The 69,266-nt window shown below is 55.6% G+C and overlaps 2 protein-coding genes and 1 long non-coding RNA gene across 10 annotated transcripts in view; 2 read left to right on the forward strand and 1 right to left on the reverse strand.

Annotated features, from left to right (window-relative positions):
- The window catches only part of LOC118001767 (afadin-like), a 100,885-nt gene extending 97,596 nt beyond the window's left edge, over positions 1-3,289 (forward strand). For all 7 annotated transcript variants that reach the window (XM_034991901.1, XM_034991904.1, XM_034991907.1 and 4 more), the window contains 2 exons: positions 427-511; positions 1,293-3,289. In XM_034991901.1, the coding sequence (XP_034847792.1) occupies positions 427-511; positions 1,293-1,446 (239 nt within the window). In that variant the 3' untranslated portion in view covers positions 1,447-3,289. The remainder of the gene's footprint in view (positions 1-426; positions 512-1,292) is intronic.
- A 2,423-nt stretch (positions 3,290-5,712) lies between these two features.
- LOC118001770 lies at positions 5,713-18,302 on the reverse strand. The gene is made up of 4 exons (XR_004676836.1): positions 18,231-18,302; positions 16,716-17,220; positions 14,194-14,339; positions 5,713-5,832 (listed from the first exon to the last, which is right to left on the reverse strand). It is a non-coding gene; the product is annotated as an uncharacterized LOC118001770 (long non-coding RNA).
- On the forward strand, positions 17,164-54,248 carry LOC118001769 (kinesin-like protein KIF25). Of its 2 annotated transcripts, XM_034991908.1 has the most exons (15): positions 17,164-17,418; positions 18,281-18,403; positions 20,049-20,187; positions 20,951-21,054; positions 24,171-24,259; positions 26,176-26,212; positions 35,469-35,536; positions 42,395-42,469; positions 44,801-44,950; positions 48,421-48,597; positions 49,735-49,886; positions 51,070-51,213; positions 51,566-51,721; positions 52,533-52,683; positions 52,823-54,248. In XM_034991908.1, the coding sequence occupies exons 1-15, from the start codon at positions 17,167-17,169 to the stop codon at positions 52,830-52,832; spliced, it is 1,827 nt and encodes a 608-aa protein (XP_034847799.1). In that variant the 5' UTR covers positions 17,164-17,166; the 3' UTR covers positions 52,833-54,248. The 2 variants fall into 2 exon arrangements, 1 of the variants encoding a protein (XP_034847799.1); XR_004676835.1 differs by lacking the exons at positions 17,164-17,418; positions 18,281-18,403; positions 20,049-20,187; ... (8 more) ...; positions 52,533-52,683; positions 52,823-54,248 and adding an exon at positions 28,918-31,342 and having other exon boundaries at positions 23,832-25,676; positions 26,176-27,899.
- Positions 54,249-69,266: the final 15,018 nt, after the last annotated feature.

Raw genomic sequence — 69,266 nt, forward strand, 5'->3', positions numbered from 1 at the left:
AGCAAAAAAATTCAGGAGCTGCCCTGAAAAGAGAAACTCGAGGCATGTGATCACTGCTTACTGTTTGGGTTACATTTGCTCTCAGTTATTTTGTAAGGAAACCCTTTGCGTCAGGAGCATCTGACAGTCTCATTTGAATTAGTCTTCTGTGGATTTTTCTTACGAATTCATGGTAATTATGCATCTTAACTGATTTGAACCTTTTGGCTGTCGCTCCCTAAGGACATGGCTGGCGTGGCTGGTTCGGAGCACCGTGCACCTGCGCAGCCTGGTGATTGGGTTACTCGGGCCACTGAGAGACGCGAACCCACAGGGCTCCTGTCAGATTTTCAGTACTCCTCCGTGGGCACTGCATCTTGATCATGAGTAAAGTTTTGGAAATTGTGCAGGCACTTTAACTTTGATATTTTTTCTTTTATGGAAAAGGACCAAACTCTTACATGGGATCGGCTGGGACAGCTGTTGGTGCCCATGATGCTTATCGGGATCCGAGAGAGAGACCGTCTAAAAGGTATTTACAGCTGTGCTAGTTCTGTAGGAGGCTGGAGTGGAATTTTAGAGACTTCATTATCATCTCAGACGTTTCTCATTGCACGAGTGTGTGAGCCTAGAGGCCCTTTTATTTTGCATTGCGTTTCAGACAGTGATGTGGGTTTCAGGCTTAGTGGTCAGAACTCCAGAAGGAGGGGGGCATGATGCTTCTGCCTCCGCCGACAAGGGTGGAAGATTCTAGGACAGTGTCCAGACATCCTGTTAGACTGCCTAAGGCCAACCCTGACGATGCACAAACAGTAAATGGGCGTCGTGTCTCCACCGAGCACCCTCACCTAGACTGTAGTCCAGACAGTTCTTAGAACACGGATGTTGAGCTCATCAAGAGAATCTTCAGTATCTTACACTAACTTGTTAAGGTAAGTATACGGATAGATGCCTCTCGGGTCCATGAGGACTCATTACAATTACATGTTTTTAAGCTGTACCTCTTTAGCTAGCTCACCTATTAAGAATCCCCGGCCTGCTAATATTGAAGTGACCGGCGTTTTGAGAGTTGGACGTGGCTGGAGAAAGTTAACAGTTCAGTCAGGAGAACGTTCTGCCCTTTTTGCTGCCTAGCGACAACCCCAGTGATTGTATTCATGGGAAGGATTATGGCACATTTAACGAGGAATGAGTCTCCCTCATGGAGAGTGTACTTAGTTGCCCATTGTGTCAGGTTACCTCACTTTGAGTGGCATTAGTGTTGACAGCTTGGCTCCATGTGACCAGTGACATTTGCATTTGCTCTGCTGCAGCCACGATGCCGATGTGCCTGGAAGTTCAGGAGCCCCTGAAAACTTGACATTCAAAGAGCGTCAGCGTCTGTTTTCACAAGGTCAAGATGTGTCCAACAAAGTAAAAGCCTCTCGTAAATTAACAGAACTGGAAAATGAGCTGAACACCAAATGAGACGGGGCCGAGGTGCCCGTGCGCCCCAGGGGCCTGTCGGCGCGTCTCTGGAGGACGGGCTCGGGGCGGGGGCCGCGCGCAGCGTGTCCGCGTCCCAGAAGCACGGTTGCTGAGACGGCCGGGATCCAGAGATGGTCCCGTTCCAAGACGCTCTTTTCATTCACCAGGAGATGATCACTTATACAACGTAAACACTGTCTAATTTCTTAATCTGACTCACGTGAAGATACGTTTTTTGTTTCTTTTTTTAGCGTCTGAGTGGCAGAGGGGAGAATGCAGGGCAGGAGAGCACGGTGGGGACACGTCTTCGCCCTCGCCCGGCGCAGTGCAGAGAGGCCATGTGTGTTCTGGGTTGCCGACGGCGCTGTGGCGACCGGGCAGGGAACCGCCTGACCCGCCCAGACCTTGTTTGTGCTATTGAGTAGCAGCTGCAGACCGTGTCCCCCGAGGGCGAGGTGTCCCCTTCCAGGAGAGAGAACACCTGAGCGTACCCCGCATGGGGGCTCAGTGCAGAGCCTGCCCCGCCGCCTTGCTCACTTGTCTCCCCGCCCCGGGGAGGGGGGTCCCAAGGCAGCTCAGACCCACGCGGCCCAGAAGGGAGGTGGTGCCTGTCAGGACCCTGCCCCCTCTGCTTCCATCCAGGGACAGCCCTCCTGCTATATTCTAAATAGGTAATTTAAGAAAAAAAATTCTCCAAGAAGAAAATTTTGAGGATTTAAGCTTAGGATATTTTATTTTTGTAAATGCCAGATTATTGTTAGACTAATAAATCATTGGTGATTTTGCAGATGGCAGTTCAGTTAGGGAGTTCACTAAGTATCTCGACTATTCAAGAGAATCTATAAAAGAGGGTCTGTTTAGCTGGGCCGTGTTGATGTGGAGAGACGCAGAAGTATGAGAGGGACGGGAGGTTAGTAGTGACGCTTGACATGGCTGGGGCTCAGGGATTCTACCTTCGAGGAAGGACCAGTTCCATCCACGTGTTGTCTGGGAAGGAAGGCTCGGACTGCAGTTTAAGCGATTTTCTTACATCGAATAGAGTTACTTAATTTTCATTTTTGAGTCATTGGGCATCGCAGTTGTTTCTTCAGCTGTGACCGTGTGGCTGATGCTGGGGAGATGGATCTCATGTCGATTTCTACTGTGTGCCGTGGAAGTGCTAACTTACTTTGTGATTTTGAGCAAATTTTCTACTTGACAAAACCCTGCTGTGGGGTCTCGATGATTCTTCTGTACCAGATTGTTCTCTTACAGATATGTATGTTAGAAAAATACACACACTTGCAAATAGAAGAGGGAGAGGCTTTTTAGCCTGAGAAATCACTTTAATGAGAGCTGTATGATAAATCATTGAAATGCGAGTGTAAATATTTTTACGTCTATCGGGGTTCTTATTTGGAAGTGTGCTCTCACCGTTCCCCTTGTTTAAGAGAGTCACATGGTTCTAAGTGTTTATGAAGGATGTGGGTGTTTGCTCTGGAGGTTCCAGGAAAAGCAGGCCCCTCCCAGATAGCTCGAGAACACTGGCCGCCTTATAGGGACTAAATTCACACTTTCTTCCATGAAAAGATGCAGATGAATTACTTTTCTGTTAATATATAGAGAAATAGCAACTACGCGTAAGTACATGCAAATACATGTAAATACTGACATGCAGGGGTATTTGTGTGTGTGGTCATCAGGCCCGTGGGCAGGTGGGCTGGGCCACCCTTGGGTGATCAGGTCAAATGTGAACACATGCTTTTCATAACTGCATCACTGGGGACACCACAACTGCTGTACTTTCCCATTTCTACTGTACTTCATTTGCAATCTATTTTTAATAAACTTTGTATGTATTTAAGTGTGTTTGCTGTTACTGCAGTCTCGTGCGGGCAGAATTACATCTGTGATCTGCACCTTTGCCTCCCGTCCCCTTCTGCCTGTGACATCATTCACGAGAGGTCCCCCAAGGGTCCCGTCTGTGTCAGGCGCTCTTTCTGGTTTGTCCTGATCGTGCAGGCTGTTGGACAGAGGCCGCGGGCCACTCTTGCCGTGGTCCCCCACGCTCATATGCCCACTCCGGCTCCACGACCTGCTGGGCACGTCAGCCGACCCCGTGGTCATACAGACTCACACGGTCCCTTCATTGCCTCTTGGATTCTTAAGCACACCGGAACTTACTAAGTTGTGTGGGTCAGATGTGCTGGCGATGCGTCAGCAACGAAGATCCGCCTGAGGTGGCTCATGGGAGGCGGTCACGAAAGCACACAGGTGGCGCGAGAAGGGAGCCGGCGCTCTGGCTGCACCTGGGGGGGCCCTGGCTGCACCTGGCGGGGGCCTGCCTCTCCCCAGTGCTGACTCCTGTGTTCCCTGTGCCCAGTCCACCTTCCTTTGTGGCCCCGGAGCAGGCGTGCTGGGTGAAGGAGCGGCCCCAGAATTTCAAGAAGGGCTTTCCTGAAGGAGGGAATGTCTTAGGGCTGCAGAAGCTCAGGGTGGCCTTTGGGTAGGACCAGCTGCTTATATACTGGAATGAGGATATTCGCTGGTAATGTATTTTTAATGCCCAGAAAGGTGCTTTAAAGTTTGGGAGGACCGAAACTTAGAGACTGACTCAGGTTGTCTCAAGGACCGCAGTTCTGTTGCTCCTCGTGGAAGTAAGGAGTCTACCCTACCGAGGCTTTCTGTGGTGGACATCACAACAGCAGCAGGCCCTGCAGGGTTTTCTAGCGTGTGCCATGGGAAAATGATCTCCGCCGCTCTGTTGCTCGGGGAGCTGACTTGGTTTTGGGGGGGAGGGGCAGAGGGACAGTCTAAGCTCCATCCCCAGCTCGGGGCCCCGTCTGGAGATTGTGACCCCAGCGGAAATCAAGAGGTGGCCACTTAACCGACTGAGCCATGCCGGTGCCCTGCGTGGGAAGCCGAGTCGTACCTTCAGGATCTCCATGCCCCTGTCACCTGCAGCAGGGAGTCTCCCAGGAGAGGAGATGCCGAGTGACCGGTTTCAGTGCACAGCTGTTCATCCAGTTTGTTCAAAGTCATGGCGCCGCAAAAGATGCGAGTACAACTCCAAACATAAAAGTCCATTTCTCTCCCACTTTATTTCACAAACACAACTCAGGAGTGCCTGCTCTGTGTCAGCCAGTGGGGACGCGGGTTCCAAGTGTCCCACAGCCGATGTGGGAAGGCAAGGGTCCACAGTTAAGTGAGCACGGCTCCTCTCGGTTTGTACACAGAGGTGCACCGGGCACTCTGCCCAGGAGGACCCATCTAACTCCTGCTGGCACGCCCTCTGCGGAAATGGCTTCCCTCCTGAGAGGAGGGGCTGTCGCAGGCAGAGGAGACCGCTGGGCAGGGAGGCTGCCACCCGCAGACGTCAGGAGACCTCGGCACAGATCGCGGGAGCCGAGGGCACCAGGGAGGAGGGCCTCACGCTTTGGAGGAACATTCACGGCCCTCATGCAGCTGCCTGCACGGGGCTTGGTCGGCGGGGAGAGAGCGCGGGAAGGGGTGGGAGGCCGGGCTTGGGGGCATCACGGGACCGCAACACAGCACTTAGGCCAGCCGCTAACCAACCCCCACTTCATCCCCTGGAACAGCTCTCCGCATTCTCCCGGTAAAGGTGATGGTCCAGCGCCCCTGGTCACTTAGGACATTCCGTTCTTGAGCAGCCGCGTTGGAAGAGAAAAGGCAAACGGGAAGTAAATTTCAGCATATCCATACTCAGCCCAGATGTCCGAAAACTACCTGGCACTATGCGGTCGGTACAAACCGTGCGCACGCAGTAGTCCGCATTCTTTTTCGTAGGAAGCCTTTGAAACCCAGCGTGTCGTTTCCCCGCGGCCTGCAGCTGGGGTCAGCCTCAGGGAGGACTAGGCTCTGCCCGCAGCCGCGACCCACCGTGCTGAAGGCGCCAGTTCGGAGGAAGGCCGGTGGATGTGGCACCAGCAGATGCCTTGAGACGTGCCTCGGGCAGGTGCAGTGGTGGGAGGGACATGGCGGGCCGGCGGGCAGCACCCTGCCATCCGGCCAGTGCGGCCGGCCTGTCCCCGTGCCCAGGCGCCCCGGGGCGTCTATTCTAGGAGGGGTCACGCTCTATCCGTGTGCAGAGCACACACACGTCACACATGGTGCATCACGTGTGTGCATCACAGGTGTGCTGGAGCTTGCCAGCCCCCAGCAGCACAGAAGGAGGCCTCGCACCTCCCGGCTGCCCAGCGAGCCCCAACTCCGCGCCTGTCTTTGTCATTTCTGTTTCAGGCAGCTTCGGAGGAGTGTGCTGTGGGGGAGGATGCGGCGTATTCGCAGCAACGTGGCGCCTTGCCTTGCCTGTTCCTTCGGATCTGTTCAGTGAGGCAGCAGATGCTGACTTGAGTTCCTGTGTGTGGACCCCACAGATCAACGTTCCTATGGGAAAGGAAGCCATGGTCACTTGGCAGATGTAAAAAGGGAAGGACAGAAGTTAAGTTCGTACCACCCAAGAGGCTTGTCATTTATATGGGATTTGGAACACCCACGATATTTCGGATAGGGTCTTCAAATGCAGCCGCTCGCTCCCCTCCCCACGCCTCCCCCCTCCCCGGCAGTCCCCTGACCCCGTCGCCGTGGGAACCACGGGGCGCAAACTGCCCACCCACGCGGATTCTGTGGCTGAGAGCTGGGCCTGGTGATGGCCGCGCAGGGCCGCCGCCGGGGGCGCTTCTTGGAGCAGTGGGCCAGGCAGCTGCAGCGCCAGGTGCAGGTGAGCAGGGGCAGGTGAGCGCAGCTGCGGCCACCCCTGCAGCCCCACTGGCCCGGTTGACCGCCCCCTCCCCTCCTGCCTCTGAGCCTTGGGGGTGTGGCCAGCGTGGGAGGGTTGGGGTGATGGCGCCAGAAGACCGCGTTGGGGGTGGAGGCCCCATCATCTTCTACCTTCTGCCCTATAGGGTGCGAGGACCTCATCTGTAGTCCCCTTTGGGCCTCACCCCACCCACACCTGAGACCTCATGCCCCTCATCTGAGCACCTGTGTCATCCGCCCAGGGCCCTCCCGTTACTTACTGGGCGTTTACTATTTACTGTGCTAAATTTTGGAATACAGTGGTTAAGCAACAACCCTGCTCTCTTGGAGTACAGCCTTGAATAAAGGAATAAATAGTCACAATAAATGTAAGCCATCAAAGTGGCCCCAAGATAATGCTGCAGAGGGGAGGTACATGGTCTTATTAGGGTCTGTAGTGCAACAGGTCTGGGTGAATCCCAGTCGAGGACTTCCCCTGGGGGCAGAAATGGAGCTGAGTTCTGCTGGGATGGGAGGCTGCCATCTGGCAGCGGGGTTGAGGGTCAAGGACAGAACAACCTTATCATGGTGTGTGTGTGGCGGGCGGGGCGGGCCTTGGGAGACTGGCAGAGCACAGGAGAGAGCGGATAGTGGAGGCTGAGAGGTGGGAGGAAGGCAGCCCACACAGGGTCAAGCAGGACTAAGGATGTTTTTCTTTGTCTTGAGGGCCAGGAAAGGCTAGTGAAGAGATCTTAAGAGGGGGATGATACAGTTAGATCCGCATTTTGAAAATGTCACTCATAGCAAGTCCTACTTGAAGGACAAGCATGAAGATGTAGGGTGGAGTTAGAAGGTGCAGGGCAGGACTGCTGGGATGGCAAGACGAGGACCTCTGTGAACCTGCTCCCAAGCAAAACAAGCACATCTGGGGAATATCATAGGAAAATGGTGTAAAGCCCCTAGAAATGGCCCTAAGGGCATACATCACATGAAGAAACATTTATGCAAAAAATCTGCTAAAAATCTCTGTAAGAACAGTGAAAGCCTGTGGCTCCTTCCCTCCCACCAGCTGAGCTCAGCTTGACAGAAGGTCCACTCTGGGTGTGTGTATCCAAGATGGGGCTCCCCCTCTCCTCAGCTTCTGACTTAGGGTCACTGTATCTCACCACCAGTGGGTGGGGTGGAGGCTTGGGGGTTCATGTGGTTCCCCACTCGTATGACAGAGGCCTCACCCCAGAACAGAGGCCAGGAATACTGGGATCCCAATTGCTCTTTCCACCCTTGATCAGCACAAAGGTTTCATAGTGAGAAAGCCAGCCAAAAGACCGGAGGCCACAGCCCTGCCCAGTGCCCAGAGTGGGGATTTAGCCCATGGGGAGAGGCAGCCCATAAGAAGAGAGAGCTCTGAAGCTCTTCGCAAAGGAACTTTCTCCAAACACACTGTGGGGAAGTTCAGAAACAAGAGTTCTCCTTCATTAAAAGCAGTTATTAACGTGTGCTTGGGCAGCGTAACAGAGCAGCACAGAAACATGTTCTCAGTTCTGGAGACTGGAAATCTGGGACCAAGTTATAGGCAGGGGTGGTTTCTCCTACGGCCTCAGCCCTTGGCCTGTGTGTGGCTGCCTTCTTGTGGTCTTTCCTCTCTGTGTGGGTGTCTCTGGAGTGCCCTCTGTGTCCTGATCTTCTTTTCTCATAAGGACACCAGTCAGGTTGGATTAGAGCCCTTTCTAGTGGCCTCATTTTAACTTAATCACCCCTTTAAAGGCCTTGTCTCCAAATACAATCACATTCTGAGGTCCTGGACTTGGGACTTCAACAAGTGAATTGTGTGGGGGGGGGGGGGGGGGGATACAGCCCATAATTAGCCACAACCTAATAGGCCACCTAGTTCACTCAAGGCTAAGAAGAGCCTGGGGTTAGGACAAATATCAAAGACTGGCTTCCAAAAGTAGCCCTGCCCCAGTTTAACTGGACCAGACAGTGGAGAAATTTATGGCCCAGGCCATTATTGAAAACAATAAGGCAATCAATAATCAGTGCGGTGGTTGTGATACCAAGGGAGACAGAGTAACAGAGATCGGGGAGAGGCGGTTAAAAAGAGCCCTGCTTAAACTGCAGTCTCCCAGTGCCTGTGTGCATGCCCGCAGCTGTGTCCTTCCCTCAGGGGTTGGGCAGACTTCTGTGGAAGAGGCGAGCTAAATCACTCAACAAAGCACACAAGTAGCAACAAAAAACAAAAACAACAAGAACAACAACAAAAACTGCAGGTGGGGGAAAGGCATCACTAAAGTTTCTACAATATATTTCCTAAAATGTCCAGTTCTCAACAAAAAATTGTAAGACATGAAAGAAACAGGAAAGTGAGACTCATCCACAGCAGGGAACAGACAACAGGAACTGCCCATGAGAATGCCTGATGTTGAAATTAATAAGTCAAAGCAGTCATTATAAATATGTTCAAAGAACTAAAGGAAATTGCATTATAGAAGTGAAGGAAAATATGTTAATTTCTCATCAGATAGAAAATATCAAGAAATACCTAGAAATTATTTTTTTAATTATAATCTTAGAGTTGAAGATAACTGAAATGGGAACATTCTCTAGAGGACTCAAGAGTAGATTTGAATAGACAAAAAAGGAATCAGCAAACTCTTAGATTGGTAGAAATTATGCAATCCTAAAAACAGAAAAATAGAAGAAAAATGAATAGAACCTCTGGAAAAGGTGTGAAACCTGTAAGCACACCAGCATATCTGTCATGGGAGCACCAGGAGAGGAGAGCAAGAAAGCAGGGAAAATATTCAAAGAAACAATTACCCAAACTCCCCAAATTTGTTGGAAGTTTAGGTACACATAAAAGAAGCTTAATGAATTCCACTAAGTATAAATACAAAGAGATCCACATCCACCTGCACTTTGTAAAAATAAAGAGAAAAGCAGAGAAGAACGACTTGTCGTGTCAGTTCACCATGACTGTCAGCAGACTCTCATCAGTGTCAGTGGAGTTCGGGGCGGTGGGTGACATGTTCAAAGTGCTGAAGGACGAAAATTCTGTCAACCAAAAATCTCACATCCAGCAAAACTGTCTTAAAAAATGAAGGCAAAATAAAGGCATTCCCAAATAAACAAAATTGCAGAAAATGTGTTGCTAGCAGGCCTGCCTTTTAAGAGATACCAAAGGAAGTTCCTACACGGAAACACAAATCCACAAAGAATGCCAGTAAAGACCGTCAGGTAATTATAAAACACAGAAGAAAGGTGTAGTTCTCTTTGTTTCTTTCACTGACTTAGAAAGCAATTATGTAAAACAATATATGTATAACTGTATTGTTGAAACTATAACATATAGAAATGTAATGTATTTGAGAAAAGTAGCACAAAGGAGGTGGATGGAGGCAGTTTTCTTGGAGTAAGGCAATGACAACAGATGGTAGCTTGAATGCACAGGACCAAGTGAAGAGAAGTTGAAGTGGCGAAGAGGGCCGGCAGAGCAAACCCCATAAATACATACTTACTGTCCCTTCTCTTCTCAGACTCTTTAATGAACATGAAATTATGTAAAGGACCAGTGATCACACGGGATTGTTACATCTGTAACACACATGACATGATGTGTAATGGTACCAACACGTCAGCCACAACAGGCATGTTTCTGCATCTCACAGGAATCGGACTGTAAATGTGAAGGAGACTGTTCCAGGTTCAAAGTACAGGTGAGCCCTCGAGCAACCACTGAGAAAATTATTCAAAAACTAGTGGAAAAGGTCATCAAAGAAGTTAAGATTTCACCCCAGAAAATATCCACTTAATGCAAAAGAAGACAGTAGATGAGGAGCCAACAGGACACGAGACACGTAGAAAACAAAAGTGAAATGTTGGGCATAAAGCCACATCAGTGACATTCAATGTAAGTGGACAAACTGTCAGTCAAAAGGCAGGTACTGTCAGACTGGGTAAGAGGCCACATCTAACCACATGCTGTCTGTCTACAGGGGACATGTTTTAGATTCAGAGATACAAGTAGTTGTAAGCAAAAGGGTGGGAAAAGACATCATGCCACCATCAGCTTCAAGCAGACTGAGTGACTATACTAATATCAGACGAAATAGACTTTCAGATGAAAACAGTGTTACTACAGATAAAGAAGGACCTTTGCTCATGATAGAAGTATCACTCCATCAGGAAGATAGGAAAATTATATGTGCATCTAACAACATGGCCCCCAAATTGGCAGAATCTAAGAAAAAGGCAACTCAAAAATGATAGCAACAGATATCCACCTTCCCGACTCTCAGTAATGGACAGACTGGACAGAGGACCAGCAGGAAGACAGACAACTTGAACAACGCCCCTGAACCAACCCGACCAGGCAGACATGCACAGAACATCCCACCCACGTAGCAGGAGGACACACTCTTCCCACATGCCTGAGACGTGCTCTCTGGGTTAGACAACCTGCCGGCTGCAGAGGAAGCCTGAACACATGGAAAAGGATAAAGAGCATATAAAGTATATTCTCCAGTAACAAGAGAGGGGGGTTAGAAATTAATAACAAAAATAAATTTAGGAAATTCACAAATAGGTGAAAATTAAATAAGACAGTCCTAAATAATCAGTGGATGAAAGAAGAAATCACAAAGAAGGTCAGGGAATATTTTGAGAGGAATGAAAATGAAGATGCCACATAGCCAAGTTTATGGGATGCAGCTAAAGAAGCACCCGAAGGAGCACTCATAGACGTAAACACCTACTTTAAACAAGAAGATAGTTCTCAGATCAACACCCTAAACTTCCACCTGAAGACACTGGATGAAGCCATGAAGCAAGACTGAAAGCCAGCAAAATAAAAGCACGACAGAGACTAGAACAGAAACAAGTGCAACAGAGCCTGGAAAAACTATACAGAAAATCAACAGAACCAGAGGGGGCTCTGTGAAAAGATGAACCAAACTGACAGACCCTTAGTTTGACTAAATAAAATTAATAAAATTAAGAATAGAAGAGAGGGCATTACTACCAACTTCACAGAAATAAAAAGGGAGACACAAGAAAACAGCATGAATATAGATGTAAAAATCTTCAAAAAATACTGGCAAACTGAATCCAGTGGTATATAAAAAGGATTATAGCTATGACCAAGTGGGAGTCATCCCTCAAATGGTCTAGCATTCCAAAGTCAGTTAATGTGATAGACTGTATCAATAAAAGAAAGGACAAACCCCATGATCATTTCGATAGATCCAGAAAATTGCATTGGACAAAAGTTAACTCCACTTCATGATGAAAACATTCAACCAACTAGGAACAGATGGTGACTCCCCAAGCTGATAAAGGGATGTCCACGAAACCCCCCAGCTGACACGCATAAGGTGAAAGGAACAAGATGAACAGCCCCACTCTCATCACATCCATTCACCATCTTCCTGGACGTGCTCATCTGTGTGGTTAGGCAAGATGACAGAAGGAAAAGGTATCTATATCAGGAGGAAAGAAGGCTATTTCTGTTTGCAGATGACATGATCTCATATATGGAAAATCCTAAGAAATCCTCCAAAAACCCTATTAGCCCTAGTAAGTAATTTCAGCAAGGTTGAAGGATACAAGATCCAGGTGCAAAAATCTGTATTTCTACTTCATAGGAATGAAAAAAAAAAAAAAAGAAAAACAACAATTCCATTATCATCGAAGATAATAAAATGCTTTGGAAGAAACTTAACTAAGGATTGCATGACTTGCACATTGAAAATGATGGTCAGCATTAGCCATCAGGGCAATGCAGATCAAATTGCAATGACACGCCACTTCCTACCCACTCGGACAGCCGTGCTCAGAGAGACAGATGGGGAGTTTTGGCGAGGGTGTGGACAGCTTGGAACTGCCACGCACTGCCGGTGGGAGTGTGCAGTTAGTTCCTCAGATGCTAACCAGAGGTACCGCGCACGGTTCCCATCCTAGGACTACACCCAGGCAGAAGGGAAACGTGTGTCCCACAAAAACTCGTTCAGGAATGTCATAGCTGCACTACTCAGAATAACAAAAACTGGAAACAGCCCGAATGTCCTGCAGTTGATGGATGGGTAAATATATGTGGCACAGCTCTACAGTCGAATATGATCAGGCAATGAGAGGAAATAAAATTCTGGAAGGACGCCATGACTTGGTTGAGCCTTGAGAACAAGGTGCCCAGTGAAGGAAGCCGCTCGCAAGGGGCTACATATCCTGTGATTCCGTTGATCCAAAATGTCCAATGGCAAATCTATAGAGACAGAGTAGATCAGTGGTTTCCTCGGGCTGGGTTGGGGGTCGTCAGGGGTGGGGTTTCCTGTTGGGGAGATGAAAATATTCTCAGACTACTTTCGGTGACGGTGGCACCACTGTGAGGATACCAAAGCCGCCGACCTGCACACGTGGGCCGGTGAGTTGCCTGCAAGTGACTCACAGCTCCATAGCACTGCAGTCAGGGGCGGCATCTTGCTGGATGCCCAAAGTGGACTTCTGCAGAAATATTCGAGGTTTTTTTTTTTTTTTAAGAGGTAAAATTGACTGAACATGGTAACAAAATCCAGATGACAGCCAGGTTTCTGGTTTTATAACCAGTCACAAAGAGATTGTCCCGAAATGATCACAGTTCTCTGAGAGCTGCACATCAGCGGGCTTGGGGAGGGACTCCCTGCAGAAAGGACGGCCCCTGGGCCACTTTCCCAGAAACCCGTGCTTTCCTGTCCACCGAGACCTCCAGGGGCTGGCTTGCTCAGCGTTTACTGTAAATAGCTCATATTTAAACTCCTCTGCTTAAAACCCTGCAGATAACACTCCCTTCTTCCCTGTCGTCCCTCCTCCCCGATCCCAGCCTCCTCCCCAGAGTCTCACCTTCTCTGCGCCTCAACTCAGCAAACTCATTCCTGCCTCAGGGCCTTTGCGTGGGCTTGTCCCTTTCCTCCGGTTTCCTCGCTGGCCTGCCAGCCCTCCTCACCCTTGGGCAGCCGCCCTGCCTCTGAACCCACATCACTGATTTAACTTTGGCGTCGCCTCCCCAGCTCACTTACCCCACGCACTGGCTCTTCCACGTCTCCCCATGAGGATGGGAACCCTGCACCTGATCATTCACGGCTATGTCCACAGCACCCAGACAAGTGCCTGGCACATGACAGATTTCTAACAGATAGTTTTTGAATATGAGTTAATGCAAGGAAAGAAATGCTGATTTTGGTGCATTCCAGATTTTAACTTGCATATAGGTCACCTGGAGCTCTCGCTAAAATGCAGACTCTGGTAGATTTGGGGTGGGACTTTTTCAGCAGCTTGATTGGGGTATAATTTATGTGCCATAATGCAGGATTCTGCATTTCCAGCAAGCCCCCAGATGCTGCTGCTGGGGACCACCCTTGGAGTAAGGGTTGTAGACGTGGGGCAGGGGGGTGCCCACCCGCGTCAGAAGCCGCCCCCACTCCAGCTGACTCCCCCTGCAGCTCGTCCCTGATGCCGGTGCTGGCTTCCCTCTGAGGATGGAATGCTTACTGATGAGTATCAGTTATGGTGATAATGTCCCTTTTTTGTCCTTGGTTGTAGGCCAAAGAAGAGCGGATAGTTGAACTGGAAACGGAAAATGCTGTTCTTCACCTGAGACTGGCCCAGGTAGTGCCCCCCTGCGTCTGGCAGATGGAGCTGGACTGAGTCCTGCCCGGGCTCAGGGCTGCAGCCCGTCCCGGGCCTTCCCTTTCTCCCGTCCACTGAGGTGGCCTCCTGTAATGCATGAGCTTCAATCCCCGTGCTCACGAGTATCTAGTGAGTCAGGAATTAGTGAGGTGCCTGCCCTTCATTGAGGTCGAACTTACAAACACGACTTCCCCCCAGTTGAAGCATACAAGTGGGCGTTCAGTCCACTCGTGGTTGCCTGGCCATCGTGACACCCCCTACACCTGCCCCCCAAAGACCCTCGTGCCACTCGGGTTCATCCCCTGCCCTCCCCCACTTCCAGACCAGTTGTGGCGTCCTGGCACAGATGTTCACGTGATTCGGCCCAGAGCAGCTGTCCACCTCGAAGGAAGGGTGCGCGGAGGAGAGCGCCAGGTGGGAGCCTGTCCACTTTGGTCTCGCACGGCCAGCCGCTGCAGCCCCCAGAAGACTCGGGTGGGCCCCGCATGCCACGGCAGTCCCTGCAGGAGGAGAAGGCCATGTGAGGATGGCGCAGGGGCCATCCGTAGAGGCGCGGACGCAGCCACGGCCAGGGCGCCCGGTGGCCACAGGAGCCAGAGAGGTGGGCGGACCTGCCCCGAAGCCTCTGGGTTCCAACGCTGGCCTCTGGAACCGTGAGTGGATGCCCTTGTGTTGTCCCAAGACTCCCAGGCGGTGGTCATTTGTTTGGAAAGCTATGCACATCTGAGTTCCTCATCTTTAAATTGTGACCCCTGCAGATTTCTCCTGAGGGCCTCACGGCAGAACCCAGTCTTCAAGCTCTTGTCACTCCTCGAACAACCCGTCCAAGTTTCACTGAACCAAACTTAGTTGCACTAAATTGTAGATTAAGTTAGGGCTGTTCGTACTGCTTCCTATTCATTTATTGGTTCGTTTTGCCGGCGCTTCTGGCCAGAGCCCTGGCCAGAAGCACATCTCCTCTGCGTTGCACCAGAACCTTCCCACAGCGCTTCCAAGGGGCACGGATGGTCGGCGGCGGATGTGGCAGGTGTCTGGGTCGGCCGCAGGAACCCCGGAGCCGACGGACAGCCTGCGCGCCGTGGTCCTGCCCCCCGCCCCCCCCGCTGCAGGACTAGAGGCACAGGGCCGGTGGGATCGTGGAGTTCACGACCCTCCGTCGGTGAGGGCTACCGCAAAGCTCCAGCAGTGTTTCTGAACACCCTCAAGATGAAATTAAAAACATTTTGTTTCACATTTAAGATCATTAGGCATAGCCTGTAACATTTTTGGCATTTGTATGCTAAGTCCCTCTAAGTCATTTCTGATGATTATGAAGCAGAACATCTTCATTCTGGGGCCCACGCCTCCCGCCCGCCCGTGTGCCTGGGATGGAGACGGGCGGCCCGCAGGGCTCTGCCGAGAGCTGCCGTCCACCGGCCTCTCTGCACAGAGTGGCCGGTCACGGCTCCGCTGCAGCCCCTCCGACCCTCGGACACTGTCCCTGTTCCGGTGTCTCTCCCAGAGCGCGTCCGAGCGCCTCCCCAGGGCCGTGTGCTCATGCTTACGCAGCTTTGCTGCCCACTCTCCCTAGACGCCCACGGCTCTCTGTCTGTTTCTGCCAAACCAGCCTGGCCCTGGAAGCCAGGCAGCCCCACGTCCCGTGTGCCAGACTCGGTCGCTCTACTCCATTTCCCTTTGAATTCCTGTTGGACATACAGTCAGTACCGGAGACTTTGGAATACAGGTCTGGATATTTATATGTACATTATTTTTTTTCCGGAGAGAATCTGAGCCTTCTGAGTTGAGGGCCTTCATTTTGCTTCAGTTTTGTCTTTCGCCGCCTGAGGGGTAGAGGCAGTGAACTGCGTGATGTCCCTGAGCTCTAGTCCGTCTTCAAGTCCGTGCCCACGCGGCTCCCGGCACCTGCTGTGCCGCGTGTTCTCTGTCGTCTTTATCATCCCGCGGATGAGCGGGTTCTCCTGAGCTTCCCTGTCGTGTCGGTTCTCTTAAGTGTGAAGATTTCCCATCAGGAAGTACTAGATTCTCCAGCCTCACCAGGGGGCCCTTCCCACCTGCTACCTCTGTGTCCGGTTCACTGTAGCTCGGGCGTCCACCCTGGTCCTGGCGCGGAAAGAATTTGCTTGATGTGGTTTCATGAGCCTTACAGTCAGAAGCTTTGACTGAAAGAAAACACCCAGCCTCACAGTTTGGAGTCTAGGGAAGACGTTGGTTTCAACAACCATGCGAGCCGGCGTGAAGCCTCAGCACCGGGGGTGGAGGAATGTGGGCTCAGCTGCACTGGGACAGCGCAGACCCCTGGCCATTCAGGCAGGTCTGGCCCACGAGGCACGAACACGCCTCCTCTCTCCTCTCTGGCATTTAGCGGACTTCTCCGGTCCTGGAGCACCAGTGAAAGAAGGGAATGGAATGCTGCTCAAAGTTCACAGAACTCTCCGTCCCCCTCCGCGGCTCCCTCGTCGGATAGTTTGGACAGAATTCATTTACCATCATGGTGCTTTCCTACTTTCAAGGTATTGAGTGGAATTCAGTCCGAAGCTCCCGAGCAAATGAGCCTCATTACATGAACTTGCTAGCTGGTTTATTTTATTTCCTGTCACCAGAGGCGTGACCCAGGCCTGCATGACTGTCAGCCAGGAGCAGGGCCTTGAGCCTCCAGGTCGTGTTCCTTCCGAGCTCACCTCCATGAGATAAGGACTGTCCCGCAGTCGTGGGCACGGCGGCAGTGGGATGGGCTGCAGAATGCGGAGCCGTGGATCTACAGGGCTGGCTTCCCGCCCGGTGCAGAGGGGGGCCAGCCCTGCCCAGCTGACGGCAGCCTCGCCTCTGTTCCCTGCTGTAGAGGAATCGTAGTGAGGAACAAACACCCAGAAACTCACGTGTGGCAGCCGGGCGGGGCCCCCTGACCCCCGATGCTCAGGCAGCACCAGTCCTCAGGGTGCTTCACCCCATGGCCTGGCCTGGCCTCCACAGCAGCTCCTGTTCCAGGCATGCCCGTCTCCGAGGCTGGCGTCCCTGCCACTCTCCGTGTCGTCCCCCATCAGGCGCAGACACTCGGGAGAGCCCTGCACCCGTCAGGCCTCCTCCTCGCTGCAGGGCCCTGCATCGGAGACCGGCGTGTCCCACGCTGACCCCACCATGTGGGGAGGCCTGCGTCCTCCGCCTCTGTGCTCCTCCCGAAGAGAAGCCGGTTCCTGCTCGTGAAGTGAGCACGTGCGCCCTGCAGCTTCATGTCAGGATACGCGGTCGGTTCATGGAAAGTCAGTCTTACTGAGCAGCGGTGGCAACGATGCGGCGCTCGGCTGTTATTCGGCTGCGTGTTTTCACCAAATGGGAAGGCACGGCTGCGTGCGGAGGGGGAGACCATCTGCCGTTATTTATGAGCTGCAAGGACACAGCGTGAAAGCATCGACACTCAAACACCGTGGAGAACAAACCAAAACGAAGCAAAAACCCAAACACATCACCTTTTCCTTGGGACCTGAGTTATGGCCCCTCCGCAGCTGGCCACGCAGGCCAGGGACCTGGGAGCTGCAGTGGCCCCTGTCTCGTCCCACCGCGTCACCTCCCAGACGTGCCAAGGTTGTCCCTGAATGTGTCCTGACTCAGCCCCTTCTCCCCTGAGGTCCCAGAGCCATCATCCTGAACAAGTATCTGTCCTGAAAATCTTCGCTGGCTTGGCTTTGCCCTGAAGAAAACACCCAGGCAGTGACCTTATCATTGACGAGGCCCACGGCCTCCCCGTCACCCCCATCCCCTTCACTGTTCTCTCCTTTGTTGCATCGGCCAGACGACCTGGGCCCTTAAGCACCTGCCAACGCAGATGCCTTCAGCCTCGGCCACCCTGCACCCGCTGTCCATACAGCCCTACCTGTGACCCCCGTCCCTGTGCCCCCCCCGCACCCCTGTCCCCGTGTCCCCCTGCGCCCCATCCCCGTCCCTGTGCCCCCCCGCACCCCGTCCCCATGCCCCCCTGTGCCCCCGTCCCGTGCCGCCCCCCCGCGCCCCCGTCCCCGTGTCCCCCCGCGCCCCCGTGCCCATCCCTGTGCCACCCCACACCCCGTCCCCGTGCCCCCCCGTACCCCCGTCTCCGTGCTGCGCCCCCCACACCCCCGTCTCCGTGCCGCACCCCCGTGCCCCCGTCCCCGTGCCCCCCCGTGCCCCCGTCCCCATCCCTGTGCCCCCCCACACCCCGTCCCCATGCCCCCCCACACCCCCGTCTCCGTGCTGTGCCCCCCGCGCCCCCGTCTCCATGCCACACCCCTTTCCCCCCGTCCCCGTGCCGCACCCCCCATGCCCTGGTCCCCGTGCCACCCCCCACCCCGTGCAGGCCCTGCATGCAGGTGGGGCTCAGCGGACATTGGGTGAATAGTCTCCCCTCAGAGAAAGCGCACCTGCTCCGAGGTGTTGAGACTTTGGTCTTTTATTCTCTTCTGCACAACAGTACCAAGGAATGACTGGAAAGGGCGGCAGCGCGGCCGCCGGGCTCTGCTCCCGGTGCCGAGAGCGGGACCCGCCGCGGAGAAGCGCAGCCCCGGCCGCACCCCAGCTCCGCTGCCAAGTTCAGGTAGGGGCAGCTCTATTTACATGGCAGACGCTTGTGTCCGTAACTCACAGCACTGGTTTTCTGGTGAGACTGTGGACCTCATGCCCGTGAGGACGGACCTATGCTTAAGGGGTTACAAGGAGCCCGATGTAAGGAGGCAAAGCTCCTCGGTTAGCAGTAGTGGATCTTCCAGCACAGTTGACCCACGTGGCCTTCTTTTTTTTTTTTAATTATTTATCTGTCAGAGAGAGAGAGAGCACCAGCAGGGGGAGGGGCAGAGGGAGAAGCAGACTCCCCGTGGAGCAGGGAGCCCAACGACATGGAGCTCGAGCCCAGGACCCCGGGATCATGACCGAGCCAAGGCAGACGCCCAACGTGTCTCACTGGCGCCCACGGCGGGAGCTCGCCTCCTTTGCGGCACCTGCTGAACAGGAGGCCTGGGGTCCTGAGCCCACGCGGGAGGGAGAAGCTCCATGTGGCCGTGGCCGGGCCGTGGGACACAGCCCTGCTCCCGATACACTGGGAGGCAGGGTGGTCCTCTTCTTTATCCCAGTGTCAAATGGTAGAAGACGGCTTTATGCAGGTCAGGTTAACCAGGACGCACATCACCGTGGTCACCGGGGAGCAGGTCCTGTGACCTGCCGGGCCATCTGGAAAGAAAAGTCGGAAGCGGCGTGGCCGTGGCCCTAGCACTCCTGGCAATGCTCCAGGGCCACGTGGTGCGGGGTATTTTTATACCATCGTGTGATTAGGAGCATTGTTCACCTTTTGTTGCAAACAATGTGACCGGGGCAGAAATTAGAAGGGAAAAAAAAGATCATTATGACAACAGCAAAAACGCCATCTGTAAACATGATTAGTCTGCCCTGAGAGGCTTGTTTTTCCTCCCCACGAACTGCGGGAGTGTGTGTAGAATCGATTTACGGAGGATTAATCCTTTGTCCTCTTACAGCTCAGTGGAAGGGGTCCATCTCTGACGGAAGTGTGGGACTTTATCTGCATCCCATGTACTAAAGATACTGTAATTCAATTCCGTATGGACATTTTATCAGAATGTTTCCAAAACATACGGAAACGGTCTCCGTTTTACAGAAAAGAAAGACGTAAGAATCCAAGGACATGTATCTCAGATCAGCTGGGGTTTCGTGATTCGCTTGCTAGATGTCAGACCACAGGACATCAGCTCCTTCCTTCTGGGCCTCTTGTCTACTTGTGCCAAACAGTGTCCCAGAAGGAAGAGCCCCTGACGTGGGGGATACCGCTTATCGGCTCCTTTGTCCCCAGAGTTGCCTAAATGCTCTCGCAGGTGCACCTGGACATGGGTCACACACGCCCAGGGGCCATCATGGCTCTGGCCATGTGCTCAGGACAGTGTGGCCCCAATCGCAGTCAGGACAAGAGACCAGAGCCCTGTTCCTGCATGCGGAGGGTGGCGTGGGGACTGGGGCCCGGCCGGCCTCACGAGGAAGTCCGCAGCGGACAGAAAGCTGTCCTCCCTCTAACGTTTAAGACCTTCAGCTCTAAATGGGTTTAGTTCATGGGAGATTCATGCATGGCTGTGTCATCCGTGTGGCTGTGTTCTTATTTTATAGACACTTACATGACTATTCCATATGGTGTGATGTGATCAATAACATCATCTCGGTTGTGTGTTCTTGTGGTCCAGAACCTGAAGCGAGACATGAAGGTGCTGCGAGCCTCTTCTCTGGAGGTTTTCAGAACTTGCCGGGAGCACCTGCAGGATGGTCTTTCCGCAGTGGTGGCGGCCGTCCAGAGGGCACAGCTCTGCCACGAGGCTCTGCTGGGTAAGCTGAGGCCCTAGCCCAATGGCAGCCTGGCCCGTTGTGCAGACACAGAGGACTGCCAGGGATTGGAGTTGGCATCTGCTGTGGCTTTGTGCCCCTGCCTGGGTGCAGACATGAGCAAACCCCGAGGCACGGGCTGGCCATCGTGGGGCTACAGTCCCGGTGGCCGTGCCCCTCAGGGAGGTCCCTGTCCTCTGGGGACGGCAAGAGGCTCTCTCCGATGCCGGCCCTGCGCTGGGGCTGTGTCCCTGCTGAGCCTCCCGTGTCATGTCCCTGAAGTGCAGTGTGACGGTCCCTTCTGTCCATTCAGCTCTTTCTCAGGCTCGGTCACTACTGGGTGGAGACGGGGATGTTCTCATCACCGACCAGACTTAACAGCCCGGGGAGCAAGGTCCTTTGGCCGCGGGGCTGTAAGTCCTCACCCCAGAAGCACTGTAGAAATGAAGGCATGCTCCTTGGGTGGGTTCCGCTCAGGGACCCTCCTGCAGGGTCTCCGGCCAGGTGACAGGTGCGCACGTGCGTGTGCGCCTGCGGTCCTCCGTGTCACGTGCTCCAGAAAAGGGGACAGCATGGTTATCTAATGGGCATAGTGTGCCTCTGACAAAGAGGGGTGCTTTACAGAGAACTGGGAGAAGAGGGGGAAGAGCCGTGAATTTCCCTCAGGACGCGAAAGTCTCCTGCAGGTAGGGCAGGTCACGGAGAGTGGTTTGAAGATCCTCTCCTGAAAACCTCACTCGCACCTGTGGTAAAATTGTCCCCACAGCCTGGCAGTCGAAGGCGGGTCACCTGGAGCGGTCCTTGCAGGAAGTAAGCGCGCGGTATGAGCTGGAGAAGCAGAAGAGGAAGATGCTTCACAATCGTTTGGTGGTGAGCTCCATTCACGGTTCAGGTTCCGAGGAGGGTGGTGGGAAAGGTGACCTCATTGAAAGGTAGGGGTGGGGGTCTGGGTGGACAGCCGAGGAGGTGTGGCCAACAGGGAGGCGTGGCCCACGGGGAGGCGTGGCCCGTGGGGAGGTGTGGCCAGCGGGGAGGTGTGGCCCATGGGGAGGTGTGGCCAGCGGGGAGGTGTGGCCCGTGCCGGAGGCGTGGCCCGAGGGGAGGTGTGGCCCGCGGGCGAGGAGGCGGTGGGGCTGAGCCGCCCCGGGGTGGGGTGGGACAGGACCAGTGCCTGAGGCCTGCAGGTGGGGGGTCAGACACCTGGCCGAGCGCGAGGGCGGGGGCCAGGCAGGGGCACGCGTGTGCCCAGGGGTCTGCGGAGGGCGCGCCCGGAATGCGTGAGCCGGGATCCTCAGAGCTCAGCCTCCCTGGCCAGCGCGGCTCCAGCTTGCTTCGCCGTCAGCAGGACACCGAGGATGGCTCACCTTCCTCTTAAGCAGTGTGAGGCCTGAGGCCCAGGAGATGTGAAGACTCGGGTTTCCATTTCTGCGCACGATGAGGCTGGAGTTGATGGTTTGTTGGATGACCTTTGCTCCCGAGAGATTTGCTGGCGTGCTGCAGCCTGGGCCGGCTCACAGCCCCACTGAGCCTGTGCTTGGCAGCTCCGCGGCCCCCGGCTCCCCCAGAGGTTAGGAGTGGCTCTCCTGTCTGCTCGCTGTCTCCCCGTGTGGTTCGGGCTCTGTGCGCTTTCTGCTGACCAGGCACTCTGTGAGCGCCTCCGTGCATGTTCCTGCCTGGTCTCGACAGCAGCATCACCCTGGGTCCAAAGGGGCCAGGCGGGCCCTCGGGCGGGAGCCAGGTCCAGGGTGGGACGAGGCTTGGCGCTCTGGCTGCCGCGTTCTGCGCCCTGGAAGACACACCGACAGCCTGTAAATCAGCGGGTGTGCATCACCTACTCAGCGTTCAGGAAGTAAAAGCAGCTGCGCTTCACGACTAGTTGAATCAACCAGCTGTGAGTCCAGGGTACGATTCAGAACGGATCTCCAGAGAATGCTTTCTGAACATTTAGAGGGAAAACGCGTTGCTCACGGAACCAGCAGGAGTGTATGAGAATGACAGTGTTCTCGTCCTTTCCAGGTATCACATCAAGAAAAGAGGAGAGATGTAGAGTATCTGGTCTTCAGCCAGGCATTTGCAAAAGTATGACGTGAAATATTAATGAACAGAACGTCAGCATAAGAGCTGCGAGCCATCCTTCACAGGCCAGCCCCCGCCCCCCCAGGTTTTTGGCGTCTGTGGAGGCCGAGCAGTGAGGGAGGGGCAGGCCCGCCCAGCCAGGGACCTGGGCCCAGATGACGGCCAGGAGAGGAGCTGTGTAGGGATGTCCTCTGGGCTCTGTCCAGACTCTTTGGATCCTAATTCTTACTGACATGATGGAGACAGAAAAGCATATTATTGTATTTGAGGATATGAATTTGAAAGGAGTATCCCAAAATATTTCCACAGGCTAGAGCACTAGGCTCAAGCAGAGCAAACAGGCTATGGAATGCCAAGTACGCAGATGCTGGCTGATGAGGAAATGGGATAAGAGCAGGTGCCCGGGAGAGGTGCACAAGGGACAGGTGACCGCACGTAACAGCATCGCCTTGTGAGCTAAGATCAGTTTTTAAATAGAAAAACATGTTGGAACTCACAGCACCATCATCGTCATCGTGATTGTTAGCAGGAGTCCCTCTCCCTGCCACAGGAGCTCAGACTGCAGCAGGCTCAGTCTGGGGACCTGGTCCCTCACCCCAGGCTCCTCGGACCACACCGGGCTGTGCCGATGGATGCCCTGGTGCACATGGAGTGGAGGTGACTGTCCCTTTCTGTGGGTGACACTTCTTTACTCACGGATGCAGCCGCCTCTTAGGTCACCTGACACTGCCCTTCACCTGCCGTCTCCCAGTTTCTCCGGCCTGCCCCTCCCCATCCTTCCACGTGGTCTTTCCTGTCTTGTGATACGGTGTGGCTTGGTTCCCAAGGCCACGTATTCTCCCACGGAATGCTGGATTCTGGCAGAGCTGCAGCCAGCAGTCCCCATGCTTCCCCATGGATGCGTCGTCTCTCATCTGGGGGGCTGGGGAGGAGCGGCTGGCCGCCTTCAGGTGGATGCAGAATTCCTGGTTTTAGATGATGATCCCAAGCACGGAATAGGTCGTTCATGTCCGGAGCTGCCAAGTAAGCTAGTGGTTGCTCGGCTGCAGGAACAGAAGAATATCAGAACGTCAGAAGCAGCTGGAGATGGGTTCTCATTGTGGACGCGGCACTTCAGGAGCGATAAGGACAGACTCCGCTGCTTTAGGCATTTGGGGACTGCGGAGGCAGCCACGCGCCCAGGGGCTGGTGGGAGTGAGTGGGGAAGGGTGGTTTCCGGAGGACACGGTGCCAGAGTTTGTGTTTCTGACATGCTGTCCTGTGGAGGAGGCACAGAGGTCTTCATTATGGTCCCAAGGTTGCGCAAGGACCGGTGGGCAAACGAGGCCGGCACGGTGCCAGGGAGAGCGGTGGGCACGGAGCCAGTGTCCCCCAGGAGCTGGCGGACCCCGCATGGCTCCCGGCGTCTGAGCGCGGACGTGCCCGATGCTGTGCTCCCACCAAGCGGACCCGTCTCCGACCGCAGCGCCCTTCCTCCGGCAGGCACGTGAGGAGCTGTTACCAGACCGCCCAGTTTGTCCTTCTCACTCTTTGTTTTGGTCTCCGCGATATCACAGCCTGCTACGATTCAGACGAACGCTTTGCAGGGTCTGGAAAAGTAGCAGAAGTACCAGGTTTCAGAAACTTCCCCTCAAATGCCTCACAAATTGGATGCAGGTGGCTTTTGAGAGGTGTTTTCTTGATACTTCTCACCACACCACACGATGATCATTTGCCAAGTGAACACATTTACGTGGGGATTTTGAAAAGCTGTAAAGGAGCACCGACTGGCAGTGTTCCTTCCTGGGGACTCATTCGGAGGCCGGGGTGTGGGTGGGCAATCCAAGGCTCCCATCCTGGGGAAACGGTACGGGGCGCCTTCTCTGAGGGAACAGTGTCTCCGCTCACGGGTGCAAACTCTGTTGTTGTAGGAGCTGAAAGGGAACATCAGAGTTCACTGTCGGATCCGTCCTCCGTTGCCTTTCGACAAGGAGTTTGATGATCTAACCTCACAGGACGGGTAATTTGCTTTTGCACTGGGGCGGGGGTGTGTGTGCATGTGTGTGCGTGTGTCTGTTTTAAGGAAAAAGAAAGTGCGGCCATTTCCTGTGCCTCCTGTGTTCCTACCCCTGGCCCCAAAGCCGAATTTCTCATGCTCTGGGTGAGGGTGGTTTTATGGAAGGAACTGAGTAGTTAGCAGGCTGCTGGAATGTGGCTTGAACGTGGCCAGAATTTCTGAGCGAGCTCCTTGTGTGTCGTAGGGGTTCTCCTGCCCGATGGGGTCAGGCTTCTTTCAGCGACTGGCAGGGCCAAGCTCTGGCTGGTCCTTTCTCTGTATGTTAGTGCATCATAGGGGAGGGGTGTCCTTCTTTGTTTACTCCAGAGACCCCTCAGGGGTGCGAGAAGGTCACTAGTGTTGCTGGTATTTGTGACTTAGAGTTCTGATGGTATTACTGAATAACACAGAATTATCGGAAATGGTTTTAGTGGGCTGTTTACTTGAAAACCATACTCAATAGGACTTTCCCTTCTTCCCCGGATGAAACAAAGCCGCGTGGAAAGGTCCACCCCGTTGCCTGCGGAATGGATTCCACATTCCGGGCCCTCTGACCACGTGATGCCGCACACTAGCCCCCTGCTTCCCTTAGGTCAGTCTCCTCGGCTCTGTGGCCGGCAGGCACTCACCTCTGCCCTGCAGGTTGGCTCATGTCAGGGTCCTCCCCTTGTCCGCCCAAATCTTGTTCTCCTGGAAGGGCCTCCCTTGCGCCTCACTGATGTTTAAATCATACGGTCTAGCCTGTGACTTTGGAAGGTCTTCCGAAGGCCCTGGGTCAGCCCCGCAGTATGAAACACAGTTTGTACCTCTTTGACAGCGACTGAGCGCTGTTTCCGCCAACGCTTTTGTTTTGCTAGCTTAGTCCTTCCTGAGCCGTGCTGGCTGGGGCCGCAGCCCATGTCAAAGGGCCTGAGAGCGTCGGGAACGCGTGGTAACATCACCGCTGGCCGGCCTGCGCGCCGCGCGTCCCGTTGCCTGAGCGACCTTTCAGCTGCTGGGGCCGGGCTGCTTCCATCATGGCACGAAGGCCTGCTGGACAGTGTTGCTCCCACTGTTCAGCTTCTCAGCGCTCACCAGAGCCCTCGTGAACTTTCGTTTGTGCTCCTACCTCACTTACGTTCATTTGACGTTTGCTCTGAAGCACGATGCATTTTTCCAGGTTCCTGATTGCCCCCAAACACTCGAGAGACTGTGCCGTAGGGTTTCTTGTCCATTGGTCACCCCCGAACTCGGGGTCGAGATGCTATATCACTGCTATGGCCCACAGGGACTATGGAATAAAGCAGGGGCGTGAGAGAAAACGTTTCCAGAGGACGTGAAAAGGAAGGAGGAGAGGGGAAACTGAGGAACGGGGAGAAAATCAGAGACGTTGATACGAGAGGTATGAGGCACAGAGACCGAGCCAGAGGCAAGGAGGGGACCAGTGGGGAGGACCAGAAAGGGAAAACAAAAGGAGGCCTCAGCAGAAATACGAGTGTTGAAGAGTTTTGCGGTGCCTGGGAGGCTTCAGTCAGTTAAGCAGCCAACTCCTGCTTTCGGCTTAGGTCACGATCTCAGGGTCCTGGGATCAAGCCCCACATTGGGCTCTGTGCTCAGCACAAAGTCTACTTGAGGTTCTTCCTCCCTCCCCCCTCTGTGCCTTCCCCTCACCCTGCATGCTGGCTCTCTTTCTCTTATGAAGGAAGGAAGGGAGGAAGGGAGGAAGGGAGGAAGGGAGGAAGGGAGGAAGGGAGGAAGGGAGGAAGGAAGGAAGGAAGGAAGGAAGGAAGGAAGGAAGGAAGGAAGGAAGGAAGGAAGGAAGGGGTGTGAAAGTTTGGATGGTGAGGAAGCAGACGGAAACTCCACGTTGATGTGTATTTTCACTGTCCTCCTACCCCCAGCTCGGTGCCTGCAGGAGTGGTCCATGCCATTGATGACGTGAGTGACATCCCCAACACAGTCTTTGGAGAAGCTTCCTGTGTGATGGTTCACAGAGTGCCCAGATATTTCCACCCTGAGAGTAATTCAGAGAGCCTCTTGGATAATGCGGATGGGTTCTGTTGCTTGATTTCCCCGGGAGCGAGAAATTAACGAGGCTCGGGGGCACTTCCCTCGTGTGAAGCCACAAGCTCCTAACTGTGGATGTGTGTGAGGAAAGTCACTTCGCCTACGTCTTACGTTGGTTTCCCAGCTCCCAAATCAGTCAGCACGTGCACGAGCGGGACCTGAAGTTTAGAGCATAAGGAAGGAAACACAAGCCTAGAACCGATGCAGCCGAGCATGACCTGTGTGTTCTAAATTTATGCGATGGCCGTATTTACTACCAGCTCAGGGTTTGTGTTCTCTTCAGAACCTGTGTGTTTCTTAGCCTTCTGTACCCAGAAGGCCTGGAAGTAATAGCAGGAACCCCAGCTCCCAGCCTGGCTTCCACGTGCGGGGAAGTGGGGCTCCTCAGGGACCGTGGGTGCAGCGTGCTGGAACATCATCAGTCTATTATTCTAAAAAGTTACAAAGAGGTAAACATTTATGATGCCTTTCCAGGATGAAATGCATTTCAGGGTAAACAAATAGTTGACTAGGGAAAGCTTTTCTTTGTAGAAGAGTCTACTTAATACATTCAGAGTCAGTGATAAAGTTAGAAGTCGGCACTTGAAAGTCCTGATGGCTCTGGAGGATAGTCTTAGGGGTCAGCAGGATCTTCCCCACGGAAGGTTCCAGAATCCCTCAGAACCCAGAGCCCTCGAAGTTTCCCTGAAAGCAAGATGCTCAGACATTAGGAAGTGGTGATGAGATGCGGAGGGGTACACAGCCCCACGGTGGAGAGACTGGGCCTCCCAGCTGAGCCTGTATCTAACGGAGCCTCAGGGTCTGTCATTTTGAACAGGAGGAAAACAATAAGCCCAGTCAGAATGTGCGACACTTCGCAGGACGACTGACCCGACTTCTCTGAGAAATCGGGAACACCAAGAAGGGAGACAGGACCAGAAGGAGAGACGCACCAGGCTTGTGATCACAGCACCTGAACAAGCCAGCTGTAAGCCACACGTTCTGGGGACAGCCAGAGAAACTGGAATACGTGTGGGGTCATGTTAACTTCAGACAGTGAGATTAGTAACGTATGGTGGGCATGCGGAGAAAAGAGTCCTCATGGGTTGAATCCAGTGATGATGCTGTCCGATATTTTATTTAAAATATGCCAGAGAACTGGCAGGTGAGTTGAGCACATGTGTAAAACCAGATGGACCATGTGTCAGCGAGGCTGGGGGACGGCCCGTTATCCTATTGCCCCCTGTTTTGTGCGTGTTTGAGAGTCTCCATCAATGAAAGTTAAAAATCTGCTGGGCTTCTGCGTCCAAGCAGCGTGTCCTGACCGTGGCGGCATGAGCGTAGGAAGCACGTGGGATGTGAACTCTCAGTGGCCTCTAGACGTGGGCCGTGTGGAGGCTGCACATGGCTGCCCCCCACCTCACCACCGCCACAAGGTGGGCCGTTGGCATGCGTCCTGTGCTGGTCGCCTGCTGTAACCTGCAAGGACTCTTCAGTCTGCGGATTGACGGCTTCGTTTTCTACAGAGAGGTCCGGGGAACGGCTGGAGCCCTGTTAAACACCCCGACGGGCGACGGAAGTAAGCACTCTAGAAAGTCCTTGTTTTTAGTTATTTTTTCACCTATCATTGGATGCATTGTGTGTTGCCTGAAACACCAGGAGACAAATTAAATTCTCATTCTTAGGAAGTTGAGTTAAAAGGAGCCCTCGTGATCATCCTGTTAATCGCTTTTCATAGGAGAAGACGCTGAGTTGTGGTGGTTAAGTTCTGACCTTTTCTACCCTTCGCGTGGTCTCCAGGCGCCCTGGGGGACCTTCAGGAGTTATTTTTCATTAGGAACACGTCTCCTGAGCCGGGGGCCTGGCCCCCGTGTGCTGAGGACCTGCTGTGCCCCTGTCCCGTGTTACTGCTGCTCTTTGCCCTACAGCCATCCTTGTGACTGTCCCCTCTGGTCCCTGTCCGGGTCCCACTGAAGTTTCAAATTCAGAAGTTGGAGGGTTTTGTGTTTTTTTCCATCTTACCCATCAAGATAAGATAATACTGCTTTTCACTGGGTGATTTTGGTTTTTGTTTAAAGAAATCGGTGGGTTCCAAGATGTTTTCTAGCCTAATGGAGCCGTTAGTTCGGGAACGTGGTGTCGCTGACTGCAGATGGGGCCGCGTGGTCGGTGCCGTGGCCTGAGGCAAGCTCTTATTTCCAGAGTGGGAAGAGGCTGCGAGTTTGTGTTGGATTTCCTTGCAGCCTGCCGTCGAATTCAACACTGAATAGTTTTGGATTCGACCTGTAAATAGAATCCGTGTCAGACGGAACAGCCGCCTGGCCTCTCTCCTGGCCCTCGCTGGCTCGTGGGACTGGGGTCTGCAAGAGCAGGTCGCTGGCTCTGTCTCCTCGTCTGCAGTTCTCCCTTACTCTTCACTCTTACTAAACTGGTCAGTCCGACCATCAGGGACTTGAGTTTCTGAAGGCAGCTGAACAAAGCCTATGGGTCAAAGGATTCTTATGCAAATACCTGCAGCTGAGGTCAAAACTATTTTTGAGAGGTGCTTACAAAGACTGCTGTTTTTAATGATCGAAGTTCTGTACGGTCCTTAACAGATGCCTTGTCCTTTCCGTGGGGTTTACCTGGTCCTCGCAGGGTGGCTGGCACCCTCTGCTGCAGCTTCTGGAGGAAGCGGAGACGTGCGGACTCGCCGCAGGAACTCTGGCGTCTGCCCCCCGGGAACGCCCCAGCTCTGCTGAGATGAGGTGAAAAGCAGCTCTCCCGTTTGCGTCCCTGCTCCAGACAGCCCTGAGTCTCAGAACCGATATTCGGGATGGCTCGCATGATCTCCAACCAGAACGTCCAAAACCGAGCTCTTGGTTTCCCCTTTGGACGGACTCGTCTTCCTGTCTCCCTGTCTTTGCAGGTGGTAACTCCGTCCACTCGGTTTCTAATGCCCGAAATGGAGTCACCATCGACTCTCACCCTATCAGCGCTCAGCAGATCCTGGTTCTGCAGGAATCCCCTCCCTGGGTCTCACTTACTCCATTCCCATCGTCTTTGCACTCAGGGCCGCGCTCCCCTCCCTGGAGCTTCTTCTTTGATGAACGACGAATTTGATCTGAAGTTTAGAACTGTGGGCCCCTGAGGTGCCGCTGGGCCTGACTCCGCTGCCAACACGTTATACAGATGGTAGGAAATGGGACTTTGAAAGGAAAATGAGCCCCCAGGGTCACATGAATTGTAGCAGAGTCAGAATTAGCTAGTAGGTTCTGTATTAGTTGTAAAGACCGCTGCGCCTGCTTCTCACCAAAGACCCCAAAGAACCACGGAGCCTCTGGGCGTCGTGGTCCCGGAGGCCTGGGCAGGGTCCGCCGACGGGCGAGGGGAAGCTGGATGCCCCCGCCAGGCGCTCACGCGTGATGTCCTGTCCCCTCTCCGCCATGTGGAAACTTGCCAGCCCCTCGCCTCGACGTGCCCACATGCCCGTGTGCCTGTGTGAGGGGCCGCCCTCCCGGACCGTGTTCCTGATCTCGGAGGGGAATGCATGGCCAGAATGCCTGCAAGTGTAGGGACATTCAGCCCAGCCCGATCGGTCACCAGCACGCTGTGAATGGGGAAGGAAGCAGCAGCTACTTAATAATATTTATTAGCAACACACAAACATAATAAATATATTCCTCCCGCTGTTTTTGAGGAAAAGTAATGCCAACAGGACATGAACACCCTCCTTTGTGTCCTCATCGAGGTCGCAGTAAAACAGCATAACCTACTACCGCTCTGTAAGCCACGGTAACTGACACAGAAGTTGGCTGCTTCCCGTCTGTGAGCACAGCGTGCGGGGTCCTTGGAACTCCCCTTCTCGGTTACCGGCGTCTCTACCCTTAAGTCATCATAATGTATGACACATCGTTTGGCACTTGGCGTTGGGTACACGACCTGTGGTCTTTGACTCCTGGACGAGACACCAGTGAGCAGGGGGTAGATTTGGGTGGGTGGGGAACAGGTGTTGTGTTCTGGGGATGAGGGGGCAGCCGTGGGTGGAAGGGGGGCTGGGCGGCACCCCGCAGACCAGCTGTAGGGGACAGGCCCTGAGGGATCAGCATTGGCTGGTGTTCCCAGGGATAAGAACCGGGGAAGGAAATAGGGATGCTTAGGGGCGAATTTGCAAACAAAAGGGGCATCTTTGAACTTGTCAGAGGCAGAAAGGTGGGGCGCCCACCTGCAGGCTGACAGTCTCTCGGAGCTGAGCTCAGCGTGCACGAAGAAACAGCCGGATTTGAGCTCAGTCTGTCGCCCATGGGAATGTAGAGCCCAGACGAGAGAGTGGGTTTTCCTGAAGACTTTCATGAGATGCATCAAACACTCCTACAAACCAAGACAAACAATCCACTGGGAACACGCTGAGGCTGTGAGCAGATGGTCCGAGAACACCAGCTCGGCCCTTCTGTCTCTGCACCTCTTTCTAGCCCTGCCCCCTCTGCCGTGCTTACAGGTCCTGGTCCCCATGTCAGCCTCTGTGGCCCGGAGGGAGGCCCCCAGGCCTCAGGGCACTTGGAATGCAGCTTGGGCACTCCCCATAGTGTGACCTCTCTGTAGTCAGGTGCTCCCTGAATGACCACATGGGAGCAAGATGACAGATGAGACACAGATGTGACCATCTGGCCTTCCTGTTCTTACCAGGAAGATGTGGGTGACCTTGTACCAGCCACCAAATTTCCCTGGCGTCCTTTCCTCATCTGTGTACCTTGCTGGAATCACCTGGTTTCTTTTTCTTTTTTTTATAGTTTAGAGCACCTCCCCTTGGCTTTTGGGCCACTGGTGCCCGAGGACCTGGGGAGTTTCTCATCATCTGCATCTCCTTGGTGCAGCTCATCGTGTTCCTTTGTCCTCTGCATGTCCTGTGGAGAGGCAGGAGGACCCAGAGGCTTGGCCAGACCCAGGTTCCATCCCTGAGGCAGGAAGGGCATGAGTTCTTTATTGGGAGGTGCTTCTCTGTGAAGTGAGCAATGGTAAAGCTCATTCATGTCACCAGGTTGCAAAATGGTGTTAATCTAGCTCTGTCATTCCTTCTTCCTTTACTCTTGGAAACTTTTAAAGAGATACTTCCCCCATGTCCTTGCTGTTACCCAGAGGGACAGTCCATGGGGGTGCTCTGCCCTTTCCCCTTTACTTATTAGCTTTGAAATAATGAAGGGTTCCCTGGCTTCCTGCCCAGGTGACCAGTGAAGGTTTGGGTAAGTGTCATGATGATGGGTTTAGTCCCCTGCATCACTGTCTGCAGCCCAGAGGCCAGGCTCCAGAGTCAGGGAGACCCTGGGACCTTCGGTCCTCATGCTCCGTCTACGTGTCCTCACTCCCCCATATTTTGCAGTTCAGAGGGAAACCTGCCACTTTATAGTAAATGTCCATGGGATTTGTTTTGTTATCTGGTTGTGCTGTTTTTTTTTTTTTTAATGCAGGACTTAGGGTGATTCAGAATCCATGCCTGCTTGTTTATTTTACTAGCATACAAACCTCTATGAATCTATCACCAGTGTGGGAACTGGACATAGCAATGACCCCCCCACCTTAGCTCCCCATCTGAGGCCATCACTACATCAAATCTCATTTGAGCTGTCTTGCATTAAACAGATACTCTAACTATAGATGCTAATAAAACCTATAAATTATACAATATTTATACTTACAATACTTATAAATTAGGTATAAAAATTTACCTAAATTATACTTACAAATAAAACTGTATACACTATAGATGGTTATATGTATATAAATTTTCCTATCTATATTTGCTCCTAAAAAGTCATTGGTGAGTTTTGGTTGTATTTCAGGGGACTGGGTTTTTCAACTCAACATGATTTTTTTTTTTTATAGACAGGTTCTGTGTTTTTTTTAAAAAATATTTATTTATTTGAGAGAGAGAGAAAGAGACAGAGAGAGCACAAGCAGAGGGAGTGGCAGGCTCCCCACTGAGCAGGGAGCCCAACGCGAGACTCAATCCCAGGGCTCCAGGATCATGACCTGAGCTGAAGGCAGACGCTTCACCCACTGAGCCACCCAGGCGCCCCAGACTCAACATGAATTTGCTGAGATTTATCCGTCTCGATGAAGGTAGTGACCCAGAGGCAACTAGTAAAGACCTATTGACCACAGCGATGACCATCTTTAACTGTTTTAGCTCTTTGGGCCATGGAACCCAAACATCTCCTCCTGGGAGAGGATTGTTGCCTTATGCTTGCAAAGCTCATGGCCCATCCAGCAGGTTTCTCGGAATAAGGAGGTGATACTCCCTGAAGATGGTGTTGAGTGCCCGCCTCCCGAGAAGAGAGAACTCAGATATTTGTGGTGGAATCACAGTGCGTCTGACCCTGGCCTCCACTCTCCCCAGCGGAGGTGAGCAAGCTCCCTGTGGTCAGCGTGGAGAAGGCCAAGGACCAGGAAGGAACACCGAAGGGCAGGGCCTTCCATTCTGAATGCCCTTCACTTAGCTCCTCCTGGTCTGAGCATGCGGCAGTTGGATTAAAATTGACTTTTAGTTTCAAAGTGTGAATGGCTGAGTTGATGGCAAAGAATTGTACGCCCTGGATGCTTTTGAAAGCTGTCTGAGGGGATTGGATACAGATACGGAAGCAGCTCAGTGTCGGGAGAATGACTTTGTCCATTACCGGCTCTGAGCTGGGCACCTGCCACATGGCGCCCCATGGAGCCTTGGGATTCCACGAGCAAGTGTGTCTGCGCCACAGGGGAGCCCCGAGGGTCTGCCTCCACCACTTAACACATCCGGGCCATTCCCCTTCGGAAGGGAAGGGTGTCGTAGGGCAAGAGCTTGAAATTTTGGATGAAAGGATATTATCTTAAAAGGTCGAGGGCATGGATCTTACTTGTGAGGAGAAGGGATGTTTAGCAGTATGAACGAGGAGGTATTTGTTTGGATAGGCAAGAAAGAACACTTAAGCTGTGTTTGGGAAAATGAAACTTTGCTCTTGGAATCATTTCAGATGTTTAAGATCTAGTGATCACACTGTAGGACGACATTCTAAATAGCTATGGGGAGCTTTTGGACTCAGGCTTGTTTTTATGGCTTTTTATGTTCCTTATATGGCGTCCCTTGAGCTTTTGGGTGAGACGTTGTGAATCTTAGCATTTTTCATTTGTTTTTCTTTATGGTTAAAACTTCAGCGTTGGAAAACATCAGTAAAACACTTTGGGGTGTGTGTTCATCCTGAGGCCCTGTGGTTACGTCTTGGCATAATATTAAAGGAATGCCACCACGATCAGGCACAGAAAAAGGAAAATATGCCTCTGGGAGGGAGCGAGGGACCGAGGCTGGTGGTCAGATTCTGGGGCTGGGAGCCAGGAATCTGGGCTCTGCTCTGAAAACCGTGTCCGTGCCTTTGTCCTGGGGGGTGTCTGAGAGCTCGTCCTTCCATCTTCTTTCAGGGTTTGGGAGTGGGATGCATGGAGGATGTTACCACTGTTACATAATGTCGCTGTTACCGTGTGGGGATAGACAGCCCCTGAAACCGCTCTGGCACACAGCCGGTGCTCAGTAGATGCTCAGCGAGAATGAACTCTCCATTAGCGGCTCCCCTGCGAATGAAACCTCCTTCTTGAAAGCTGGGCTGGGACGCGGCCGCACGCAAGTCTCCGTGTATTGACCAGATTAGGCGTCTCGGCAGTTGCGACGCGAAGGAGGCCGCGGTCAGAGGCCCCAGCTCCTTGCTGGCGAGGCCACCTGGACTGGGCTCCAGCCCATGGGCTCTGCTGAACTCTCCGTTACGGGAACACGCGGCCTCCTCCCCGGCCAGGTGCGACTGACGGCTGGAAGTCAGGACCTGAGTGACCCCCACGGGCGCCCCCGCTGCAGCCTGGCGCTCCGCGCTGCCCGCTCCGCACACGCTCCTCGTTGTTACACTCTCCTCATCCCCTTCCTGTGCCGTTTACATTTCGGGAAGGTTTCTGAGGCAGTGACACGAAGAGTGAACTGGAAGGACACCAGGCTGGGGACAGAGAGGCCGAGGCGGCAGTGGCGGCGGGTGTCGGCAAGGGGAGAGGGACGCGAGACGCCTGACTGAAGGTGCTGGTGACGTGTCTCACAACCTGACTTCCCCGGATGCCCGCCGGTGGTTAAAGCATCTCACCCTCGATTGTGAAGACAGCCAAGGCTCAGCTCTCTGGCGAGATCAGTAAGTAAGCCAGAAGGCTTTGCAGAGTCCACAGGGCACGGCCCCGACCGAGTGGTTGGCAGAAAGGAGGTGACCACCAACCGCGTGAGGAACAGCCAGCTACCAGGTCCCACAGCTTGTGCGTTCAACGCCTCAACAGGCCGCTTTTGGGACATGCGTTTCTGTTTGCAGGTGGATCTCTCTGTCTCTGTTTCTCTGTTTCTCAAAGCTCCAGTAAGAAGATGGGAACCACATCCTCCAACAGCTGTCATGGAAAAATCAAACGTCTACGGGTTATTCACTGCTGCAATTGTTGGTTTGTTTTTTTACTTCTTTCTATACGCCTGTCTTTTCATGAATTTGCATTTCGTTTTAGAATTGGAACCCCTTCAAAGTATTTATTTTTTCTTTGCCTAAGGACAAGTGACCTAGAGCTGCGTTTCTTGCTAAAGACAGCTTTCCCTTCTCTCCACACACGATGGCACTGAAGATGGTTTAGCTAGAGCAAAAGTGATGTGTTTGAAACAAAGAAAACTTTTAGCGCCTGCAGTTATAATTAAATCATAGCATGTCTGAGGTGGGACTTCTTGAGTCCCGGGCGGGTGAGTCTTACACCTGCCTTGAGCTGTCAGGTGCCCCGAGAGTCGGCGTCCTGGGCGGCTGTGCTTCTTAGAGAAGGAGCCCACTGTGCAATCCTCCGCAGAGGCGGCTTTCTTCTGCCATCTGCGCCTGGCCCACCATTCCGCTGGAGGGGAAGGAAGGGTCACAGTCTTTGAGGACCGTATGGTCTCTGTCTTGTTACTCAATCGTGCAGTCGAGTAAAATGCATCCGTAGACAATCTGTAACCCAGGGTTGGCTGTAGTCCACTAAAACTCCGTTTACGAAAACAAGCGACAGGCTGGATTGGCCCAAGGGCGGTGGTTCGCCAGCCTCTGTCCAGTGTTATCAGCATGGCCCCGGCTGAGTCCTGACGCCTTGTTTCCTCTTTTTTTATTAGGAAACCATCCTGGTGAAATGTGATCGGCCTGCTCACCCTTTGATTAATAAGACGTATAATTTCGAGAGGTAAGTGCTTTGATGCCTAAAGCGACGTTACACAAACACGAATTTCACGTTAGCATTTGGCTCACGAGATTCACAACACGTCCTGCCGTTTGCACTAATTGCCCAGAAGCAAAGACCGTTTTGCGGAGCGAGCGAGTCTTTCCAGCCAGTGGTGCTGGAGCCGTGGGGCGACCCCTGCAGACGGGAAGTGACCCTTGATGTGTGTACCACACCTTTTGCAAAAAGTAAGTGAAATGGAATCTAGACCTAGATATGAAGCATAAAACCGTAGAACACAGGAGCTTGAGAAACGCCACTAAAAGCGTGATCTCTACACGAAAAAGATCTGCCGGACTCGACCACAATGAAACCGTTCGCTCCGTGTGCGACCTTGTTAGGGGGACGAGCCGGCAAGCCCCACGCCACAGAAACCTCGGGAAATCAGAGCTCCCCGAGCACGTGTACCCAGCAAACAGAACAAACCAGCCGCCTCAGCAGGCGGGCAGAGTGTCGGGACAGAGGCTCCCCCAGAGCCAGATGCTGACGATGAGTTTCCCGGGAAGGTCAGCTGAGAGCCCGGAGAGCCACCCGCCCCCCGCCCCCCGCGTCAGGATGGCCAACCCATCAGACTGACCGGACCAAGTGCTGGTGGCCTGACATGAAACACATGCTGAGCCTACGACCCAGACATTCCGGAAGAGACCAGTCCAGGGGGGAGGAGAGCGGGTGAGAGTCTGTCCGGAGCCAGGAGGCTGGGGAGGGATTGTCACCCGAGAGGCCGCATGAGGGAGTCTCCAGGGAGAGCTGTTCTCCGGGGTGGCGTATGCTGTGCGTCTGTCGAGACCCACAGACCTGTCGCCTCAAAAAGTGAAGTCTTCTCAACGTAGATTTTAAAAATACAACCAATTTTTCAAAGAGACTTTAGGAGACCGAAGAACCGGTTGTGATGTGTGGATCCTGATCAGTCAATAAACTCCTACGCTGTGTTTTACGAGACGGTGACGTGGCCGTGCGCGTTTCTGGTACGGAGCACTGCCGCGGGTCGTCATGGTAACGGGGTCCGTCAGGACCGGACGTACCAGTCTTGCGTGTGATGCCGGAGACTCAGGGTCAGTGACGCCAACACCAGTGGGGCCCCAGGGAGAGAGAAGCAGACCCCTAAGTTTGGTCAGAGATCCCACCTGGTCGGCGACAGACAGAACCAGAATCCAGTGGTCATGAGCAGAGGCTCTGGAGCCTGTGTATTTGATCCTGCAAAGTAGAAGTTAACCAGTTTGTCTGTCTTCCCCCAAGAGGACGGGAGGACCTTGGAAGGCTCAGGCTTGCACCTCGCAGCCACCTGGTCAGACGCAGAGACCCCCGGGCCATGGGCTCCCCACTGGGCTCAGGGCCCTGGAGCTCCATCACTCCCCCCCGACGTGCTGACCACGTCCGTGAGGCCTGGGATGTGGAAGAGGACACGGAGGGGAAGTGTCGCCCCTGGGCCGGCTCTGTGACTGCTGGTGACCCTGCCCGGGAGGGCCGTGCCCTTCACCGCTGGCTGCCACCCCCTCCACATCCTCTCTGGGGACACGCGCTCCCGGGGCCCTGGTGCCGGCGAGGCCACAGGAGGACTCCGGCTGCCAGCCGTCCCGCCACCCCACTGTGCCAGACGTGGGGTCCCAGGCTTCTCGGCCCCGGAGGGACCCCAGTGGACCAGGAGGGGCAGGCCCATCCACGCAGGGTTCTGGCCCAGGAGGGAAGTCAGACGTGCAGATGCCCACCCTTCAGACCTTCCTGTCACTGCTCTGCTGGCATGAGGGCGCAGGGTCTCGGTCAGACACACCGGCCGGCCGCCTACACACCAGGATCTGTGCCCCGGCATCTTGTCTGTGTCCCTGAAGCACGTGGTCCCGGGGGATGGTCTGTGAGGCACACTCTGGAGTCTTTGCCTTGAACGATCTCATCTGGGCCGAGAGGCTCAGCATGGTGCTTCCCTCCGCACGTGGGAGCTTTTCCGCCACTGTCCCCCAGCTTCCACTGCTGCTGGCCCGGAGCTTGGCGGTCCTTTTGTCGGATGAACACGTCCAGACCTTGTGTGAAGAGACTTTACCCGGAGGGCTGGTCGGCCAGGGAAGGGATTCCCAGCTTAGGGCCAGAGCTGTCGCCTGGCGCGCCTCTGGCCTCAAGGGCTGCCAGCCCCCCAGGTCAGGAGAAGGGCTTCCATTTACAGGAGCGGAGTGGGGGGCTGCCTCGGGGGGGCACTGGTCTTGCCCTGAGGCCAGCCAGTTCTCGGTGGGGGGAGGGCTGGAAGGAGACCCCCAGACTCTGATGCGGTCTTTATGGGACCGCTCCACCTGGGGATTTCCCCACCCCAGGGCCACTATCCATATCCACGTGACCTGCAGGTTTGTGGTTGTGGCTCCTCCTGGAGGGCCCCTCCACCCCATCTGGAGCCCACAGCACCCTCTCTACCATCTCTGTTTATCAGGACCTGCCCTTCAGGCCTCACCCCTGCAGAGGGCCCGGGCCCCCTGTCCCTGTGTGTCGCCCCTCCGGAGGGGCGGGCCCAGCCTGGAGCCCTCCTCCTTGGCTCAGTCTGCCCCCCAGCAGGACAGTGCCAGGTTCTCCGCGGTCCGGCGGCCTCTCCGCGTGCTGCTGGAACGTTCCCCTCCCTCCGTCCATCCAGGCTGTGTTCTGTATGGCGTTTCTGGTTACGTGTCTTCAGTGTTTGGTGATGTGGAGGGGGGAGGTGGCCACACCTCCCGAGCCCACCCTGCCACGAGGCAGGCCTTTAATCCACCTCACGTTTATGTGGCCCCTCAGATTGTTCCAAGCCTGTTTGTGCAAATCAAGTCCCTTGACCTTCTCAGGAACACCTGGGCAGGTGCCACAGGTGAGGAAACCAAGGCCCAGCTGGTCACACACCTTTCTGGAGTCAAGTCTGGCCAGCTACCACCTGCAGGAACCGAGAAGGGCTGGCAAGGGCGCTGGGGTGGGGACGCGTCGGCCGGCCGTCACCGGGACCTTGTTTTGGGGAGTAGGGAGGAGGGGTGCCCACACCTCACTCAGAAGCCGGGATTTTGGGATGCTTGGCAGCAGTGGTCACAACATGCTGGGGTTTGGACAGACGGGGAAGATCTCGATTGTGCCGTTTGAACAAAAGAAGAAATGAAGGAATGTGCACAAGTCACTCTATATCTAGGTTAAGAAGCAGGAATTTAAATTTAAATCTCCATGGGAATTTGTTCCTGGGAGATACTGTTGTGGTGCTCAGGACTATCTCCCTTCATAAACAGTAGGGCATGCGGGGCTTATGAAACCAGGCCACTGCCTATTTTATAACAGCTTTTTATGGAACTAATAAATGTCACAATATTTTATTTCAGTTCTGAAAGAAAATCTCAACAGTTTCAGTACTTAACCCCTTTTTAAAAATAAATGTGTGTCAAAAGAAAATACGTTCCTTACTATTCAGGAAAAATATGAATGGGCCCAGAGTCAGAGGACAGTTGCTGCCTTCTAAGAGGAATAAAAATATGTTATTATTTGTTAAAATGGCAAACTAAAAGTAACAGCCATTGACCCAAAATGCCGTAAGAAGAATACTAAGTAATTTTATTGTCTCAAGTCTAATTTATGTATCGGGTAGACGAAGGTGGCTGTGTTCTCTCCTTACGTGCATTTAGGCCATCGTGGACCCGAGGTGTGTTCGTGTGAGTCCCCTGTGGTCGCGAGTTCGAGGCTTCCCCAGCCTCCCACTACATGCAGGCAGAGGGCTATAGGTGAGCTGAAGGCGTCCGAACCCAGTCCTGACAACTCAGTTAACCAGGATACAAAATGGTCAAAGGCAGAGAGAAAGAAGAGGGTCAGGGACCCCTAGATGCCTCCAGTGGGGCTGGGCGTGGATTGGAGCCGGTGGGGGGGGTGCTAGCTCTGCGGAATGAACGCCCTCCACGTGGCCTGGCCTTCCCCCTGCACCTGCAGCTTTTCGCCAGGACACGCTAGCACCTGGGGCTGCAGCCGCCGTGGCCGAAATGTCACCTGCGCCTGGCTTCTCTCGCGCGGGGGCTGGATGTCTTGTCAGGTGGCTGAGGGCCATGCACGGTCCTTCTCTGTGAGCGCTCAAGTCTCTAGACACTTTTCTCCAAAGAGAGAGAAAGGATTTCTAATATAAAGAGAAACATTAGGAGCATATTTCTACAATAGAAGGAAATGTTAAAGTTTAATACAGAGAGGATTGGCCTTTTTCTTCTCTATTTTTAGGGTATTAATCTTTTATCTGTGATTTAAGTTGCAACTATTTTTCGAGTTTGTATTCTTTTCTGAAATCTCTTAGCCATGCAAAAGCTTTCTCCCCTTTAACTTAAGTATAGTTACAAAGGTCACCAGGTTAGAGAAAAATATACCCAGGTGTTCTAGTAATTGTGTGCTTTATTTTTGACATTAAACTTGTGATCCATTTGGGATGTATCCTAGAATAATTAATGTCTAAGGAATGGATCCAATTTCACCTTTTTCCATGTACCTCCCCAGTTATAGGGACATCACTTAGGGAAACAATCTTTCCCTGCTAATCTGAGACGTCTCCTTTATCCTACAAGTGCCAGGCACAGTTGGGTCTAGTTCTGCGTTTGTCTTGGACACCCTCGGGTGCTAGCAGGTACAAGCGGGTGCGGGCTGCACAGCCCTCCCCCACCCCCATCTTATGGAACCAGTTGCTTCATTGTGTCCAACTGCTGACCTCCTGAGTGATGACTCAATACAACGTTACCAAGTGTGGGTGGCAGGACCTTTGACCTTGGCTTCATGTTGGTGGAAAAGACCTGAGTGTTTAAGTAAGACGCTCATCACCAAGCCTAAACTATTTACTATTTAGGAAAAGTTTGCCGACCCCTGCAGTAGATTAGAAATTTAGAAGACATTCGGCCAGCAGCCACAGGAATGCCGTGTTTGAATCATGAGTTTTAAAAACTGACAGGAAAAGTAAGCTTACCAGAGAACTGGAGAAATGTCAGAGAACACGGACTGACTTTGGGGGATGATATTGAGGAATTACCATTAATTTTTTTAAATGTGGTAATGGTAGCATCATGATGTTTTCTGGAAGTCTTCATCCTTTTCAGATACATACTGAAACATTTTCGAGGTCAGCTTCTCCAGGCTCCAAATGGAGGGCTGCGGGCTTGCGCCAAGTCACAGGCCGTGGGAATTCAGTGAGAAGTTAAAAAAAAAAGATTCAAGGGGCCCCTGGGTGGCTCAGTCTATTAAGTGTCTGACTCTTGGTTTCGGCTCAGGTCATGATCTCAGGGTCGTGGGATTGAGCCCCACATTCAGTGGACATTCTGCTGAGTGCAGAGCCTGCCTGGGATTCTCTCTCTCTCTCCCTCTGCTCCTGCCCACACCCCTGCTCTCTCCCAAATAATAAATAAATCTTCAAAAAAAAAAAAAAAGATTCAAGGCGCCTGGGTGGCTTAGTTGGTTAAGCATCCGACTCTTGGTTTTGGCTCAGGTCATGATCTCAGGGTTGTGAGATCATTATAGCCCTGTTTCCGCCTGTGGCGCCCCAGCACCTAAAGCACATTGTGGGCGCCCGAAAGGCACAGGATGTGACAGGTCAGGTCCCTGTGGGAACCCCATGCTTCCCTGCTGCACACACAGCCTTGCACTAGGCTCCACACTCAGCAGGGAGTCTGCTGGAGATTCTTTCTCTCCCTCTACCCCCCATTCCCCTGCGTGTTCTCTCTCTCTCTCACAAGTAAATACATAAATAAAAATTAAAAAAAAAAAAAAAGATTCAAGAGCTCAGCATCACACTACTTGCCCCAAATGCCCTCCTGATCATGCATAATAAGCAACATTTTAATTTTTTTTTAAAGATTTTATTTATTTATTTGACAGAGAGATAGACAGAAGAGCACAAGCAGAGGGAGTGGCAGAGGGAGAGGGAGAAGCAGGCTCTGCACCGAGCAGGGAGCCCGATGCGGGGCTCGATCCCAGGACCCTGAGATCATGACCTGAGCTGAAGGCAGACGCTTAACCATCTGAGCCACCAAGGCACCCCATAATAAGCAACATTTTATACATTTAAAAATACTCCTGCTTCTGGAAATACTATGGATCAATTGGACATTATGACACATTCTGAAAATGAAAGAAGAGAAACATTTGGTACCAGCTAAATAAAAGCCTGTATTTCAGGCATCTAAGCTTAAATGCAAAGCACATTGGATTCAATACAACTGACCAGTAGTGCTTATTTCATATCTTTGGTAGTCTGGCACAAATTCTGCTCTTCAGCTGCATTCTAATCTTGTTTCAAATTGTGCAGTGAGCTGCGTTTCTTAGAAGTTCCTTCCTACTTAGCTGTATTTGTGCGTGCTTATAAACACAGAACCACATCGGATCCCCCCTTCCATAGTAGACATTCCAGTCCCATGACGCATATGGACATTCTGCTGAACTAACCTGGGGCCTAGGAAAACAATGCTTTGGAGAGCTTGAAAATAAAAATTAAATACTGCATATCCGATGTTGCCCAGAGTATGATTTTTATGTTATTCTTGTTGGACCCACTTAAGTGGAGCTAATTTAGTCCCAGGATAATTACATGGTATCCTTTCTTTTCTTCTTGCTGGCTTGCTTTTTCTTTCTGCTTTGCAAGCATTCATAATTGTGTTTTTATAACAGAGGAGACATTTCTTCAGTCTTCCTTAGCCTCTGTTAGCCTGAAAGGTAATGGAATCGATCCCCAATTGTTACAAAGATGGATCTTGACTGTGTTGGGGGCTTAGATGGGAAGTGGATAAGGCTCTCGTTATTAGCAGGGTTTCATATTTGGTTACTAATGTAAATCTCTTGTTCTTCCAATAATGCGTCATTTTTCCCTTTGCCTCTCAGAGTTTATGGCCCAGCAGAATCTCAGCAAGTGGTATTTGGGGATGTGTGCCCGCTGCTTACATCTCTCTTAGATGGGTGAGTTAAAATATCTTCAAGGCCAGGGATCACAGTTATGAGTAACTGTAAGTAGATCTCATTCATGCTACACGATGAATGTGTGACGTTACAGTCTGAATATGATGGCAGAGCAAACCCGTAGCCCCGTGTCGATTAGTGTCCATGGGGGGCGGGGGAGTAGGTCTGTGTGCCAGGAAGAGGGCCACCCAGGACTTGAGGAACGGCTGTCATGGACACCTACTCCCTGGTTCTAGTGACACGTGAAGGCTGTGAGCAGTTGTCCTTGTGCTCTCTGGGACTTTTTCTGCATTTTAGAATTTTCAGAAAGTCTGTGGAGCGTGTTAACACTGGACTGAGGAACTTGTGATCCCTTTGGGATGGAGCCTCTGGCCCCGGACCCGTGACCACCGATTCCCAAGGTCACATCTTCTGAGTAAAGATCGCGTCTTTAGCAACAAATGGAACCAGATTCATGTGACTGAGACACAATATGCCAAGGCTTCCTACTTCGGGGTGCTGGGAAGGACCCCAGTTTGGTGGAGGAGTCTGCGTTCAGTGTCCTGAAGAAGCCATATTCGTGTTTGCCCAGCAAAGCTCCTGCACAGCCCAAGTCCACAAACTAGAGGCTGTCGTCATAGCCCTGTTCCCGCCCGTGGCGCCCCAGCACCTAAAGCACATTGTGGGCGCCCGAAAGGTGCAGGATGTGACAGGTCCGGTTCTCGTGGGATCCCCATGCCTCCTGCTGCAGACACCTGCAGGGCCGAGCCTCCCACAATGATGCAGTTTCTCCTTGCACCCTTCTTCTGGAATGCTGGGGCTTTTAGACCCACCCAAAAAAAGTTCTTCCATGGAAAATGATAGGAGGGCTCTTGTTCTTTTTTTAAGTAGGCCTCTTTTAAGTAAGCAGATTCCAGAAATAAAAAAGGCATAGTGGTTAAATGGTCTTTGCCAGAGTTGCCTTTCCGTTTTAAATGTGAAACAGATGGCATTATTTTGAGTCCTGAGCTGCTTTCTTCAAGAGGCTTCTTTCCTCTCTGCATTCCTCAAGGGCTCGTAAGGTCCCCGTAAGAGCTGGTGACCCGCTGAGACCAAGGTATTCCCGCCGGAGAAGTGCACCATCATCTCCTCAGGGAAGGTCTGAGATACAGAATGCAGTGAGGTTTTTGTTGTAAAGACCTTGAGACTTTTCAATTCCGGAAGACAAACAATGTAGTGTGGTAACTCTGAGGTGCTGGGTTGGTCTTTGCCCTAATACGCTTCCTGCTGGACTAGAACAGTCGGTCCTGGAGGGAGGCGTGCCGGTCAGCCGGAGCGCTCCTCACAGTCCTGGCATCCTTCACAGCCTCACTGGTGTGACTTGCTGGGAGTGCCTCAGGCTAAATAGCCCGTCTGCTTAAAGGTCGATCCATGAAATCAGAGTCTTGAGGTGGGGCCTGCGTGGGGACGGTCTCGTCCCCTCCGTGATGCAAAGGGGGGTTCAGGCCTTAGCATTCAGCCCCCTGTAGGTCTGGATCACCCGCACTTTCATGGCCAAGATTATACATTTATATCATTTATATATTTGTATCATAAATCTATACCCTATCATATAAATTTATATCCATTTTCAAATGTTCTTTCGATGTTCCGATCTTCCCATTGACATCTTGGGCTGAAGAAACAGCTGGAAGGAAATGCAGGGAGCCAGCAACCATCCCTGTCCTCTGTGACGTGACCCCGAGCTGTGGGGAGCAGGGGGCAGTGCCTGTCACGGAGACCGTGTTGGTGTGTTCTGGCTGACTGCGGAGGTGGAGTCCCCGCGTCCCCTGGAATGCCGAAGTCTCAGAATATGTAACAAATGGTAGCCGTGCTCGCCATCCTATATGTGATGGGGAAATATTTGTAGAAAACCACAGGGAAGTGTCACATGCATTAGGGGAAGCCCCAGTTTAGCAAGATGAGCTTGCTTTGGGCGGCCCCAGCTCTGCACTGACGGAGTGGATGGGGCGGACGAGGGGTCTTGCTCAGGGTGGGACCCCCCCGGGGACCTTGAGCGCAGGGTGCCAGCAGCGGGTGCCCAGAGGAAATGTCGAATCACTGAGGAGCAGCAGGTGCCGACAAGGAGCGTGTTAAGCGCGTGTAAAGGGGAGTGTGGTTCAGCCCAATGCTGTGTAATCAAACAACAGCAGGGACTCTGCAAAAACACAGCTCCAGTCCCATGAAAGCCTGCTTTGTAAGGGATGGAGTAACAGAGGAATGCAGAGCGACACGTATCAAAGTTTCCATCCGAGGGAACGTTGTTCTTAGAACCCAGTTATGGCAGGAGACCTCTGTGTGGGTTGCAGTGCTGACATTTGTGTTGGGTTTCAGGTACAACGTCTGCGTTCTGGCTTATGGACAGACAGGATGTGGCAAGAGCTACACCATGTTGGGTCCACATTCTAAGGAGGCACGCATCCCCCCATGGGGCCCGCACAGTGACCTCGGAATCATGCCCAGGGCTGCTGGAGAGCTCTTCAGGTACCTGGGGGCAGTGGGCAGAGGCCCAGAGCAGCAGGGAGTATGGGAGGCCAGCAGCACCGGGAAGGGGCGTGGCGGACGGCTCCTGTTTGCGGAGACCACACCTGACGCTCCTGTCAGAACCCACTACGGTCCAACGTTTAAATACTCTGGGCCTCCGCACCACAAACACTAGAAATTCTTATGGCACATTCATGTTGAAATTCTGTCGTTAAGACAAAACTTTTTTTTTTTAAGGGTTGCTTTTTTCTTTTTTTAAGATTTTATTATTTGTTTTGGGGGGAGGGGCAGAGGGGGAGAGAGAACCTCAAGCAGATTCCCAGCTGAGCATAGAGCCTGACTCAAGGCTTGATCCCACGACCCTGAGATCATGACCTGAGCCGAAATCAGGAGTTGGACTCTTAAGCAACTGAGCCCCCCTGGGGCCCCAAATCGAAACTTTTTGAAAGAGATCCCTAGCTGGACAATTTCCCTGTTCAGGAGAGGATGGAGCATGGAGGTTTTCTGTCCTAGAATGGGACGGGGACAGCGGGAGACCCCCGTTGTCTTTTCCTTGCCTCCTGGCCCTGGAAAGAGCCGACACATCTGGTTTTCTTCTTCGGAGTTACAGCGAGCTGGGCATGTTGAAGATGCTTCTGTTCTGGGAAAACATCCCTGGAAGAGACCCACTGCATTTTCATGATTTTACCAATACAATTACTCCTGGAAAAAATTAGTAACAAGTTGTCCTTGGCAGCCCAAGTTGCCAGGGGATCCTGGAATAAAGCCATGACATTCCATCCTCTAGGCCTGGACACAGACTGTCCCGGCCTCCAGGGGCCTCCAGCAGGTCTCCGGGGGAGCCGGGGGCCTTCCGTGCTGCCCACCCCCTGGATTCGGTTTCTCGCTCTGTGTCTCCTTGCTGAGCCTTTCCGCGTCTTAAAATCGCAGCCAGACAAGGACATAAGCACTCCCACACAGCCTAATGTTTTAGAGCCTCTTCAAACCAATATTCCTTAAGTATTAGTACACATAGAAAATGCATTTATTAAGTTTACTTGTACTAACTACTTCTGAAGAGGACCTGTCAGGGCAGGTGAGGCTGGGCTGTGTAACAGCCATTCTGGAAATCTCAGTGGCCACGAGGCCAGTGTGGGGTGCCACGCGGGGCCGCCACTCCCAAGTGTGTGCTTGTGGGTTGCCGGAGGTGGGGGAGGTGGTCTGGGGCGTGTGGCCAGCCTGCAGACTTCTCCTGGGAGGAACACGTCAACCCTGCCTCGTTGCCTCAGCCCAAGAAGGCGCGTGGCCGCGGGCCGCCTCGGGGGTCCCTGGGGTGGGGCTGCGGATCTCAGGTCCCAGAGCTCTCCCTCTGGGGACATGGCACTGCATCGGGTGTTTGCTCTGGTTCCAGAATCTCAAGGGGCTGGGACCGCAGTGTGAGTCCCAGATGTGCTCTGCACTGCTGGTGCTGGTGGGAGAGCCGTGTGCCCCCTCCGGGGAGACCTCATCGGACCACGCAGCAGCCACATTGGCCGGAAGCTAAGCAGCGGCCACGTGAGACCACGGCAGAGCTGCAGCAGCTCTGGGCTTTCCTGGGGGTCACGTGGAAGGAGGGGTCCCGGAGAGACCAGGGGTCAGGAGAAGAGCTTGCAGGGTCTGCCGCGCAGAAGGGCCTGGGGGCCGCTGCCGTTCCAGGCTCTGGGGCCCTGGCGGGAGCCTGCCGACCACCCTTCCAGCGCCCTGTGCTCATTGGCACCCTTGGCGTCGTGAAGGTGCCTGGCTCCTTCCAGCCCAGTGACACCACAGCCTTATCAGCAGACGTGAGGAGCTTTCTACCTGCCAGGCTGAACGAACAAGGAGTCCAGAGAATGCGCGTGATAATTTCCAGCCCTCGAAAAGCCCAGAACGAACACAGAGAGGATCCAGGAGGATGCGCAGGACCAGGGGTGGCCCTCCCACCCGCCCTGCTTCAGGGCTCCCCCCTTTGTAACCTCACGGGGAGCCCACATGTATTTTTGTGTAAAACTCACTACAGCAGGCGTCCTGCCTACTAAACACTCGGCTTCTTCACGGCAAAGACCGAAGACCACGTTTCAACACCGTTCGCAGAGTCTAGCAAACTACTGAACACCAGAGAGACAAACGAACCAATGCATGGAGCAGATCAAGTACTTAAGTAAATGGGAGGAAATCTTCAAATCAGCTCCCTGGTATTATGTAGATAAGAAATTTCGAATCCGGGTTTTGTGACGCCCAGAGACACGGCCGTTCACACGAGGGGATGGAGCCACACGCCGAGGTCAGGTTTACGTGAGCGTGTTCTCGAGAGCGGAGGGAGGGACGCCCAGCCCCCAGCTCAGCTGACCTAGCTCTTCGCTCTTCCCAGTTACTCTTCTTAGAGTCTTTCTTCTCTGCAGACCCCAGCGTGGAGGACGATCCAAATCTGAACTCTGTGCCGAAAATTATTTTCACTGGAGAATTTATTTTTTTCTTTCATCTTAGTCTTTCTCGTTTCCTTGACTGTATCACCAGAAGACATTAATTGCTCATTTTATCTTGGCTCTCCGTAGCTCCTCGGTAAACTCCATCTATCCATGCTTGCGTAAGACACACCAGGCTGCGTGTTTTCTCGGCAGACACCCTCCTCCCACGCTGGACTTCCAGCCCCGGATCCAGAATTTCTTTGTGGACAAGAAAGCACCGTACTCAGACTCAGACTGGTCTCACTGAGCACGTGTCAGATGAGCAACGATCCCCAGAAGGCAGGGGCGGCCTCCGTGGGCTGTGGGAGTTTTGTGGAAAGGCGCTAGCAGGGGTGTGGGCAGGAGGAGCTGGGCTGGTGGTCACTCTTGCCCTGACTAGGGTTATGGGGTTTTTCTCTAAGCGGGTCGTATCTGTATTTTTAAACCTTTCCATGGTCAGCACATAGCACCTTACAAGATGAAACAGAAGAAGACGTGCAGTGGTTTCTAAGAGGCTGGGTACGTTGTCAGGAGGTCCTGGCAGGGCTTGGCTGGCGGTCTGGGCACGAGCCGGGCTGCGGCAGGAGCCGGCACCCAGTCCTCCCTGGAACGGAGCAAACCCCAGCCCCGGGAAGGTGCTGAGCCCTCCTGTCCTGGCAGCCGGCTTTGGGCTTCTGTGTGGTGATGAGACTCGGCCGAGGGGCTTTCTGCATGGAGGCTGCATGCTCTCCCTGCACCCTCCCCTCGTGGGCCTGGGATCCTAAGGGTCCCTACCGATGGCTGAAATCATTGATTCAGATACGGCTCAGATAAAGCAGCTGTTCCCAAGACAGGTGCTTACCCTGCGGTTCGAAGAGAATTCGCTTTCTTCCCGCTGGTGGTAAGACGCTGCCCGGTACTCGCGGGCTGGGGGTCTCGCTGCGTGTCCCGGACGGCAGCCTGTCCTGTGAGAGTGGGTCCCCTACAGCTTTCTTCACGGGGCTGCCCCAGTTCCCGTGGTGGCTGATCCCTCGTGTCCCCACCCCCCAGGCTTATTTCAGAAAACCCATCAAAGAGCCTGAAGGTCGACGTGTCCATAGTGGAAGTGTATAATAACGACATTCTTGACCTTCTGGCCAAAGAGCGCCGCACGGAGGTGTCTGGGCCCAAGCGTGACGCGCCGACAAGCAAGGCAGCAAAGCGGGAGGTCTCTCCGCCAACCCGGCAGTGAGTGTTCAGCCGTGGCCCGGCTTCTCTGAGCGGCCGGCAGCCTCACCGGGACCCCATTATCGCTGAAAGGGTTCACGGTGTTGTTGCACTTAGGGTGTGTCGTGCATTTTTCAGTTTGCTTTAGAAATTATCTTTTTAAAATCGCAGTTGAAACAGACACGTTAATTAACCTTTTAAAATATCTTGATGACAAATGTGTGACAGGTCCCATCCTCATATTCCAGATGAGGGAGCGAGCTTGGAGAAGTGGACTTCCCCACGGTCCCGCCATTAAGTATAAACGTCCTCATTTCCGCTTGTACATGTCAATATTTGATAGAATACAGTAATCATTCATCTTGTAAATAGGGAAGGCTCCTCATATTTTAAAAAATATTTTATTTATTTATTTGACAGAGACAGTGAGAGAGGGAACACAAGCAGGGGGAGTGGGAGAGGGAGAAGCAGGCTTCCCGCGGAGCAGGGAGCCCGATGCGGGGCTCGATCCCAGGACCCCGGGATCATGACCTGAGCCGAAGGCAGACGCTTAACGACTGAGCCACCCAGGCGCCTGAAGTCTCCTCATATTGATTAAAGACACTCCTCAAAGTTGCCTGTTCCCTGAGTCCACATCTGGGTATCCAGTTTGCTCGCGGGGGGCGGGGGAAGGCTGTCTCCCCTTGTTTGATGAGGGTTAGGGTAGCGAGCCTGTCCTGGGATCTCAGAGTCAGTAAGGGAAGGGTCTGCAGCTGTTTCTAGCATCTGAAAAAAACCTGCAGGATGGTACAGTGAACCATAAGTTTGCACAAGGTAACCAGAACTCTCAGCTTTTGACTAATAAGACTCAGAACAACATAGGTCCCGCTGATGGGAATTTCTGATTAGCTGTCATCTCTCACTAACTAAAATAGGGAAATGGACTTTTATTGGAGTCCACGGGGTGTCCTGAAACAGTTGATTATTCCAGAGTAAAGCAGTTCATGACACGTCAGTCAGGCCTCAGAAAGGAAGGCGTTTGATTTGCTGTTTTATTTTGTCTGACGTGTGCTTCAGTCCGCTTTCCTACAACAGGTCCCCTTGGTCTGGGTGAGAGGGTGGGGGGCGTCCCTTGCCGCCACCCCAGGCGCGCTCCCCATCACTCGGGCTCTCTGCCAGGCCCGTCCACAGTGCGGAGGACTTCATCGCGCTCGCCGCCGGAAGCCTGCAGCTCAGGGCGCAGCTCGCCACCCAAGTGCACGCCCGTTCTTCTAGATCCCACCTGATAATAACGGCCACTCTCACCGCAGCCTCCCCCTGCGACAGCCCCGGTAAGTGGCCGTGTGCACCTGGGCAGGGGCATGGAAGAGAAGTTGCACGGAGCCCGAGGGTGGGAATTGCAAACACTCCTTTGGAGGGTCTGGAACCCAGCCTGAGAAGAGAGGGGATCAGGGTGAGGGACAGAGGAAAGGCTTTGTTAAATAGGATATAACACGAGGAGAATGGGCGTATTTGTATCTGGGAATACGATGCCCGAGTCGTGAGTGTGATTTGGGTTTAGAAAGTCACAAACCAGTATATACAATGGTGCCAGTTATGTAAGAAAAGTAAGGCATGGGTTGCAAGGGTCTGGACGTCCCAGTCGGTGAAGACTGGGCCAGCACACAGGGTCGTCTGTAGGACTTGCGAAGCCCAAGGCCCCCAGGCTGGGATGGACTGGCCGAGGACCCAAATTTCTGTAGGCTCCCAGTGCCAGAGTCCACGGGCAGAGGATGGCTGGTCCAAGGCCTACTTCACTTGCGGTTACACAGATGCCTGGTCGCGGGGGGGGATGGGGGGTGATACGCCCCTGATCTGTGGCTGCCGAGGTGGTCCAGGCAAGGGAGGACGGGGGTTGGGGGGTCAGTGCAGAGATTCCTGACTGCCCTGAGCCCCAGACTCAGCCTGATGAGTCCCAGGACCGGGCGCACCTGCAGGGAGGGCGGGGCCGTGGGTGGGCAGGTGCTGTCCAGGGAGCCCACAGCCACTAGCCACATGGGAGAAGGCCGTGGAGACCAGAGTGGATTTTATGTAGTTCTTTCTTTTTTTGTAAATTATGTGTATGTTTTATGCTTTCCACAGTAAATATATTATTTAGGTTTAAAAAAAATCCCTTTAGGAAGTCTGTTTAGGAATAATGCTCGATGAAATGGACACACACGGCAAATTGAAGACCAGTTTTGTCAGGATTTCTGTGGGGGCCTAGGAAACAAGGGTGGAGTTTACCTCTGTCAGGGCCCATCGGGTATTAATCTGTGTCATTACCAAGTATTTCTGGGAACATCATTTGGTGCTCATGAGACTACGTGGGCACTGGCCTCCCTCTCCCTGTTTTACCCAGAGAAGCCCCTCCCCATGGCCAGCCCCCCACCCCGGAGTGTGGTCCTTCGGGATGAGGGCCCACTCTTCGGCGCTGCGGGAAGCTGAGGGAGGCTTTGTGGACGTCACTCCCGGGTACATGTCACCCCCTTGCAGCTGACCGGCAGTCACCTGGACCACCGCTCGAGGGGCGGCCAGCCTGGGGCAGAGTGTCGCCCGGGTCCCCGGGGGCCCAGCGACCCGCGGAACAGGTGCATGCCAAGCTGCAGCTCGTGGACCTGGCGGGCAGCGAGTGTGTGGGTGAGCGCAGAGCCTCTGTCCGGGGCGAGCGGGGATGTGGGGCGTCCTGAGCATGGCCCCCGTCTGCAGTGAGCTCACAGCTGCTCCTCCCAGTGGGCAGCTGTCTTTCCATGGCTGCCAGACGTGCTCGTCCCAGAGCGATGCCCCCCCCACGGCTCTGCAGCGGCCAGCCCATTCCCAGTCGAGGCCATGCAGGAGGTCAGAGGAGGACGCCGATGGGACTGAGGGGCTCCCCACTCAGTGCTCCCTTCCTGAGAAGCGACAGTTTTGCTTTCCCTCGTTCATTTCTTGGTGTTGCCAGAGAATTCGTTGCCCGTGCTAACCACATGGCTGGGTCTTCGTGCTTTCCCAGGTGTGTCTGGAGTGACAGGATCGGCCCTGAGGGAGACTTCGTTCATAAACCGGAGCCTAGCGGCCCTCGCGGACGTCCTGGGGGCCCTGTCGGAGCGCAGAGGCCACATCCCATACCGCAACAGCCAGCTCACCCACTTTCTCCAGGACGTTCTTGGTAACGTAAGGGCCCCCCAGAGGCCCCAGACCACAGGACCCCCGGGGGGTGGCATGGCACACTCCCTCCCCTGGGGGGCTCGCTCCTCCTGGCCGTACCTCCTTGGGGGACTTCCTGGGCCCCCAGGTCGCTGTTGTTCCCTCCCAGAGTATTTTCAGCGCTATTCTCCGTGTTGCTGTGCACTGGGTTGCTTGGTTTGCACGTGCCTGGCCAGCCCTCCAAGTAGGTCCTCGGCTCCTCGCAGGGCCGCCTCCGCATCCTGTGTCCCAGCCTGTCGGGCGCGTGGTGGGCTGCAGCTCACCCTGAGGATAGCTGGGGTAGAATGAATGTTCTAGGCTTTCTATGCGTCTCATCCTGGCGTCTCCTCTCTCTCACTGCAGATGGGCTTTCTCCACAGGAAGAGGCAGGGCTGCATCCAGGGTTCATGTTTTGGCTTCTCCCTCTAGGAGGGCCCCTGATGCGTGAGGCTGGGCGCGGGGCAGCGGGGCCCCCGGGAGACACACACAGCCCTTGCCGTGGCCTCCCAGTGTCTGCGTGGTTCGCCTCCCCGTCCTTCCGTCCTTCCCTCTCCCTTGTCCCTGGGTTTGCTTTTCCTCCCAGGCCGCTCAGCACCCCCTGTTGTCCAACAGGCTGGGGAGCCCTGGGTGCTCTGGCTGGGGGACCCCGCCATCACATGCCCTCACCAGGAGCGACCCACGCCCAGGCCCGCGCCCCCGAAGCCGGCGTCCGACTCCACGTGGGCTCCGCAGTAGCTTAGCCATGCCGGGTTTCTCTTGGGCTCTTTCACCTGCCGTTCCTTCTTATTTTAAAGGAGGTGACGCAAAGCTCCTGGTGATTCTGTGCGTGTCCCCCTGCCGGACGCACGTGGCAGAAACGCTGCGGTGCCTGGGGTTTGGGGCCCGGGTGAGGCAAGTGCAGCGAGGCCAAGCTGGAGGGGGCAGTGTAGCCCCCCGGAAACCCAGGTGAAGCAGGAGCCGTGGGCGGGTTGCCCGTTAATGGGCTTTGTGCCCTTATGACGAGTTTCCTGTCATTCCTTGACAATGTATGTGCCCTAACACAAGCTCTTTGACTTTGGACTTCATAAGCCTGTTGTTTTCCAAGGAACCAGTGACACGCTGACCCGTCATCAGGGAGCAGGAGACGCCCAGCAAGAAGCGGGGGGGACGGGGACATGGCGGCCGAGCAGGAGCTGTGCTGTCTGCCGACCAGCAGGGAAGGTGCGCAGACCAGACGATCCGGGGTCGGAGTGCAGTTCCAGAACCACAGCCCCGGGCTCTCGTGCCGGCCGCCTGACCCGGACACTTTCCTCAGCCCGTAAAGCCCCGTTCCCTCGTCTGTAAGACGCCGGGTGTGCTCAAACACGCCACCAAGAGCAGATGTTTCATGTTATTGCTCCTCCTCGTAATGACCCATCGTCCCAAGCCGACGTCCCAGCGCTGGCCATGACGCGTGACACGTGGCGGGCCACAGGCTCTCAGCGTGGGGGCCGTGCGTGGGATCCAGGGGCCCCGGGAACTCGGATGCGGCGCGAGCTCCCGCCCCGACCGGGGGCCGCGCGCGGATGCGGTGTGCGTGTCTCGGTGTCAGCCCGGCAGCGCGGACTCCTTGGGTGGAAGCCGCTCCGAGCCGCGCCCACGGGCGTGCGGGCCTCACAGACCAACAGGACGCGTGGCCATGCCCTCACCACACGTGCGGCCCTGGAAGTGAGGCTCAGACGCAGGTCCCCGTTGATGCTTCCGGAGCACGAGTGGCTTAAGTGTGAGGAAAACCCGTTCAGACCTCAGCCTGTTTTATGTAAGAGTGAGCAAAATGTGTTTTCTAGCGATTAGCACGAACCCAGCAGGCCTGCTCCGTGCGTGTGTCTGCGGGGACGGTGTGCGTGGCCCTGAGGGAGGCATGAGGACCCACGCCTGCCTCAGTCCCCCCGGGGTGCATCCAGGGCCTCGCTCCTCACCGGCCTTCCCGTTCCTTCCCGCACCGCCCGGGACCCAGTTCCTGCCAGACTCCGGGACACGGGGTGCGAGGCTGGGCCCGCTGCAGGTCACGGGGCGGGGCGTCCCCTGCGGGAGAAGGACGCCACAGAGGGCGGGGCGGGGCCGGGTCATGTAGACGATGGGGAGGGTGACAGATTGATCGGCTGCTAGAGGACAGACCACGGTGAGCGCGCCTGGGCGTGTGCGCGCCCCATGAGCGGGACGGAGACCGCAGCACGTGGACACAGTGTTCCAGTCCTGACACAAACGTTGTCAGCGGCACGGCTGCCGGGGACACGATTTCCCAAAAAGCTGAAAACTCAGCAAAGTTACAGACAGATCCGTTTTAGAGGCTCTGACACGGAGAGACTCCCCACCGCGGAGTCGGGTGACGGGGACAGAACCCACCCCTGTCCGCGAGGGCGGCCCCAGACCGGGTGTGCGCCCGGGAGCCCCTCCACACCAGCCTGTGCGGGACGCGTTGCTGCCATCCCAAGGCAGGTAGGGGACCGCCAGGGCCGGCTGGAGAGTGACCACGCGGGTCCTCGGCCACTCATTGGGGCGCGGCCCACTGCCCGCCGAGAACAGTCTTTCTTTCTTGCACGCGCTGTGAGTGGCCACCTCTGCACCATCCATGCCCCCTGCAGCCCAGCGTCCTGAGCCCGCCGCCCCGGACGCCCCCTCAGGACGGTCCTGCGAGACGGTCACGGGCCTCTGGCAGCTGAGGCAGTTACGGCCGACAGGGCAGGGACAGGGCATTTGGGGCAGGCGGAAAGCATGCACACAGGATGCGTGCTCAGGGCCCCTGTCTGCATGTGGCCATGGCCGTGGCCGTGTGAGCCCCCAGGCCTCGGGGTGGCCGAGCGCCAGCCTCAGAGCCGCCGCTCCGCGTTGGCGTGATGACCGTGCAAGCCTCGCCTCCGACTGGGCGTGTTTGGCAGAGGCGGAGAACACTTCATCGTGGGGGAAGTGGGAACTGGGCTCGGCCTCGCGGCCCCTGTCACCATCGGGACGCCAGAGCGCGTCCCAGGGCTTCAGGGCCTCACGGATTCCCGGACCTCCCCTGCCGCCCGCGCACAGCCTGCCTCTGTCTCCGCCGCCCCCGGGGCCTGTGTCTCCCAGAGGTGGGGGCCCGCGTGTGGAGGAGGGGGGGCACGTGGAGCCTGTGGCCTTTGGCCCCATCGCTGGCACGCAGAGAAGCCCTGCCGCACGTGCCCTGACAACACGGGGCGCTCTGGGAAGGTGCCTCCCAGCCCTGCCCCTCCCGTCACCGGCCGAGCGGCCCACCTGTGCCCCCCACATCCTCCTGCCCCCCGGCTCCCTTCTCCTGGCTGCCCCTGCCCTGGGACAGAGCGGCCCGACCTTCCTCAGACACAGTTCAAGCCACTGTGCCGAGGATGCGCTGTCGCGCGCTCCTGGGTCCGCGTGCACAGGTACCCCCGCGCCCCTCGGGGCTTGCCTCCCGCATCCTTGGGGCTGGCTCGGTGCCCCCACCCCCCAGGGTATTTCGGGGATGCTGAACAGCCAGCACCAGTCGCATCCCCCCTCAATGCGCATTTTCCGCTTGCGCAGCGGCCTCAACCCTTGGCCCTGAGCCACTGGGTCCGGGGCAACAGTGTAGGAAGGCCCGGGGCTGCAGGGAGCAAGGGCCGCGGGCGTCAGCGGGCAGGGTCTGCGGCACACTGTCTGGGAGCAGCCGCTGAGGCTGAGGGTGAGCGCGGGGCCAGGGCGGGTACAGCCGGGGGTCTCCTGCGGGAGACAGCGAGGCGACCCATTGCTGTGAGGTAAGTACTTGGATAAAAGAGCATCCAGTCCGAACTTTTAAAAAGTGTGAGGAGTACAAAGGGTCCCGAGACCCCAGGGCCCCTCCCCCGCCCCTGCACTGAACCCCAGGCTGAATTCGGGGTGAGGCCCCCGGCGCTCTTCCGCCTCCCAGCAGGCCCGCCTTGGCCTTCCTTCGCCACGTCCTGGAAGCCACTCTGTCCCCGCCCGGGGAGGCGGTAACCTGTGAACCACCGCCCTCCCAAACCCGACCCGCGTGCCCCTTGGGGCAAGGGAGCCAACCCTTTCTGGCGAGTCAGTGGGTTTTAACCACTTACGGTTAAAAACGTCTTCATTCTGCAAATTTTAGAAAACCACATAGTCACGTGCGGATGGGGCCCAAAGCCGAAACTGATGGGCCTCGTGGTCCCCCTGCTCCCCTCCTGGAGCCCTTGGCCACTGTGCCCGGGGCCCGGCTCCTCTCTAAGAGCCCCAGGTCCCCTGGACGGACGCCCTGGTCCCCGGGAGTCAACCCTCTCTTCTCCTCCCGAGCCTCCAAGCCCACGCAGCGGCTCTGGGGCGGCCGGCCACGGAGGGAGTAGGCTTTTCTGGAGAAAGGACGTCCTGTGCTCTAGATTCTGTCTCCCAAGGAGGTGGGCCTAGGTGACCCAAGGGCCACAGGGCAGAGTTCACCAAACCAAAGTGAAGGTTAGACATGCCCTCTAGACTCCTGGGTCCATGACTTCGATGGGCTGTGGGTCCCCGAGGGCCACAAGCCCCTTGCACTGGCAGCCGGCCCAAACAGAACTGCCCCAGGTCCACTTGTGACGTCCTGCATCCCAGCAGGGTGGCAGCCATGCTCCCCAGCGCGCACCCGACTCCCCCGGCCTCACCCCAGGGCAGGAGGGGTCGCAGCGAGACCAGGCAGTTGGCCCAGGGAACTGCAACAAAACAGCCCTCGGGGTTTCTGTGACTCTAGACCTGGTGACTCGGCCTCTGGCCTCCATCCAAACCTGGCCCAGGCCTGGCCTCCACTTTCCTGAGCCGTCTGCCCACTCCTGGGGCCCGGAGGGAACCTGGGTGGGCTTCCTTTCAGCCCCGCGGCTGTGGTGCAGGACCCTGTTCCCCTGGCCCACCACACCCCTGGGGGCCACACGACCCTCCCCACTGGTGGTCACCATGGTCTCGGAGTGTAGATGAGTCAGCCTACTTAGCAGCCCCACGCCAGCCCTGACCTGTGTCTTCTCGCAAACCATGCGTCCCTACTAGTTAAGACCCATTTTCCAGGAAAACATCTGTTTTGCCTGAAAGAAAAAGTCCTAATCTGCACAAAGGAGAAGCTGGTATTTCTGACTTTCCGGCCACTCTTGCCTCCGCCGTGTGTGTCAGGCTTTCTTTTTCTGGGTGGGCAGGAGTGGGGAGGGCTGGAGATCACTTGCCCCGGGCCCCTCTTGGCCTCTAATTGTGCTCCCCGCTCACCCAGCAACCCAAGATTACCCGGTGGTTAACAGACACTTGGCATAATTTTCCTTGTCTGTCCATGGGGCCTGGAGGAAGGATAGAAATAGGAGCCCCTCCCGGGTTCTGGTGGTTTCTCGGGGTCAGCCAGCGGTCCCTGCTGCCCCATCTGCCAAGGACACAGGGCAGGGCCCTGGCCTCCCTCTGGCCCCGGCCATCCTCAAGTTACGGATGGGTGGGATCAGGGGTGATGGGAGACGGAGTCTGGGTGTGAGCCCCGACTTGCACCAAGAGGAGCTGGTCAGAACCACTTGGCCCTGAGCACGCCAGGCTGGTCCTGCCCAGGCCCGCCCCCCACATGCCCGCCCTCCCGGCCCCCCCGGGCCTGGGGCGGCGCTGGGCAGAGGCTCGCGGCGTGTGTCCAGCGCCCTCTTGTGGCAGCTGGGGAGAGGTGCAGCATCCCCCAGGGCCGGCCGCCAAGCCCTGTCCATTCACCACGTCCGCTCACCCTCATGTGTGCACGCGTGGGCCTGTGTGCGGGGGCCGGCCCCGCAGGCTCATTTCTGCCCCACCCAACACCTTCTTTGCGCAGTAGCCAGTCAGTCCGCGGGGCTGAGCTCTCGTGCCCGTTTTCTTTGTAGGAAAATAATCCCCATAGACCTCAGGTCAGAGCAAACACAGCCCCGTTTGTTACTATGGGGACTGGTGTTAGTACGACTTTGGAAAATCACGGGAAGCAGGAGCCCCAGACGGCTCTGGACGCCCTCCTCCCATCCTTCAGGCCCCGACCTCCTGCTGCCTGGCTCAGGGGCCCTCCCTCAGACTTCTCTCTTGTGGCCGCTAGGCTGGGTGCCCTCGGTAGCCCGGGGCCCGGGTACTTCCTGCACAGGGGCCAGACGGGCAGCCAGCAAGCCTGCCCCACCACCCTGACCCCGGCCGGCACCTGCCCAGGGCTGGCCCGTGACGTCTGTCTACAGGGAGCCTGGGTGCCCACAGGGACCCCTGCTATCCGCCCCCGCCCCGTCCATCCCCCACGGCAGAACTGCCCCTTCGGCAACTCCAGGCCACAGAGGAGGGGGTAGAGCAGCCCTGCTTCTCTCCGAGGAGCACACTTGGTAAATATGAGCTCAGGGGGCATGAGTGGCCCCCCACGGCCCCGTCCGGGCGGTACCACCAGGCGGCACGCAGGAGAAGCCCTCAGCCTCCTGGCCCGCCCAGCGCAGGCTGGTTCAAGCGTCCGAGGCAGGTGTGGATTTAGGTCTTTATTACATGTGCACGCTGTGTACAAACACAAGATGTGCTTTCACAGAAGGGATCAGGAGGCCCAGCCCGGGCAGCGTCAACCTCGCTGTGCGTGTGTGCACACGCGTGCCCACACCCCCACACGCGTGCACACATGCGTGCACACGCACACACGCATGCGCCCCCCACACGTGCACACACGCTCACGCACACACACGCACACAGCGGCTCACAAGCTCCGCCCTGCCTCTCCAAATGAGCCTGAGCTGAGCTCCCGCGCCCAGGTGGCCTTCCCAGCGCGAGCACGAGACACGGGGAGCTGTCCCGGCCACAGGGCTGTGTGGCGGGGGGCCCCCCATCACCCGCGGAGTACTCGGGACCACCAGACAGGCACAAGTCCGTCCATCTAGATCAAGGGGCAGCAGGTGTGCGGGTGCGGATCCTGTGCAGGGGAGAGGCCAGAGGGGCCCAGGTAGAATGAGCCGGACCACAACCGGATGTCCATTGAGAGCCTCAGGCTCGGGGCTTGTTACGACCGTCTCATATCCCACCTGCTCCAGAGCAGCCTCTCTCAGGGTCTCTGGAAGGGATGCAGGGGCCCAGCTCGGGTTAGGAGGCAGTGACATCAGCACAAGCCCTGCTCTTCCACCTGGGGGCACAGGCGCTAGTCTGCTAACAAGCACCCCGTGCACCGGCGGGCTCAGCCCAGCGACCCTGCACCATCCAGATGGCGGCCGGCTCCAGGAAGGCCACCTGCAAGCAGGGCCTGGAGGTGGGTGGGGGCAGCGTGCCTCGGCCCTAGGGAAGCCACCCTGCCTTTGCAAGGAAAGCACAGCCATTAATCACGGGGAGTCCTCCCAGCTGTAGCTGCAGCCGCAGCGCTCCTGAGCCACGCGGTCCAACCGCAAGCTGGCCGCTGGGGCCGTGCACCTGCCAGCACATGCTGCCTGCTCCCTGGCCTCTGAGTGCACCGATGTACAGCCCTGAGTGAAGGTCAGCTGTCCCTCAAAAGCACACTTTCCCAGAACTTGCTACCGCGTGTAAAACCACTGGGCTGTTAAGGTGGTGTGAAGCTGGGAAGAACCTCTCCAACCCCAGATGTGGAGGATGGGTCAGGTGCAGAGTGTGGGGCTGGGGCTGGTCCCTGCTCCGCCCCATCTCACCTGCAGTCTTCTGAGCCCTAACGGTGACCAGCGCTGTCCCAGGCCAGGAGCCCTGGCTGCTCCCGTGTGACCTGTGATGGGGAACGACCGGGACACGGGCTCTGTCTTGGGGCGCAGAGTGAGGAATATTCAGAATCTAGATCGCGGCTTCACTGGTTGGCCTAGTTGCCTCTCTGGCCTTACGGGCTCCACAGGGACCAGGAGTCCAGATAATCCTGCGGCTCCAGCCATGGTGCTTCCCGTGGTGTCCGCACCCTGTGGGTGGCAGACACGTCTGGACACGTCTGGGGCGACAGCTGGGCCCACAACTCACAGAGAGGGATTGCCAACAGTGGTCTAGCGGAAGCCGGTGGCCAATGCAATGACAAGTGACCATGCCCTGGGTCAAAGACTCCCAGAAGGCTGTGCACTTAGCCCGACCATCCATCAGGGTCAGTGCGGAGAGAACCCGAAGGGAATAGCTAACATATCTTCCTTCCCAGAACAGATGGGGCGGGGCTACCCGAGGGGCCAGCACGGTCCGCCCCTCAAGCCTGAAGACTGCATGGTCAAGAAGACTTGACTTCTACCTCCTGGTGACCCAGATGGATGGAGCTGGGACCCGTCATTGTTGGCACGAGAGTGGGACCTGCTCATCCCCTCCAGGCCTGACATGAGAACCTGCTCCACACACTGACAGGTGAACGCACAGGGGGAAGGGGCTGGGGCGGGGGGCGGACCTCGGTCAGCCAGGCGGTGGCAGGAGCCTCAGGAGCAGGAGGGGTGAGGGCCAGAGGCCGTCCTGATGTGGGAGGCTGCTGAGGTGTGGATGAGGTGTGGGCGCGGTCCTGCTGGGTAGACAGAGCCCCATGTGGACGGGACTTGCCGTGCGGATGAGCCATGCTGTGTAGATGCAGCCAGGCTGTGTAGACGGAGCCTGGGGCGGACGAGCCGTGTCTTGTGGATGCAGCCGTGCCGGGTGGACAGGCTGTGCGGCGTGGATGAGCCCCAAGTGGGCAGAGCCACATCTGCAGTTGTCCACACCACAGACTCCTCTGGGGCTGGTCGCCCCTGCTCACTGCAGAGGTTCCCGGCGGAGCGTGGTCCCGGCTGCTGTGGTGTGGGCCTGCCTCTGGTAGGGGGTAGTGCGCGTGCATTCTGCCTCTCCACCTCCAGCCACCCCCACAATTCTGTCCTCCCTGAGCACGCACACCAGCACCCCTAGCTGGGGATGTCCACACGACCCCTTCTGCCTCTGGCCCCCAGAGTCCCTCATCCGGAGGCTCCCGCCCTGCCCAGTCCTCACTGCACCCTGCTGGGCCCACTGTCTACACGGCCCCCTTCTCCTGTCCCCCCCGTGCCCCCGAGGCCACAAGCTCTGTGGGCAGGAGTGGGGCATAGGCCGTGGCCCCCCTGTCCTCAGCCAGGACAGCTCAGGGAGGGAGCGGCTCCTTCTGCGTGGGCTCCTCCCTCCCTCTCCTATCCTGGAGGTGACTCCTATAGCTGGTGCCTGGGTCCCCTCTGGGGCCCTGATGCAGAGCCCACCCCATCCCGAGGGGCTGCTGGATGGGGGGCTCACAGCCCTGGGCTGTTTTCTTCCTTTGAACTGGTCGGACTTGGTTACTATTGGATAGATTTTAGGAATAAGATCTGGAAGCATCCTCGGAAGTCAAGAACAGCTTCCCACCCCCATTTCCTGGGTGAGGAAGCCTGTCCGGTGCTGGGGCTCAGAGGCGGCTACCCCGGGTCCTGTCCAGGTGGGGGCCCAGCTAGCACCCACTACTTTGCATCCCGCAGGGTGAGCTCACCGCTGCAGAGGGGCCACGTGGGGCCGGTGGATACAGGCTGTCTCGTCGCCCTTTTGGGGGTACGTCCTGTTTGCCGTCTCTGGGCCGTGAGCCCCCAGCTGCACTGGGAGCTGACCCTGCCCAGGCACTGTGGCTTCTCTCCCCCTCCTTGGTCTAGCTTCGTCCCTCTCTGGGAGTCACATCAGAGCCTAATATTCTCTCTGTTCAGGGCACCACCCCCAGGTCAGGCCCAGCAAGGCGGGGAACCCCCAGCCCATAACCATTGGCCGCCGCCGCCGTCCGCATGGGGCACGTGGTGGGACGGCCCTGGTGCGCTCGGGTCACCCCGGCCGAGCCCTGACGCTCGCGCCCTCGGCCACAGGACAGGGCAGGGAAGGGCGGGCTGCAGCAGGGGGCTGGAAGAGCAGGCGCGCGGTCGGCAGCCCTGCCGCAGGTTCTTAGCACGCTCTCCCTGCACGCCTCCTCCCTGCGCACAAACACTAGGCAGCTGAACCCCGCCGCCTCAGCTGGGCACCGAGGGCTTAAAGGGTCGCTGTGATGTGCGGCGGGGGCAGGAGGTCCGGGGGAGCTGTGCGGACAGACAGACACACAGACAGGCTGAGCCTTGGAGCTCCGAGCTCCCTCCCACCCCTCACCCTTCAACCCCCGTTAGTTACTGGGACAGAAGTGCCTGTGATTTCCTTGTCTGTCTGTCTGTCTGCCGGGTGGCTCATTCCCAGCCCTCGCGTGGTGATGGTAAAAAGCAGACTGGCTTTCCGTGCACTTTCTTGTTGTTTCTGCATCCTGCTGCTTGTGCCGGAGCAGACCCTCTGCCACCTCTGGGGCCCCAGACGTCCCGGAGGGCACCCGGCAGGCAGAGGGGGGCAACTCTGCTTTAGACCAAGGTGCCGCTGGGGTCCGGTGTGGGAGCAGGGGTCTGCCACTGGAGGAGGAGAAGACCTCACACAGCTGGAGCCCGGGCGGGCGGCGGGCAGTGCTGGCCGGGGCCACAGCCCTCGGCAGGGGCCCTTCGTCATTTATTCAGGGGACCTGTGCTGAGCCCACTGACGGGCGGCCAGAGGCGCCGTTGTCCTCACTGAGAAGAGAAGCAAAGGCAACTGCCTCCTCAGCAATGACGTTCCATCCCTCTGGCTGCTTGGGACACAAAACTGGGGGTCACCTTTCTTTCTCCCCTCGACCCCAAGTCCAGACAGTAGCAAATCCCGATGGTTTTCCCTTCGAAACACCCCCTCACCTACCTGCCCACGTATCCCCGTCCACCCCCTGCCCCACACCTCTCTCGTCTCGCCCCCTGGACTCTGACAATGGGCTCCCAGAGTCTCCGCTTCCAGACTTGCCCACCATACCCAACACCTCAGCCTCCAGAATCTTGCTGATCAGGGGGCAAATCACCACACTCCTGCCCAAAGTCCAAAAATGACTCTCACCTCCTTCAAAGAAGCCAGAGCCTGAAAGTTAACTCCAAGGGCTGGCCCTGTTTGCTCTCTGGCCTCCCTGCCTTCCTGCCCCAGGACCTTTGCATGTGCTGTTCTTCTGCATGGAAGGCTCTGTCCTGTACATCTGCCTGGCTTTCAGAAATCAGCTCACATGTCTCCTTGTTGGGGAGGCCCGTCCTGACTCCCAGCGCACACTGTCCTTCACAGCTGAGCGTAACTAGACACATTTTTCTATTGTCTCTCTCCCCCCGCTGGAAGGAAGCTCCCTAAAGTCTGATTCACTGCTGCAGCCCCACTGTATGTACTCAACAAATATGTGTTGGGCTAAAAAAAAAAAAAGCCACTACCTGCCTAAAATATTTGCCAATTTGATTCAGTGATCCTCTTAGGTGGGCTATTGATGCCATTGTGCAGATTTGCAAACTGAGGCTCACAGACTGGCTCTGGAATCCAGGCCTTGGGCTTCCACCCATGGCTTTCCTACCAATTTCACTTCTGGCCTGCTTGCTGGAACGCAGTGTTGTCGAGAGGCCCTTTCTTGCCTGGTCTGCCAACTCCCACAGGCCCCAGAGGGAGCTGCAGCTTCTCCCAGGCGCGGGTGGGGTCCCTGGGTCCATCTCTTCATTGCCTTGGGCTCAGTAGGAAAAAGGTGTCCTGTGAACTACAAGGTGTTGTCATCACTGATGTGTGCTGCCAACTTTCCAAGGACTTGATGGAAGAAGACTAAGGACATCCCAAGTCTTTCCTGGTTATTAAGACAACTTCTCAGAAACTAATACGTTATCGCAAAGCCACACACCCGACATCAGAGCTGCGGGGTGGCAGAGACCCTGGGGCAAGCGGCCTGGAGGCCCGGTGCTTCCAGACTCATCACCATGTTTCTGTTAACCCCCAACACGCAATGGGACTGCGATGGCTCCCCTCGTGTCTTGCTGATTACCTGCCTTGCTCACTGACCAGCTCCTCACAGCACAGTGCGTGTGTCCTGGCGGCTGTGTCCCCATGGCCATGACAAAGGTCTGAGCTAAAGTAAGTTCTCAGTAATGACCCACTCAATGGGTGGACACCTGGCCCAGGTAGAAGGCCACCACTAGGGTGGCCCCACGGCAGCTGTCCCATGAGGCAGACCGGCCAAAGAAGAGACGAACAAAGGCAGCCTTGATGTGTATGGAGCACGCAGCATCCAGTCCGGGAAGATGGTTTTTAGGACCCAAAGCTGTTAGAACTCAATATCGCAGTCTTCACACGTGCTCCCCCACCTCAGAGCTCATGGTCACAGTCATCATATGTGCTTCTCCACCTCAGAGCTCAAGGTCATGGTCATGTGTTCTTCCACCTCAGAGCTCAAGGTCACGGTCTTCACACGTGCTCTCCCACCTCAGAGCTCATGGTCATGGTCATCATATGTGCTCCCCACTTCAGAGCTCAAGGTATGGTCTTCACACATGCTCCCCCACTTCAGAGCTCAAGGTCATGCTCTTCACATGTGCTCTCCTACCTCAGAGCTCAAGGTCATGGTCTTCACACATGCTCCCCCACTTCAGAGCCCAAGGTCACGGTCATCATATGTGTTTCCCCACCTCAGAACTCAAGGTCACAGTCATACATGCTCCCCCACCTCAGAGCTCAGGGTCGAGATCATCACTCATGCACTTCTAGCCTGTCAACTGCAATGAACCAACTCCAGGGTTTTCACTTGCTCAAGGTGGTAGCTGTATCCCACAAATGTCAACCAAGACAAACTCACAGTCTTTTCACAGAACCTCCAATGAGGTTCTTAGATCTTTGCAGCAAACAAACATGGGATTTCGAGGCTGAGTCTTTGGAACTCTTTAGAGACTCTGCATTTGTTTGGAGTAAAATGAATGTAATCTAGACCTCCATGGTTAGACTCTCTGAACAGCCACCTGGAGAGCTGCTTCATAACGATCCAGAACCTTCTGCTCCTCACTTAGGAAACTGAGTTCAGGTGCAAGTAAACCGCAACTGAAGAGGCAAACAAACCCCTTTTGTTAGAGGGTAAAATGAAAAGGTTTTTGGCTTCGTTGTGTTTCCACTCCCATCTGTCGAGCAGCATGGTGCTGCGTCGTCATGGTAAACAGCGATCCTCGGTGCCTGCTGTTCAGCCGGGTCCCTCTTAAGAGATGCATGTGTTGTACAGATGACCCGGGTCCCCGCCAGCCACTCTTTGGCAGGTGGCCTTGGAGAGTTAGCTTTCCCAGGCTGGCGGCCGGGAGCCCCCTGCCCCCTTCTCAGCTGCGGTTTCACCGCCAGAGAGCCTGGCTAACTTTCCCAAATGCCTTCATATACACAGTCCCATGAGACTGACCTGGAGGAAACCAAGTCCAACGGGGATAGGAGAATGGCTCAAGAACAGATCAATGAGGCTAGAAGCAAACTACGGGGTGGTGCTACTTCTACCCTGTCCGGTGTCCTCCCAGGCCTGATGCATTCCCGGGGCCTCCAGACCACAGCTGCCCTGGGGCAGACCTTCCAGCCTACAGCTGCAAAGATCACTCCCGTGATCCCACAGAGAATGAGCAGAGGAGTCTGATGCAAGGGGACAGTGCCTGGGTGTTCTGGATTTACAAACCAGGGTCAAAACCACAGATAAGGAAACGGAGCAGCAGAGAATGTGTCCCTTCAGCCCCCATGAGACCAAGTGTTCACACACCAGGCAGAACACCAGCACAGGGCCACCCGCTGCCCAGGTCAGTCCCTCCCCGGCGCCTGCGGATTCTTGGAAGGGACATCTTTGGGGGCAGCACTGTCCTCTGCTTGCTGCCCAGCTTTTGAAAAGCTAGCTCCCTGCTGGGCACTGGCACTGAGTCACGGAAGAGAAACTGTAAACTGGGCTTTCTAGAAGTCAGGGGCTCACACTTGGGACAGCCTGGTATGGAAGGAATGCTGAACCAGTGGTCAGCCTGGCCCAAGCTCAAAGCCACGTCTCCGTCCTTCCCAGTGAGCGTGGACAGAGCAAGTCCATGGCACAGGCAGGCTGGCAATAAGGAGGGCACCCCCCAGCACGTCCCTGGGCTCTGACACCAGGATGCCCTGATCCACCTTCCTCTGCGGAGAAAGCGTGTGTGGCTCAGCAAGCCCAGACAGAGCCCCCTCCCCCGTGGAAGCAACCTGGGCCTGGCCGTGTGTCTGTTCTGACCCTCCTGACAGACTCACAGCCATGGTCCATGCCCAGTGACCCCGCAGACAAGGAAAACAGCCCTGACGCGAGCCCTCTGTATTTCCAGCATCTTCAGAGAGACTACTGATCCAAATTGTTGCTGATGGCAAAGAAGAACAACTTAAAATATATACGAACTTCAAGAAGTGATACAAAGCTAATGTTTTAAACACGCACCCATAGCACCATTCATGAAATGCTGCTAGTTTCAGCAACAAAGTCTGCCCTGGCGTGGCCTGGCAGGCATGGCCATGTTCCTCAAGTCGCTCTGATCCTGTTTCCCAGGGTGCAGAGCTGGTTTCTTTCTTTCTTTCTTTCTTTTTTTTTTTAAGATTTTATTTATTTATTTGGGAGAGAGAGGGTGTGAGAGAGAGAAAGAGAAAGAGCAGGAGCAGAGGGAGGATTAGAGGGAGAAGCAGGCTTCCCGCTGAGCAGGGAGCCCAATGTGGGGCTCGATCCCAGGACCCTGGGACCATGACCTGAGCCGAGGGCAGACTCCTAATCGACTGAGCCACCCAGGCGCCCACAGAGCTGGTTTCTGCCAACACTGGATGTTTTCCGAGGACCCTCCACGTCCTGGCACAAATGCCCGCCGGGAGCCTGGCTCAGGTCCAGCACCGACATGCGCATCCTCTCTTTCTCAAGGAACTCAGGGAGAACAGTGTCAGCAAACTCTCAGAGTGACAGAGGTCAGCCCATTAAGGTGCATGTGGGTGAAGGGACGCTGGCCTCTGGAAGGCAGCTGGCCCGAGGATCGACCCAGGCCTGAGGCGGGAGGGAGGAGGGGGAGAGGGGGTCCAGGGGCCAGTGGAGCCTGGGGGAGCACGGGAGCACCTCTTACCAGGGACTGGTTTACCCAGTTCACTAGCTGGTCACCTGGCAAGACCCCTGGGAGTGGAGCAGGCTCGGGGAAGAAGGGCAGACGCTGGGGTGGGGGCTGCAGGTTGGCCTGACCATGGGGCTGGGCTGCAGGGGGCCAGCTGGCTGTGCAGCCTGGGGAGGGGAGGGGCTGGGCTGGCCCTGGGCTGGGGCCAGGTGCGGTGGGTGGGAGGCTATTGCCTTCAAGGCTCCTAGACTTTGCTTATCCCCTTTCTCAGGGGACAGAGTCCCCTGGGGGTGGGGCTCTGCTCCGGTCAAGGACCCAGATTCTGGTGAGAGGGGCGTTTGCTGCCCATCTGCACCCTCTGCTGGAGGGCGGACACCCCAACTTCTGATCTTTGACTCGCTCATTCAGAAGCACACTTGGTTGCTGCCCTGGGGCCCTCAAGTCCCTGGGCAGAGGATGATTCAGGGCATGTCCATGTAAGCAGTGACCCTCCCATGCCCAAGGTGGGGTGGGGCAGGAAACGTCCCCAGAGAGTAGAGGCTCCTCACACAGGGGGACCCCCAAACGGTCTCAGGTCCTACTGTGTGGACCAGACGACTGGTTTCTGATTCTACTGTAATCCTGCAAGGCTGCGGGAGGCTGGGGACGAGGTGCGGGGATACTGGGCAAGCTGCCCGGAGTCCCACCGAGTCACGCCCTGCGTGCTGAGCCCCGGAGTGCCTGGCTGCGTTCCAGCGGCTGTTCCGACGTGCTTGATGGCAGCCCTAGTGGAAGAGGTTGTACGGTGCTCTGGAGCACACACACCTGTGTGCAGACCGCTGCAGGACCGGTGAGGCCACCAGCTTCCCCTCACCCTGTCCCACGCCCTCACCAGGGGCTCCTGGGCCACTGAGCGCTGGGACCTGCAGTGGTGCGCGGGGGGGCTCTTCAGGAGGGCCTGATCCACGAGCTGGACGCGGCATTTGGAGGCCCCATCCCGCTCCCCTGCCCGGTGGGAGATGTTCCAAGGACTCAGCCTGGGGAGAGTGGGTGCTGTTGAGACCACCTGGACAGTAGACGTGACTGAACCCCGTGAAGGCTTCTATATAAACTTCTAAGATCCTGGCAGGCAGGCGCAGGGAGCTTTGCGTGTCGAGGTCGCCCACGACAAGCCTTGTCTGTAAATTCCCTTGCTTGTTAAGACAGCCACCTGCCAGTCTGGAGGCGCCTGCCTCTTTCTTCAGTTGCTCCTGGCCCTCTGTATATGGGGCCCCGTTTTGAATTTCACCCAGGAAGCTCCCGGGGTTTCAAACCAACAAATGGCAAAGCATGGATGCAGACATAGTGAATGTGCTCCATTAAATTCTTGCCCCTTTTTTCAGAGGGTGAGCAGAGCATGGTGGGAACCTTTATTTATCAGGGCTCATAGCCACAGATGTTGGTTAGCCTCCCCTGGCACCTGAAGGGGGCCGGCAGGGCTGTGCCCAGTGGTGAGAACCATGCAGAGCCTTGCCCTGCAGAGCCCCGGGGACTGTCAGCTTATATGTCCACTCTGCCGGGCCACAGTGCCCAGGGCGTGGTCAAACATCACCTGAATGCCGCTGTGAAGGTGTTTTTAGGTGCGATTAATCTCGATGTGAGCAGACTCTGAGCCTCCTCCATCATGTGTGGGCCACATCCAATCAGTTGAAGGTGTCAAAAGAAAAGTCTGAGGGCCGCCAAGGAGGGGTTTTCCTCCGAGGGCCTCCGGCTGCGAGCGGCAGCCTCAGCTCTACCTGCGTCTCCAGCCCCACAAGCCCGTGAGCGAAATGCTGCAAACCTCCCGTCTCCCCCAGTCTCCCCTGCACGTACATCCTGGGGGTTCCATCTCCATTTCATGGAGAACGCTGACTACTACTTCCCAGATCCCACACCCACTTTCCTCATCTACACACGCGGTCTGGAGGGCAAGGCCCCCGGCGCAGCGCGTGGGAGCTGCCTGCGTCCTCCTACGCTTGTCCTGGACCCCGGGGCCCAGCTGCCCTGTCTGCTCGGCTGCCCCGGGATGCCTTTTCCTTCCCCTCTCTCCCCACTGGCCATGCACCTGCTGCCGGAAGGCCACTGCTCCCGTCACTCTGACGCTTTCCTCTGTTCCTCTGTCCACCTGTGGTCCCTTGCTGGGGCCCCCGGGGCAGCCTGCTCACCCTGACAGCCTCTATCCTCCCTTCGCCTTTCCACACAGGGGCCTGGGCATCCGGACACTATGATGGGACAACATGAGGGCCCCGCTGTCCCTCAGCCCCTCTGACCCTGGCCGTGGTGGGCCGCCCTCCCCTTCCCCCCTGCCCTCCCCCTGCCCTCTCCTGGTCTGGAATTCCCCAAACACCCCACCAGGACCTTCAGTCCCAGCATCCCTCCACCTGCAAAGTGCTACCTCAGACCCCGGCTCCTTCCCACCACCTGCCCCGACCCCGAGACGCCCGGGCTGATGGCCACACAGACCGTTCTGCCATCGAATCTGTGGGTGTCCTCACGCTGTGACCCTCGCCTCTCGGGGCAGGTCCCCAGGGCCCTGCAGACGTGCGAGACCAGCAATGCCGAGGTGCTCTCCTCAGAGCACCAGCCCCACCGTGGCACCACCTTTCCCTGTGACGCAGTGAGGGTCTCTGTCTGGGGCTTCCTGGACGGGAGCAGAGTGGAGGCCTGTGTGTCCTGCCATCAGCCTGACTCAGAGCACACAGCAGGTGCCCCACGGACAGT

This window comes from Mirounga leonina, unplaced genomic scaffold (genome assembly GCF_011800145.1).
Source record: "Mirounga leonina isolate KUSES-001 unplaced genomic scaffold, KU_Mleo_1.0 Mir_54, whole genome shotgun sequence".
Classification (NCBI taxonomy): Eukaryota; Metazoa; Chordata; class Mammalia; order Carnivora; family Phocidae; genus Mirounga; species Mirounga leonina.

Excerpts from the sequence above, each read along its gene's own strand:
- LOC118001769 (XM_034991908.1), top strand. The coding sequence starts at position 17,167 with ATGGGAAGGCACGGCTGCGTGCGGAGGGGGAGACCATCTGCCGTTATT. Across the intron at positions 20,188-20,950 it reads CTGCCACGAGGCTCTGCTGG|CCTGGCAGTCGAAGGCGGGT; the intron begins GTAAGCTGAGGC and ends TTGTCCCCACAG. Across the intron at positions 51,214-51,565 it reads GGCGGGCAGCGAGTGTGTGG|GTGTGTCTGGAGTGACAGGA; the intron begins GTGAGCGCAGAG and ends GTGCTTTCCCAG.